Raw genomic sequence first — 60,948 nt, forward strand, 5'->3', positions numbered from 1 at the left:
TACTTCCCATGTAAGATCTGTGTCCTTAATGTTTTGTACTATGTGAATTAATGGTAAAACTAGTATTCAAACAATACTTTACACTTTGTGTATCTGTGCAGGTGCAATCTGTTGAAATCTTTCCTTAGTATATACTAAGCTGACCTTCTGTATATAAAGATAATTTAAAATGAATCTTAATGAAGAATGGGATGGGAGAAGGAGTAGGAGATGGGATGTTTTGCAGGTGGGAGGGTGATTTTGGGGAGAAAAACTGCTATAATCCAAAAGTTGTATTTTCAAAATTTGTATTTATTAAATAAAAGTTTTCTAAAAACAAAATAAAATTTTGTTGTTTAAAATTTGATCCATTTATCTGGTGCTTCTATTTTGTTGTTTCATTTTCCTTACTACACTTCTAGTACAATGTTGCAGAAATAGAATGGGAGGAGGTAGCTCTGTCAGGGTAAACTCCCAGGAAAAGAGCTTTCATTGTCTTATCTTAATGATACTGGTTGTTATAGGCTCCTCAGAGACAATTTTAATTATAATAAAAAATTCTGATATTTTACTTCTCTTCTAACAGTTTCTTTAAAGCTTAGATGCTGAATTTAATCAAATGCTTTCTAGCATTAAGCTTAAATATTCATGCATTTTATTCTTTTATTTTTAATGGTTTATTTGAAAGGCATACTGATAGAGAACTTTCATCCATTGGTTCACATCTCATTGGATGACAACAACCAAGCTGGACCTAGCTGAAGCCATCAGACAGGAATACTAACTGGATCTCACACATGAGTGTCAGGGACTCAAGTATTTGGGCCATTTTCTGCTGCTTTCCCGGGTGGAACAGCAGGGAACTGGGCAAAATGTCAATCATTCAGAATTTAATCTAGCACTCTGATATGGGACTCCAGCATCACAGCTGGTGGGTTAACCCACTGTGCCACAAGGGTAGCCATTGATTTTGAGTGTGTGTGTGTGTGTGTGTGTGTGTGTGTTTGTGGCAGTAGCTTGGTGTACTATATATATACATACATAAATACATATATATACTTGAAAGGCAGAGTTACAAACATACACACACACACACAAACACACACACACACACAGAGAATCTATCAGTGATGGCTAGGTCTGGGATAGATTGAAGCAGGAGGCTTGAACTCCATCTGGGTCTCCACAAGGGTGCAGAGGCCCAAAGCCTTGGGTCATCTTTCACTGCATTCTCAGGCCTATTAGCAGGGAACTAGATCAGAAGTGCAGAAGGGGCTGGCACTGTGGTGTAGCAGGTAAAGCCACCACCTACAGTGCCAGCATCCCATATGGATGCCAGTTTGAGTCCTGGCTGCTTCACTTCTGATCCTGCTCTCTGACTGGGAAAGCAGTAGAAGATGGCCCAAGTCATCAGGCAGCTACCCTTGAGTGGGAGATCCAGAGAGAGTTCCTAGCTCCTGGCTTCGGATCAGCTCAGCTCCATCCATTACAGCCATCTGGAGAGTGAATCAATGGATGGAAGACCTCTTTTTCTCTGTTTCTCCCTCTCTGTAGCTCTGCCTTTCGAATAAGTAAATAAATCTTTAAAAAAAAGAAAGAAGTGTAGCAGTTAGTACATGAAGCAGTGCCTATATAGGGTGTCATCATTGCAGACAGTGGACCCAAGATATATTTTTAATAACTGTAATGCTTGATATCTTGGGGATATTTGAATAGGTAAACCCACAGGTAAATGACATACATCCCAGGGTTCATCCTTACCTTTTGGGTAGAGCTAAACATCAATGGCTCCTCAGCACTCCAATTCAGAACCACTCTCAGAGGGCTTATACACTGCACTGATGAGTAAACTTGCTTTGAGTGTTCCACAAAGAGAAATTACTGAAATGTGTCAACTGGACTCTCTAGGGAGCAATAGTGACGTGCAGTAAAACTGCAAATCCAGTGAATTGTTGGCACCTGTCTGTTGGGTCTTGTGCCTACTCATGTGGTTTAAGGGAGCCACAGGAAGGCTGCAAAGACTGCAGCTGACAAACCTGTCATTTGGAGGTTCAGAAAAGGGAGCAGCAGCATCTTTCTGTAACTTGGGGTCCCAGCAGGGAAATCTTATGATGTTTCCTCCCAGTAGCACAGAGGCTGCTTCTCTCCTCTGGGATCAGGCCCCAGATTTCAGGTCTCTACAAAATTTAAATGTTCTTTCACACCCCCAGCCAGTGCTGAAGTGTTCTATGACCCCTTGCTAGCTGACAGCTGCTGTCATCTCAGCATCCCTTGTGACCTGGAGGATGGATGGCACTTGTGGCAGCAGTGTCCTGTTCAGAAACTCAGTCTCAGAGGAAACAGGTTTGGAGGAGTGGTGACTCGGTTTCTGAATATGAGGGACACTCATAACATGTTGAGGTACTGTAGAGTCTGACACATACAAACCCCTTGACAAATACTTGCCATCCCAGGAGCACTCTCAAAACATTGGGGGAGGGGGGCACTGTTGTGGCATAGTGGCTTAAGCCACTTCCAGTGATCCCATGTGGGTGCCAGTTTGAGACTTGGCTGCTCCATTTCTGATCCAGTTCAATACTAGTGTGCCTTGGAAAGCATCAGAAGATGGCCCAGGGGCCAGCACTGTGGCACAGCAGGTGAAGCCACAGCCTGCAGTGCTGGCATCCCATATAGGCACCATTTCAAGTCCTGGAAGCTCCACGTCTGATCCAGCTCTCTGCTATGGCCTGGAAAAGCAGTGGAAAATGACCCAAGTCGTTGGGCTCCTGCACCCACATGGGAAGACCTGCAGGAAGCTCCTGGCTCCTGGCTTCAGATGGGTGCACTCCAGCCAACTGGGGAGTGAACCAGTGGATGGAAGACCTTTCTCTCTCTCTCTCTGCCTCTCCTTTTCTCTCTGTGTAACCCTGACTTCCAAATAAGCAAAATAAATCTTAAAAAAAGAAGATGGCCCAAGGACTTGGGCCCCTGCCTGCCATGTGGGAGGTCTGGATGAAGCTCCTGGCTTCTGGCTTCAGCTCAGCCCATCTCTGGATATTGCAGGCATTTGTGGAGTGAACCTGTGGGAGGAAGGTCTCTCTCTCTCTCTCTGTGTGTCTCTTCTCTCTCTGTAGCTCTATTTCAAATAAATAGATTTTTAAAAAGACTTAGAAAACAACCTACCAAACATTCTACATGCTGGGCACAGGATCAGTTCCCAGTGTCTGGGTCCCCGTTCATTGTAGTGATGTTATCACACCATTGCATTCATTGGCTAGATGATTTCAGACACAACCAGGAAGATACTCAAAGATTTATTGTTTAAAATAGATTTATTTATTTATTTGAAAGGCAGAAGGGCTGGCTTTGAGGGGTATTGGGTAAAGTTAGCACCTGTGATGCTGGCATCTTATATGTTTATGTTCTGGCTGCTCCATTTCCAGTCCAGCTCCCTGCTAATGGCCTGGGAAAAGCAACAGAGGATGGCACAAGTGTTTGAGCTCCAGCCACTCGCCTGGAGACTGGAAGAATCTCCTGACTCATGGCTTTAGCCTGAACTGACACCAGCCATTGTAGCCATCTGGAGGGAGTGAACAAGCAGATGGAAGATTTCTCCCTCTGTCTCTGTCTCTTCCTCTCTCTGTACAACTCTGACTTTCAAAAGAGAAAAAAGAATCTTTAAAATATAGAAGTCTGAGTGACAGAGAAGGAGAAAGATAGATAGTTGAAAGAGAGAGAGAGAGATCTTCCATCTATTAGTCTACTCTCCAAATGGCCACAATAGCTGAGGCTGAACCAGAACAAATCCAGGAGCCTGGAACTCCATTCAGGTCTCCCATGTGGGTGTAGGGGTCCAGGTACTTGGGTGATGACTCCACTGCTTTCCAACATGTATTTATAGGGTGTTGGATTGGAAGAGGAGCAGTAAGGACTCAAAGAATGCTCATACAAGATGCTGGCATTGTAGGTTGAGGCCTAATATTTGCACCATAGTGCTGGCCCTGATTTTCTTTTTTTTTTTTAACTTTTATTTAATAAATATAAATTTCTAAAGTACAGCTTATGGATTACAATGGCTTCCACCCCATAACGTCCCTCCATCCCACAACCCTCCCCTTTCCCACTCCCTCTCCCCTTCCATTCACATCAAGATTCATTTTCGATTCTCTTTATATACAGAAGATCAGTTTAGCATACATTAAGTATAGATTTCAACAGTTTGCTCCCACACAGAAACATAAAGTGAAAAATACTGTTTGAGTACTAGTTATAGCATTAAATCTCAATGTACAGCACACTAAGGACAAAGATCCTACATGAGGAGTAAGTGCACAGTGACTTCTGTTGTTGACTTAACAAATTGACACTCTTGTCTATGGCCTCAGTAATCACCCTCGGCTCTTGTCATGAGTTGCCAAGGCTATGGAAGCCCCCTGAGTTCACTGACTCTGATCATATTTAGACAAGGCCATGGTCAAAGTGGAAGTTCTCTCCTCCCTTCAGAGAAAGGTACCTCCTTCTTTGATGACCCATTCTTTCCACTGGGATCTCACTCGAGCAGATCTTTCATTTAGGTTTTTTTTTCCCCCAGAGTGTCTTGGCTTTCCATGCCTGAAATACTCTCATGGGCTTTTCAGCCACATCCAAATGCCTTAAGGGCTGATTCTGAGGCCAGAGTGCTGTTTAGGACATCTGCCATTCTATGGGTCTGCTGTGTATCTCGCTTCCCATGTTGGATCATTCTCTCCCTTTTTGATTCTATCAGCTAGTATTTGCAGACACTATTCTTGTTTATGTGATCCCTTTGGCTCTTAGTCCTATCATTATGATCAATTGTGAACAGAAATTGATCACTGGGATTAGTGAGATGGCATTGGTACATGCCACCTTGATGGAATTGAATTGGAATCCCCTGGTATATTTCTAACTCTACCATTTGAGGTAAGTCAGCTTGAGCATGTCCCGAATTGCACATCTCTTCCCTCTCTTATTCCCACTCTTACATTTAACAGGGATCACTTTTCAGTTAAGTTTCAGCACTTAAGAAGAATTGTGTATTGATTACAGTATTCAACCAAAAGTATTAAGTAGAACAAACAAAAAAAAAACTAAGAGGCATAACATATTAAGCTGCTCATCAACGGTCAGGGTGAGGGCTGATCACGTCACCGTTTCTCATAGTGTTCATTTCACTTTAACAGGTTTCCTTTTTGGTGCTCAGTTAGTTGTCACCTATCAAGGAGAACAAGTGGTATTTGTCCCTTTGGGATTGGCTTATTTCACTCAGCATAATGTTTTCCAAATTCCTAACAGGGATCACTTTTCAGTTAAAATTTAAACACCTAAGAATGATTGTGTGTTAATTACAGAGTTCAACCAATGGTACTAGAACAAAAAAAAAATACTAAAATGGATAAAGTATTACATTGTACATCAGCCGTCAGGACAAGAGCTGATCAAGTCACTGTTTCTCATAGTGTCCATTTCACTTCAACAAGTTTCCCCTTTGGTGCTCAGTTAGTTGTTGCCAATCAGGGAGAACATATGATATTTGTCCCTTTGGGACTGGCTCAATTCATTCAGCATGATGTTTTCCAAATTCCTCCATCTTCTTGCAAATGACTGGGTTTCGTTGTTTTTGACTGCTGTATAGTATTCTATAGAGTACATGTCCCATAATTTCTTTATCCAGTCTACTGTTGATGGACATTTGGGTTGGTTCCAGGTCTTAGCTATTGTGAATTGAGCTGCAATAAACATTAATGTGCAGACAGCTTTTTTGTTTGCCAATTTCATTTCCTTTGGGTAAATTCCAAGGAGTGGGATGGCTGGGTTGAATGGTAGGGTTATCTTCAGGTTTCTGAGGAATCTCCAGACTGACTTCCATAGTGGCTTAACCAGTTTGCATTCCCACCAACAGTGGGTTAGTGTCCCTTTTTCCCCACATCCTCTCCAGCATCTGTTGTTGGTAGATTTCTGAATGTGAGCCATTCTAACCGGGGTGAGGTGGAACCTCATTGTGGTTTTGATTTGCATTACCCTGATTGCTAGTGATCTTGAACATTTTTTCATGTGTCTGTTGGCCATTTGGATTTCCTCTTTTGAAAAATGTCTATTGAGGTCCTTGGCCCATCTCCTAAGTGGGTTGTTTGTTTTGATCTTGTGGAGTTTCTTGATTTCTTTGTAGATTCTGGTTATTAACCCTTTATCTGTTGCATAGTTTGCAAATATTTTTTCCCATTCTGTTGGTTGTCTCTTCACTCTCCTGACTGTTTCTTTTGCAGTACAGAAACTTCTCAATTTGATGCAATCCCAAATGTTAATTTTGGCTTTGACTGCCTGTGCTTCTGGGGTGTTTTCCAAGAAGTCATTGCCGGTACCTATATCTTGCAGGGTTTTTCCAAGATGTTCTGTAAATCTGAGAGGGTTCATATGGCAGAAAACTGTAATAAATCAACTGTCACTTTTGGAAAAGTAACTCAAATAGAAAAAGCTGTCCATGAAAATTCTAGCCTCAATATGCATCAACAAACTCACACAACAAAGAAATTTTATAAGTACACTAGGTATGTTGAACCTGTCATTCACCAGTCACATCTTGCAATAAATCAGAGACTAAATACAAAGGAAAAACTTTACACATGTAAACCTTGTGGAAAATCACTCAGTTTTAATTCACCTCATGAATGTAGTGACTGTGGAAAAGTCTTTACACAAAAGTCATACCTCATAAACCATCAGCGAATTCACACAGAAGAGAAACTTTATAAATGCCTTCATTGTGGAAAAGGCTTTCGGTGGAAGTCAGTCCTCAGAGTACACCAGAGAATTCACACAGGGGAGAGACCCTATGAATGTAATGACTGTGGAAAAACCTTTAGACAAAAGTCAAACCTTGTAATACACCAGAGAATTCACACAATGGAGAAACCTCATAAATGTAATGACTGTGGAAAAGCCTTTGGACACAAGTCAGTCCTCAGAAAACATCAGCAAATTCACACAGGAGAGAAACCTCATAAATGTAATGACTGTGGAAAAGCCTTTGGACACAAGTCATACCTCATCATACACCAGCAAATTCACACAGGGGAGAAACCTCATAAATGTAATGACTGTGGAAAAGCCTTTGGACGAAAGTCATGCCTCATCGTACATCAGCGAATTCACAAAGGGGAGAAACCTCATGAATGTAATGACTGTGGAAAAGCCTTTGGACTAAAGGCATGCCTCATGGTACACCAGAGAATTCACACAGGGGAGAAACCTCATAAATGTAATGACTGTGGAAAAGCCTTTGGAAGAAAGTCATGCCTCATCATGCACCAGCGAATTCACACAGGAGAGAAACCTCATAAATGTATTGACTGTGGAAAAGCCTTTGGAAGAAAGTCAGATCTCATCATACACCAGCGAATTCACACAGGGCAGAAACCTCATGAATGTAATGACTGTGGAAAAGCCTTTACACAAAAGTCACACCTCATCGTGCACCAGAGACTTCACACAGGGGAGAAACCTCATAAATGTAATGACTGTGGAAAAGCCTTTGGAGAAAAGTCAGACCTGATGAAACAGCGAATTCACACAGGGGAGAAACCTCATAAATGTAATGACTGTGGAAAAGCCTTTGTATGAAAGTCACACCTCATATCACACTGGAGAATTCACACAGGGGAGAAACCCCATGAATGTAATGATTGAGGGAAAGCCTCTGGATAAAAGTCAATCCTTTGGAAACATCAGAATTGACACAGGGAAGAAATCTCATGAATGTAATGACTTTGTAAAAGCCTTTGGACAAAAGACAAACCTCATATCACAGCAGAGAATTCACACAGGGTAGAAAACTCATGATTGTAATAACTGTGGAAAGCATTTAGCCATAAGTCAACCTTCATCATGCATCAGAGAATTCACACAGGGCAGAAACCTTATGAATGTAATGACTGGAAAAGCCTTTGGACAAAAGTCAAACCTCATAATGCACCAGAGAATGCACAGTGTTGAAACTTCATGAGTGTAATGACTGTGGAAAAACTTGATTTTTAAGTTCCAACTCCAAATGCATCAGAGGATTCACACAGGGAAATAACCTTATAAATGTAATGACTGCAGAAAAGCCTTTTTCTATAAGTTATATCAAAACAGAATTCACACAGGGCAGAAACCTTATGAATCTAATGAGTGATGAAAAGCCTTTATAAATCATGTTATAAATCATAGCTCGTATCACACCAGAGAATTCACACTGGGGAGAAACTTCATGAATGCAATGACTGTAGAAAAGCCCTTGGCAATAAGTCACATCTCAGAATGCATCAGAAAATTCACATGAAGAGAAACCTTTTGGACATAATGACTTGGAAAGCTTTTTCCCATAATTCAGCCCTCCTGCACATCATCTAATTCATATGGGGGAAAACACTTTGGATATAATACATATGGAAAAGCCTTTATCCATAAGTAACACTTCATAAAACATCAGAATTCACATGGGGGAGAAACCGTATGAATGGAATGAGTGTTGGAAAACTATGTCAAAATCACACAATATAACATCAGAGAATTTATTACATGGTGGAAATCTAGTAATAAATGTGGGAAAGCCTTTTGTCCGAAGGAATACCTCATAACACATGTAGTTCAAACAAGGGAGCGAACTTAAGAATATAGTGAATGTGAAGGACTTTTTCCAAAAATCAACATAACCATGTGACAGAGCCTTTTGCTGGAAATTGCATCCCATACAATAGGCACTGCAATAAGGAAGAAAGGTTGGGACCAGAGCTGTGGCACAGTAGGTTAAATCCCTGGCCTGAAATGCTGGCATACCATTTGGGCACTGGTTCTAGTCCTGCTTGCTCCTCTTCTGATCCAGCTCTCTGCTATGGCCTGGGAAAGCAGTAGAAGATGGCCCCGCACCCACATGGGAGACCCAGAAGAAGCTCCTGACTCCTGGCTTTGGATTGCTGCAGCTCCAGCCATTACATCCATCTGGGGAGTGAACCAGTGGATGGAAGACCTCTTTCTGCTTCTCTGTCTCTCTGTAACTCTGTCTTTCAAATGAATAAAGTAAATTGTTAAAAACAAAAATAGGCTGGCACTGTGGCTCAATAGGCTAATCCTCCGCCTTGCGGCACTGGCACACCGGATTTTGTCCTGGTTGCCCCTCTTCCAGGCCAACTCTCTGCTATGCCCCAGGAGTGCAGAGGAGGATGGCCCAAGTGCTTGGGCCCTACACCCACATGGGAGACCAGGAGAAGCACCTGGCTTTGGATCAGCATGATGCGCCTGCCACAGTGGCCATTGGAGGGTGAACCAATGGCAAAGGAAGAGCTTTCTCTCTGTCTCTCTCTCTCACTGTCCGCTCTGCCTGTCAAAAGTAAAAAAAAAAAAAAAAAAAAAAAAAAGCAGAAGTTTAGAAATACTATTAGTGTGAAAAAATCCATTTGTCAGAAATTGATCATTATGCATCATAAAATTCACACAAGGGGTTTCTTAGGGGTGTAATGAATGTGGAAGTATATTTTCATGCAATTCAGGCTTGCATAAATATGCAAGTCAAAAAAGGTGATATCCTTCAAGTGCAATAGACCTCAAAAAATCATGGCCAGAAATTAAACATCAGGCCGGTGCCGTGGAGCAGTAGATTAATCCTCCACCTGCTATGCTGGCATCCCATATGGGTGCCAGTTCTAGTCCCAGCTGCCCCTCTTCAATCCAGCTCTACTGTGGCCTGGGAAAGCAGTAGAAGACAGCCCAAGTGCTTGGGCCTCTGCACCCACATGGAAGACCAGGAAGAAGCACCTGGCTCCTGGCTTCAGATTAGTGCAGCTTTGGCCATTGTGGCCATTTGAGGAGTGAACCAACGTAAGGAAGACCTTTATCTCCGTCTCTCTCACTGTCTGTAACTCTACCTGTGAAACAAATAAAAATCTTAAAGAACAAGAAATTAAACATCAACTAATACCAGAGAATTCATACAGTAAAATGGCAATTTAATGAATGTGAAAAATTCTTCTGCCATTAATCAATTCACATAAAGAGACTCAGAAATGAGAAAACATACATGCATAAAAAAGTCATGTACCATACGTCACCTCTCAATGGTTACCTGACAACTCACAGAAAGAAAAAATCCTGTGACTGTATTGTAATGTGAAATACCTTTATTATTAGGGAAACTTCCACAAAACATAGCAAGATTACAGAGAGAAGTCCCTGAAATATAATTTGTTTGGAAGAAGTCTTTGGTGGAATCACACCTTAGTGAGTATTGGGCAGTTTTCATGATGAATTGTGACAGAGAGTGGTTAACTGTTGTTCAGAAATTTTTCTCTTATACAACCTGAACTTTTGGTTTCTCATGATTGTGAGTGGGATCAAGTATATGAACTGAACTGTGCTCTCTTGTGTAAACTTTGTTAATAAATATTTAAAAGTTGAGTAACAGTTATTTCAACAGTTATTTGGAATACCATCTTCATCAATTACAAAGTTATTTGTTTTATAGCCGCTTTGTTGGCCACCCAGGATTCTTTCCCCACATTATTGTAGTGCAAACCAGTGATGTCACCATAGGCATATCAAGTGACACATGTTCCAGCCATAATAGTGTACCCCAGCCCTGCATAATAAGTGTTGTGTGCAACACAAGGGAATGAGTTTGTGGTGACCTATATACCCATTAGAAATTTCAACTTATCTGTGTGCACATCTGAATTAGACTACTCTACCCAAGGTCCATTTGAAGATGCAAGTAGATGTTGTCGCACACATTACCCTCATTCTTTAAAGGGACAACCTCAAACCCTATAAGTTGCAACACTCATCTGAATTTTCCTGTATTACTGAGTGCATAATGCCTTTTTCACTCACGATACCCCTTTTCCATTCTACTTCATTCAATTCCTAATTGCCTTGAAAAGAACATGGAATGAAGTCTATCCATGTGGTAGCCATTGCAACAGAGAAGCAGGAGCGTAAATGTAGTATACTTTAAAAAAAAAAGATTTATTTATTTGAAAGTCAGAGTTACACAGAAAAAGCAGAGGCAGAGCAAGAGAGTATCTTCCATCCAATGGTTCACTCCCCAATTGGCCACAATGGCCAGAACTGTGCTGATCCAAAGCCAGGAGCTTCCTCCAGATCTCCCATGTAGGTGCAGGGGCCCAAGCACTTGGGCCTTCTACTATTTCCCAGGCCATAGCAGAGAGCTAGATTGGAAGTGGAGCAGCCGGGTCTTGAACTGGCACCCATATGGGATGCCGGCACTTCAGGTCAGGGTATTAACCTATGACACAGTGCTGGCCCCTGTAGTACACTTTTATATTAATTTAACTTATAATTTTTATAACTTTTGTTGTATTTTCTGCTCCTGCAGGTGGCCCTCATTTTTATTGGAAATGTGTGTTTTTACTCCTTCTGATTTACAAAGTCCTTTCTCGATTTATATAAATCTGATTTACATTCAGTTAATTCCTCAGGATACCCTCAGGAGGAACACTTATCCTAGGTTGCATGGCTATCCCATGATAACAGGGCTACAAATGCTAGGGTGCATCTAGCTGCAATAGCTCTTTTATTTCCCATCTAGATAATAGCTGTGCAACTAATCCATTCCACCTCCATTACTACCCATGAGAAATAGCTCTTCATCCCTGTTTAAGTCCCCACAGCTTCTTACAAGTGTTCATCAAATTAAATCTTATTATAAACAGATTTAATAGAAAATGAATGATGCAGCTGCTGGTAGTTTCAGTGAGGTTGAATGATTTGCTGTACTGCTGTTTTGTCTGGGTTATCTTTCATATTACTTAGAACTATTTTTTCACAATATTGCTTCCCTGAGCACTTTTTCCTAGTCTCCCAGCTAAACAAAGAGACAGATTTTGTGTTATTTTAAAGTAATCTATTATGTTCTCTTAATGCCTCTTAAGTTCTAATTGTTTAAAACAACTGAGTTTTAAAGGAGTTATAAGTTGATCAAATCTGGTCTATACTTTGTCATGATGTTAAGGGATCTTATTTCAACTAGATATTTTAAGCTTTCTTGTCATCTTTTACAGGCATTCAAAAAAATCAAAGTTCCAAAGAATTTGGACTTTGATATCTCCAGCTGGGTTCCTGGAAATGTCAAAGGATATATGTCTCTCATCTTGGAGAGACACCAGCTAATCAATCAGGCTATTTGGGTTATATTACAGCTATTGTTAAAATGTGAAGTCATGCTAAATTTTAAGTTTCAATAATATAAAATGCCACTGATACAAATGTCTGAAAGTTAAAAAGTCGAATGATCTTGTGTTAGTAGACATGGTGGTTATCTTAATGAGAAAGGCTCAGAGGCCTAAAAGAATTAAATGTTTTGTAAAATCCTACAGTTGCTTTTGAAAATACTGTGTGAAGTAAGCAAATGCCTCTTGTTGGTTAATGAGTTTATCATTTTAAACATAGCTATTTAAAGTCTTTTCTCATCCACAGTTTTGTATATCAGATTTGCTGCTCTAAACTAAAACATTGTTGGTTATGTGTTTAGCTGACCTCCTATAGGTTCTGATGGACTTTTTCCAGCCACTTCTATTGAATTCGGTAGTTTTGAATTGTTCTGTAAACAGATGAAGTCCATAATGCACTACAGGTTCCAACTGGAAGAAAGTATGGTTAATGAAGTTTACCAAGAACAGAAAGTAATTTTAATTGGTTGGTAATAAAGAAAACAGCTGAGGCCAGTGCCATGGGTCAATAGGCTAATCCTCCATGTTGCAGTGCCCGCACACCGGGTTCTAGTCCCAGTTGGGGTGCCAGATTCTGTCCCAGTTGCCCCTCTTCCAGGCCAGCTCTCTGCTATGGCGCAGGAGTGCAGTGGAGGATGGCCCAAGTGCTTGGGCCCTGCACCCGCATGGAATACCAGGAAAAGCACCTGGCTCCTGGCTTCAGATCAGCACAATGCACTGGCTGCAGCGTGCCAGCCAACGCAGCCATTGGAGGGTGAACCAACAGCAAAAGGAAGACCTTTCTCTCTGTCTCTCTCTCTCTCACTGTCCACTCTGCCTGTCAAAAATAAAAAAAAAAAAAGAAAACAGCTAAATATTTTAGGAAACTATTACTAAAACTGCTTTATTGTTCTATCTTGTCTATTGTATTATGTGTGTCTTCATATTGTATGTCTACATGGGAAAATTTATTTTGAGCTCTGTCTTAATTGGTTTATCAAGGAAAGATTGCTCATAAATTTAATAGCTAAAATTAATTGAAGATACATTTGATTCATGTGACCTGAATCTCTTTGTCAGATGTTTTAAATTTGTTGATAGAAAGGAACTAAAAAATGTTTTTATGTTTCTGTTTTCTGTTTAAACAAGCCACATCATGTTAGATATTTAAGATATATTTAAATACATGTATTCTTGAAGTTTATAGAAGGCATTGGACCTACAGTAAATATTTTATAAGCTATTATTTAATGGTTAAAACCACTTGCTAAGATTCCATTTGACATTGTCAGTGGGCATTCTGGCAAGCCTGACTTGCTCCCACATTTCTCTATTCTCTTTAAGATGGGACACTGACTCTGTCCTGAGGGATTCCTCAAGATGTAGTTTGATTTTTAGATCTCATGAAAGGAGTGACATATTCTGTGTAACAGCATAGCCAAAATGAGAGCTTAAATCATAATTTTACAGCTGGACTTACTTCACCTTTGGATCCCAAATCCCCTTGGACTAGATGGTGAAAGTGACATCTTAAGTTTTAACATATATATATATATATATTATTAAGTTTAAAAGTGACTGTATTTGATTGCATTAAGTTTTAAATTGGTCATATAGGAGGCACTAATTGTTAAAGTGATCATATCAATAGAATTAATAGAATATAAGAGGAGTAAATGCTTCAACATGGGAAGCAGTCCATACTGCAGACTCATTGAATGGCAATTGCTCTAAGTAATGCTCAGTGACCTCAGAGTCATCCCTAAAGGCATTCTGGTCTGGCTAAAAAGCCCACAAGAGCATTTCAGGCATGGAAAGTCAGGACACTTGTGCAAAAAGGTGTGCCTACATGGAGAGTCTCCCTGGGTGAGACTCCTGTGGAAAGAAGTGGTCATCAAAGAAGGATGTACTCTATTCAAAGAGAGAACTTTCACTTTGCTTCCATCTTTCTCTAAATATTGACGGAGTTTGTGGAATAAGAAGGCTTCCATAGCCTAGACAGCTCATGTCAAGAGCCTTGGGTGACTACTGACATCACACAAAAGAGTGTGAATTGTTAAATTAACCATAGGAGTCACTGTGCACTAACTTCCCATGCAGGACCTTAAGTCTATGCTTAAAAAAACAGAGGGGAGAGTATGGTACCCCCACTATGGGTGTATTAACTTTGCTCCTTTCACCGTAAAGTTCTTAGAGGTCTCACTCCCTAGAGAGCCACCAGTAGTGAAACACTGGAGACATTTCACAGGTGCAACCCAGTTGCCTCTGGTTTGATGGAGGGACCCAACCACCCAACAATGGAAGGGGCCTGATCCTCTCATAATGATGGGCAAAGTTTTTGCTTGTATTTTCCAGAGATCACTCTGCAGCCTATGTGGATAGCAGCCTGAAATACCAAACCCTGGACCCAGTCCCTGAAAACTGACCTTCTACAAACCAACTTCAGCACCTTTCCCTGAACAAGCAATTCATAGAAAGATCCTCTTCAGATCAGCTACAGCTTACATGGAAGGGACCTTACCAGGTGCTACTGAACATGACTACCTCAGTAAAATTAGGATTAAACGTCTACCTCTCAAGTCCTCACAGGTGTACTCAAAAGACATGCCTGATTATTCCTGTAAGCCAGATATCTTAAGCAAAAAGAAAAGTAAAGCCTTTGCTTTCCTCACATCAACAGTGCTGCGCCTGAAGGCAGACATGGTGTACCTGCCTCTTTTGATTCTCTCTGTTGTTAATAACAAAACTCCTAATGTGTTCTTCTATTATAATTCTCTATACTCAAGCTAAATGGGTTTATAATTTATCACCACCCTGCACCCTCATGGGAGATCTGGAGGAAATGCTTGGCTCCTGGCTTTGGATAGGCACAGTTCTGGCCATTGCGGCCAACTGGGGAGTGAATTAGCAGTTGGAAGACCTATCTCTCTCTGCCTCTCCTTCTCACTCTGTGTAACTCTGACTTTCAAGTAAATAAATAAATCTTTTTTTAAAAAAAGAAAAAAAATACCTGATAAATTTTATAGTGCAATACATAAGATCCCAACAAAACAACAGTTAATTCTAAAATAGTAAGCATGTTAGAAATAGTTTACCACAGAAGACAGGATAGGGAGCTGTTGTTTAATAATGGGTTGAGCCACTCCCTACAATACTGGGGTTCTATATGAGTGGTGACTTGAATTCTGGCTGCTGTACTTCCAAACCAGTTATGTTAATGCTCCTGGGAAAGCAGCAGTGGATTCCACACATATTCTGACCCCTGGCACATATGTGGGAGACCGATATTCAGTGATCCTCACCAGGTAATCAGCGAGCCCTGAGTACATGCAACTTCCCACAGTGACTGCCCAAAGTCCCAGCCACACCCTGAGCCCTCCCATGCAGCATCAGTGTTCTCACAGTCCCAGCACACAAGCCTCCCACAGTCATGAGCACCCAGCCCCCCATCAGTTCTCCCCACCAAATTCAAGTTTCTCTGCTCTGCTGTTTGCTGTGTGTACAGACACTGGGGCATCTATTACATATGTCCAAAATGATGCCTGCTCTCTATCAGCTTGTTACAGAATGCCAGTTTCAGGGTGGTCAGGGAGAGAGAAACAAGGCAGGTACACTGTCCTACTTAGGGCTCCTAGCTGGATTCCCACCAGGATCTTTCTGCAACTTTATCACCAGTGGCTTGGGTTGCTCCAGTCTGGTCTCACCTCCTGAGCTGCTGCTGAGGTTCTTGGCTGCTGGGTTTCTGAGTTGTGCATGACCACACCCTGCACATGGTCCACAGTGTCCCTCTAATTTGTGTGGCATTTCCTCTGCCATTTTTTCCCTAACTCTTCCTTGAGACTGTACTCTCTCCACTTTTTTCATACTATCTTCTACAACAGTAAGCTCCCTGTATTGCTCCATCTTAATCCAATCCTGGATTTATTTTTTCTCAAGAAATTCATCAATAGGCTTTTACTCATCTGTTCATTTATTTATTATTGGGTTCAACAAATACTTATTGAACAACCAATGCATGTCCATAATAGTCACGGTGGAAAGAAACATGGCTTTTAAATTTTAAAATTTTATAATAAAAATGATAATCTGTGATAGATTGGCAATATTTTATTTTCTAAAGTACACATACCAAATCTTCTCATTTTCCCTAGAGTATAAACAACTATTATACAGCACCCTGAAAAATCATAGCCATTTATGATAACAGGGTCAATGACACTGTCATATATATAATGCTAAGGAATGGCTAAATTTCATTTTTCAAATTGCTTTTATTGGATGCATGTTTGTGAGAGCACTATTAGAAAGGCTTCAGCCTAAGCTCATTTTCCCAACCACACCTCCCTCCCTACAAACTGCCCTCTCTAACTTGGATTCTGTATCATCTTCACTCTCTGAAAAAGAATGCACCTGCCAACTAATGTGAAGAGCAAATCACTTCATCTCCTGTTTAGATGCTGCTTTTTTGGACACTTGTGTGCTTCTACCTCCAAAAACAGCCACTCTGTCATTCAACAGCCACTGTTACATCCTTCAACAAACAGGCACTAAAAAAAAAGACAAGAGCAACCCCACACTTCATGGGTTTTGTGTCTTCCCAGAGCCTGTAGATTAAAATTCTCATGGCTAAGGTCACCAAGGAGTTGGATCAAGACAGACAGAATAGAGTTCCCTATTAAAAAAGAAAAAGGTCAGGTCTTCCTCTAGCACATTTGTGTTAGCCAAATAAAATTTATTAGATTATTAGATCAGCTAATTACTACATTAAGACAAAGATAACATAACATCATAGAACGAATAAGAAAATGAACCTAGGGTGCTGCTATTTTTTCCTTTTTTCATGGAGGCAGCTGGCAGTTTGAGGAAGAAAAGAGTTTGGACAAGAGTGCATGCACTGAGCCAGCAAAAGGCAACCCTACCTGAAGAGTAATGGTTCACACCAAAAGTTCTTCCTTTCCAAAATTCAAAAACAAGAAACTGAGATGCCCCAGGAAGAAAAGACAGCTAAAGAATCCAGTTAGGCTGACTCCAATGAGACAAGAAGAGAAACACATTTTTCAGCATGATGCTTGAGGTATGTTCTCCATCTCATGAAGCATCTGTCCAGGGTCTGGTGCCTTATTGGTAATGTCAGCCATCAAACAGATGCCATACTTCCCCCCTAGCTGAACTGTAACCATCATCATTCATCAGCTGGCCTCTACCCTGTTCAGAAGCACTGAAGCCTATACCCTATCCCCAAGACCTACTTCAACATCCCCAGCTTCTGTAGCTGGATGGACCAGAGAGACTGGTAAGCCAAACTCGAGTGAAGGCAAGGCACAATAAAAAGAAATATGGAGAAGTATGTAATTCAGTTTTGAGTAGTAGAGACAACATGTACTTAACTCACCAGTCTTGGTTCCAATCCAGGTCCTGCAACATGTTAGTCTGTCACAAGACTTTGAGCCAATTATCTTGCTCCTCAGCATCTGTCTCCTCATCTGCAGGGATAAAACACCTAATTTGAGCACTACTATGAGATTTAAATACATATGAAGTTGGCCTTCAGAAAATAGTAATTAAAATTCTTATTTCTTTATTAAAAGACAATCCCAAATGCATGTGAGGCAAGAATTAGATTTTAAGGGCCGGCGCCGCGGCTCACTAGGCTAATCCTCCGCCTAGCGGCGCCGGCACACCGGGTTCTAGTCCCGGTCGGGGCGCCGGATTCTGTCTCGGTTGCCCCTCTTCCAGGCCAGCCCTCTGCTGTGGCCCGGGAGTGCAGTGGAGGATGGCCCAGGTGCTTGGGCCCTGCACCCCATGGGAGACCAGGAAAAGCACCTGGCTCCTGGCTCCTGCCATCGGATCAGCGCGGTGCGCCGGCCGCAGCGCGCCGGCCGCGGCGGCCATTGGAGGGTGAACCAACGGCAAAGGAAGACCTTTCTCTCTGTCTCTCTCTCTCACTGTCCACTCTGCCTGTCAAAAAAAAAAAAAAAAAAAAAAAAGAATTAGATTTTACTAGACACAAAGCCTACAGCATAACTCGGAGAATATAAAAAAATCAAATCTGAATAACATACAGCAGCTACTTTGATACAGCAAAATATACATGCACATGCAACAGTTGTACAAATTCCCAACTTAGGAAATCAGAATTATCTAAACAAAACAGATGTTAATAACCAAAATGCACGATGAGTTCTGCTCATTTCTTCACCACAAATAAAGACCTTCCACGATGAAATCAATGTCCTCATTTGCTTTCTCTAAGTTTGGTGGTGGTTAGGATCACTTCATTGGCCTTCTGGGGTTTCCAAGGCAACTGTTACAGTAATTCTCAAAAGGAAAAGAACACCAAGTCTGTGGCAACTATTCTAGAGACACTCATACGGTAATAGACATTATTACTAGAAATGCAGTGCTCTCAACAGCAGCTATCTCCTTTGGATAATTTACTGCATTCAAAGCTCTAAGTAAGTAAACTTACACTTCTGCATAAAAAGTAATGATTATTACTGCAAGAAACCATCAGAACTCTAAATGGAAAATAAAATTAATTTCATGAAAGTGAATTACAAAACCTAAAGCCCAAATTTGCAGCATAACCCAGTATTGTCTTTCCAATAAAAAATGTTAATTCTCAAGTGTCTACACCTAAGAGATTCCCACAACTGCCTCATGTCATCCTTTTCCAGGACTCCTAGGGAGGGAAAGGACTGGCTAAATTATATTCAGCAGGTCCTTAGTGTTTCTGTTTATTATCACATGTCAGAGTACCTGGGTTTCATTTCTGGCTCTAGAACCTGACTCAAGCTTCCTGATAATCCAGACCCTGGGAGACAGATAACTGCTCTTGCTACCCACCTAGGAGACCTTGACTGAGTGCCTTTTCTGCTGACCTAACTCCAAGTGTTTAGGCACTCATGGAGTGGACATGAAGAGTTTAGCTCTTTCATTAAATTCCTATCTCTTTGTCTCTATGCCTTCCAAATTTAAAAAATGAAAGTAATTCTATTTCTGAGCCATTTAATAAAGAATCACATCTAACCATGAACTATAAAGCAATTGAAGTTCTAAACAGAATTCTTTTTTAATTTTTTATTTACATAAGGGAACAAACCCCATGCATTTCATATGTACAGATTTAGGAGCATAGTAATACTTCCCACCAACTCTCTCTCACCCTTGCTCCCATCTTCCCTCTTCCTTCTCTTCTTAATTTTTCTTTTAAAATTTACAATGACATACTTTTAAAACTCCACTAAGTAAAGAATTCAATAGATATCAAGTAAGAAAACCACTGTTCTTCAAGAGTATAGACAAGGGCAGTAAACCATATTCACATTTTAAAGTCTCAATTTTGCTAACATACATATATTTTGTCACAGTAAATTTAAAAAATATTTTTCAAGATTTGTACTACCTACACATGCAAACAAAAGTATATAGAATAAACACAGCCTTCTATACCAGATCACGTAAAGCACTGTAAAAACATATTGTAATTGATTAATTTTTAAAAGAAGACTTCTTAGAATCCACATTCCTCAATTATCACCAACTTTTCTATTGCCTTTCTTAGTAAAAATGTTTTAAGTTCTCTGAACTTAACCATATCAGTCAAAATTCTATAGCAACCGTCTGTTGAAATGGTTCCTTAACAAATTCAATTATCAGCTACCTGTAAAACATTCAAGGTCATTGATATAGTGAAATATTTTTTGCTATGACCCAGGGAAGATACAATCCTGTTTTATTTCCAGAAAAGTTATCACTGCTAACATTTTTGCAAGAGAAAATGAAGGATTTAGTTTACCTTTTATTATCCTGATCACATACACAGTTTTCATCATTCACTTGTAGCAGACTCCTGCATTAAAATCAATTAATTGAGTATTTCATTTAAAAAAGAAAACAATTAGTCTACTAATATAGACTGCATCTGTTGGGGTGAACTAAAGGTAGATATTTCTAGCCTCTGGACACATTTTTGAGGTAAACTTGATAGGATTTGTTTACAGACAAGATAGGAATTGTGAAACAAAGATTAATCAAGAATTGCACTGTGGGCCAGTGCTGTGGCTCACTAGGCTAATCCTCCACCTGCAGCACTAGCAGCCCAGGTTCTGGTCTGGTTGGGGCACCAGATTCTGTCCCGGTTGCTCCTCTTCCAGTCCAGCTCTTCGCTGTGGCCCAGGAAGGCAGTGGGCCCTGCACCCCATGGGAGACCAGGAGGAAGCACCTGGCTCCTGGCTTCGGATCAGTGCAGCACGCCAGCTGTAGCGGCCATTTTGGGGGTAAACCAATGGAAGGAACACCTTTCTCTCTGTCTCTCTCTCACTGTCTCTCTCTCTCTCTCTCTCTCTCTCTCTGTCTCTCTCACTGTCTACTCTGCCTGGCAAATAAATAAATAAATAATTACACTGTGGATCTCAGCACAGCAACTGCAGAAGTTGCCATTAACTCACATAGGGAAGACTATCTAAGGGACAAGAATGAGAAAGAATAACATTAGTAATATTTTGGACCTCTTGGGATTTAAATACACAATAGATAATCAAAGAGAGGTCTCAAGTAGGCAGTGTGATATACCGATCTGAAATTAAGGAGGGGTTCCTGGGCTGGAGATACAAATTTGGAAACCATTAGTGCAAACAAGGATGTAAAAGTCATTAGAAAGAATATCAATGATTGAGCTCTACAGCACTTCTGTTTGAAAAGGAGGAGATGAGAAAAAATAAAAAGAAACAGGCTATTATGGATACAGTAGAAAAGCAATAGGAAAACTAGGTGAGTGATAGTTTTAATGCTTATTTCAGAATATTTATGAGTGATAATGACCAGCATTTTCCATTTTTGATTTTTGAATAACAGCCGTTCTAACTGGGGTGAGGTGACACCACATTGTAATTTGTATTTGCATTTCCCTGATGGCAGTGATCCTGGAGTTTTTTCATCTGTCTGTTGGCCTTTTTTTTTTTTTTAAAGATTTATTTATTTATTTCAAAGTCAGAGTTACACACAGAGAGAAAGAGAGAGTGGGGGGAGGCTTCCACCCACTGGTTCACTCCCCAAATGGCTGCAATGGTCAGAGCTGAACCAGTCTGGAGCCAGGAGCCAGGAGCTTTTTCTGGGTCTCCCATGTGGGTGCAGGGGCCCAAGGACTTGGGTCATAGCAGAGAGCCAGATCAGAAGTGGAGCAGCTGGGACTTGAACCAGCACCCATATGGAATACAGGTATTGCAGGTGGTGGCTTTACCTGCTATGCAACAGTGCTGGCCCCATGTTGGCCCTTTTTATTTCATCCTTTGAAAATGCTTGTCCTGCCCTTGGCACATTTTTAACTGGATTATTTTGTTGTTGCTGTTTCTGGAACTCCTTATATATTCTTGATATTAATCCTTTATTGGATGCATAGTTTTCAAATATTTTCTCTCATTGTTTTGATTACCTCTTCACTTTGTTAATTATTTTCTTTTTTGTGAAACAATTTCTTAGATTGATGTAATCACATTAGTCTATTGGTGTTTATTTTATTACTTGTGCTTCTGCTACCTTATTCAAAAATTCATTGCTTAGACCAATAGCCTTTCCCCTATGTTGTTCATGAGTAATGTGATGGTTTCAGGTATGAGGTTTAGATCCTTGATCCATTGTGAGTTGATTCTTGTATGGGGAGTATGATATAGGTTTGATTTTGAACTACAGCAGTGGAAATCCAACTTTCCAAGCATCATTTATAGAAGAGACTGAATTCATTTCTAAAATATTTATTTATTTATTTAAAAGACAGAGATACGGGGGGTGGGGAGAGGAAGAGAGACAGAGAAAGAGATTTTCAGCCTACTGTTCTCTTCCCAAATGGCTGCAATGGTCAGGGTTGGGCCAGGTAAAATCCAGAAGCACAGAGCCCCTTCTGGGTCTCTCAAATGGGTGCAGGGACCCAAGGTGCATTAGAACAAAGGTGGATTGGAAATGGAGCAGCTGAGGCTTGAATCAGCACCCATATGGGATGCAGAAACTGCAGGTGGAAGCTTGACATTCTATGCCCCAGAGCCAGCCCAGAAGCAGCTGAATTTTTTAAAATATATATTTATTTTATTTGAAAGGCAGAGAGTGAGAGAGAGATACGTTTTCCATCTGCTGGTTCACTCCCCAGATGGCCATAATGGCTGTGGCTAGGCCAGACTGAAGCCAGGAGCTTCTTCGGGGTCGCCCACGTGGGTGCAGGGGCCCAAGGACTTGGGCCATCTCCCATTGCTTTCCCAGGCCATAGCAGGGAGCTGCACTGGAAGTGGAGCAGCCAGGACTTGAACTGGTGTCTATATGGGATGCTGGCACTGCAGGCAGCGGCTCTACCCACTGTGTCACGGTGCAGGGCCCTCACTGTGGCTTTGATTTGTAGCTCCCTAAGGACTAATCCCCTTGAGCATCTTCCCATGTGCTTACTGGCCCTTTGGGTAGCTTCTTTGGAGAAATCTCTCCAAGTCTTCTGCCAGCGTTCCAATCATCTTGTGGCTGCATTGTCAGACTCCTTCCTCAGTTCTTTTATACTGAAAGGTCTTCAGAAAGTTCGTGGAAATGTGTTATGAAAAGCTGCATTAAAAATTGCACCAAGATGAACTTATTTGGAAGAGGCACAGTGAAAAAGATCTGGTTTGCTCCCCAAATGCCTGCAACAGCCAGGGCTGGCCCAGGCTGAGCCCAGGAGCCCAGGACTCCAACCAGGTCTCCCCCGTGGCTGGCAGGGGCCCAAGCACTTGGGACATCATCTGCTGCCTCACCGGTGCACTAGCAGGGAGCTGGATCCAGGCACTCGGATGTGGGCGTCCCAAGCAGAGGCTGCACAAGAACCACCCTCTGTATCCATTCTGTCATTCTCCACATCGCCCCTCCCCCGCAGGGCCCAGTGCTCCAGGATGGCTGGGAGACTTGTAGACCGGCCTTAACCCCGCAGCCCCAGGCAGCCGGGGCCCCGTGGCGCTGGTCTCTGAAGTCTTTCAGCAGCACCTCGCGGGACACATCTTGCAGGTGAGGCCCCTGCCTGCTGCTCGTTGCTGCCACCTTGTGGCCACGTTCGGAACAGTACTCTCTTCTCCCATCCATACCCTGGGGAGCATTGGGGTAGGGGACCCGACGCTAGGGCTCCCCCTCTGCCCCTGCTTCTGAGGGCCACTGGAACTGCCTCCCCTCTAGAACTGCCCTCTAGGACCATCAAACCCCGGTGGAGACCGAGATTTCCAAACCTCTCTGAGCACTGGGCCAATGGATACCTGGCCTCCACCCCACTCTCTCTCCCGGTCTCTAGTCCCTGGACGGCTTCGTGTTCGCCTTGAACCAGGATGGAAAATTCCTGTACATCTCAGAGACAGTCTCCATCTACCTGGGTCTCTCACAGTTAAGGGGCCCCCAGCGGGCTCAGGTGTACCCTTTCTCTCTCTCCTGACCTCACCGTCCCAGCATGAGAAATGGACCAGGCCAGCAGTCACCACCCTGGCCCCCAACAGGGCTCACCCTCCTTGGAGGTCTATTCGAAGATCAGATGGGCTTTTACCTTCCCACAAACCTTTTAGCAAGTGGGACATCCCGTGCCCGGGTAATTTGATAGGGAATTTGGGGGGGAGGGAGGCTTGAAGCTGGTGTGGGTGGAGTCAGTGATGGGGAGTGGCTTAGAGGGGTGCCCCGCCCCCAGCTTAGGGGCTCTGAAGCCAGAAGAGCAGCGAGGCTGCTGGGCAGGAGCTCAGTGGGGACAGGACGGGGGCTCGGGCTGGGGGAGCCGGGAAGATTTGGGAGATAGATGACTGCAAGGCTGACCTAGAGGTTCTAGTTAGGTGTAAGACCCCCCCTTGCATGTATCCTGAGCCCCGAGCCTGCTGGGACACAGGAAAAGGGGGCTCTGGCACGTCCGTCTCCTCCTCTCCTCCCCCCCCCCCCCCCCCCCGCCAGGGGCACTGGAGATGCAGCCTGCGGGAGCAGAGGGTGACAGTGCACGCCCCACACTCCCTGTAAGCCCCTCTGTCGCCAGCAGGTGGAGCTGACGGGCAGCAGTGTCTTCCACTACAACCACCCCGGCGACCACTCGGAGGTCCTGGAGCAGCTGGGGCTGGGCGCCCGGATCCCCGGGTCCCCCACTCCGCCCTCTGTCTCCTCTTCTTCCTCCTTGTCGTCCTCGTCTTCCTCCTCGCTTGCTGATACGCCCGACATCGGTAGTTCCAAGGTCCGCCAGAGAATGAGGCTGAGGGTGGGTGGGGCAGTCTCTGGTTCCTGCAGAAGCCACTGCGGGTAGGGTCACAGGGCTCCTCCTCTTTGCAAATGCGTCAGAGTCCGAAAGGAGCCGGTGAGATTTGGCGCCCCAAATTGGCTGAGCTGCCCAGGATTTGGGCTTGTCACTCCTCTGGCTGCTGAAGGCAGGTGGGGGTGACTGGGTGTGGTGCCAGCACGTGTGGAAATGCATTGGGGCGTACCCCCACACCCTGCAAAGCAGGAGCCCTTCTCACCCCCCACTCGAGGGGTGAGTCAGTGGCCCAAGGCCACACAGCTGCAGGCGACTGGCTTGGAATCAAGCCCACGATGGTTTGGCTGAAGAATCCGTTCTCCAAACCCTTCTCTCCAGTGGAAATTTCCACGCCAGTGTCGGGGCGGGAGGGTGTGGAGATGAGCTCTGAGATGCTGGGGGGCCCTGGGAGGCCACCTCCCCAGTAAACGGGGTTTCCCTGTATTGGGTTTGCTTAACAGCAAAACCTGATCCAAGACACCCTCCCCCCAGCGTGCTGGCAAAACAGGGGGAGATGCCGCAGCACCTGTCGCTGGGGGTGGTCCTCGGGGGGTGAGCATGCTGCTAAGGCTGCAGCCTGGGTGATTAGGGGAACCTGGACTTGTGAGTCTCAGTTGTTGCTCTTCCCCCAGCCCTTACTCAGCATGAGGCCTTGTCCTGGGGGCTCCAGCCCTGTCGTCCTGGGCTCACAGCCCAGTGGGGGAGACTGGGTGGCTGACCCAGCTGCAGGATCAGGGCGGCCTTCTTGGAGGAGGGGGTGTTTGGCAGAGAGCTGGAGGCTGTAGCTAGAGGGGTCGCTTTCGTTCAAGCCAGGGGACTATTCAGTGTGTCTGAGCCCCTGTGGGTATCCTGTGAGCCGGTGCCGCTGGCTCTGCAGGGCTGGGGGAACCCCTGACCCGTCCCTTCCCTGTCCGCCCAGAGGCCAGCCCCACGGAGGCGCCCCACTCCTTCCGGGCGCTGGAGCGTTCCTTCTTCGTCCGCATGAAGTCCACTCTCACCAAGAGAGGACTGCACGTCAAGGCCTCCGGGTATAAGGTGGGTGTGAGCGCCCAGCCCATGGGCGGGCTCCTGTGGGCTGCAGGTGGATCCCACCTCCACCAGCCCCGCCTCTGGCCACGCCCGCCACCCACTGGCCCAGCCTTTCCAACCACGCCCACCGCCAGCAGGTCATCCATTGGGCGCCTGCGGGCCCGCGCCCTGGGCCTCGTGGCCCTCAGCCACACGTTGCCCCCCGGCGCTGCTGCCCGAGCTCCCCCTGCACGGACACATGATCATCTTCCGCCTCAGCCTGGGCCTCACCATCCTTGCTTGTGAGAGCAGGTACCGGGGCCGGGGGCTGAGGCGGGCGGACGGGGCCCCACGGGAGGGCGGGAGAGCAGCGAGGGTGCTGGCCGGGGTGTCGGGACCGGGGGAGGCGGCACTGGTCCTGCAGGGCGCCCCCTCCCCAGCCCCTCTCTCTCGGGCCTCTCATCCATTTCTTGGGCAGCACCGCGGGGCGGGGTTAAATACTGGATTCCTCCCCTTGCTGCCCAGGGCCTGGGCCCTGCCACCCTCCAGGGAGCACCACCTTGTGGGGACGCTATGGTTATGTCCATTTTTGTGGGAGAAAAACAGGCCCGGAGCACTGCAGAGCAAGGCCTTAAACCCCAGGTGCTCTGCCCTGTTGTCCACTCCCAGAGGGGGAGGGGTCTCGGACTCCTCCCCTCTCTGTCACCCCCAGAGTCAGTGACCACATGGACCTCGGGCCCGCAGAGCTGGTGGGCCGCAGCTGCTATCAGTTCGTCCACGGCCAGGACGTGACCAGGATCCATCAGAGCCACCTGGACCGTGAGAGTCCTCCACCGCCCGCCCCTGCCCCTGCCCCCTAGCCGGGAAGTCCTCCTTCAGGGCTGACCAGGGTCCCTCCTGCTGCACCTGCGGCTCTGGGCGTTCAGCTCAGCACGGGACAGGGAGCCAGGAGACTGAGCCACAGCTCAGGGTGTGGTTGGGAGCGTGGGGTACTGTGGGGCCTCCGACCACCCCTAGAAGTCCAGGCAGCCTTGTGCCCGGTTGCCTCAGGGTCTCGGCCGCTAGCTCTCTCTGTGTCCCTCACCCCCGCCTCTGCCTTCTTCTCTCCTCCCCCACCGCCTTCTCTCTCTCTCTCTCTGTCCCTCCCCATCTCTCCCTGCCCCGGGCCGGGCCCAGTGCTGCACAAGGGCCAGGTGGTGACCGGTTACTACTGTTGGCTGCAGTGCGCTGGGGGCTTCGTGTAGCTGCAGTTGGTGGCCACGGTGGCCGGGAGCGGGAAGAGCCCCGGGGAGCACCACGTGCTGTGGGTCAGCCACGTGCTCAGGTGGGGGCTGAGCGCCGCCTCCCGCAGGGGCTCAGCACAGCCACTTGGGAGCCCCCCCCCTGCAGAGCCCGCCCCCACCCCAAGGAAGAGATGGCAGACCCTAGGGGGCTTGTAGAATGGGCCAAGCCAAGGGGGCTCTGTAAGGTGTGAGGGAAGGGGAGAGGGGGCGACGGTCCCACAGGCAGGGAGGCGGGGGTTGGCTCACCACCACTGGGGAGCCAGAGCAGGCTTGAGAGCCGGCGGCCACAGTCAAATCTTGGCAGACAGACCCCCAGCGTGGAGAGGGAGGGAGGGACATCTGCTGCCCCTGGCCCTGGGCTCCTGGGGGGAAGGTGCTAAGGTCGGATGAGCATGAGGTCTCTTGGGGACACCCAGCTGGCCTCGAGAGAGGGGGCGGGCGTGGGGTGTGGACATGAGCCCTGTATGTCCCCGAGGGCGGGGGCCGCCTTCCCTGCTGGAGGTGGTGGCAGGAGCACCCGCACAGAGCAGAGGCTGGGGGGACCGGGACCCCTGGCTCCCAACCCTGATCTTGTCCACAGCCTAGCCGAGGATGACCAAACACCTCTGGACGCCTTCCAGCTTCCGGCCACCCACAAGGGCGCGCCCAGCCCGGAGCCAGAGCCCACAGGTGAGCCCCAGGGGCGTGCGGAGGGGTCTGGGGGAGCCGTACTGTCAGCGACAGAAGCCCCTGGCGTGGGAGGGCGCATTCCCTTAGCAAGCTACGCCCTCAGTCCTACTGGCTCGGTAGCCACGTGGCCAGTGGCTGCCTTGTGGGATGCATGCTGATCTAGAACATTCCCGTTAGCATGGAATGCTCTGTTCTGGAAAGTTCTATGGGACAACACCGTTCTGGGCAGAGGCTTCTCAGCCCCTGCTGTAGTATCTAAGGGCTGCCCAGGGCCTCTGCCTGTTCCACGCCTGTAGAACCCCTGCCCTTCGTCGTGACCAAGAAGGCGTCTCCAGACTGTGGCCAGCGCCAGCTGAGGCACAGGCCTGCTCCTAGCCGAGAACCCCGGGTCCCGTCGGCTGCGCGCGGCGCGTTCCACAGCCGGGAAGACTGGCGGTGTCCGTGCAATGCTCTTCCAAACCCTTCTCTTCCAGGGCCGGAGCCGCCAGGGGAAGAGAAGCAGCCTGCGCCCCAAGCCAAGAACGAGGACCCCCAGCCCCAGGAAGACGGCCAGCTAGGAGGACAGTGGGGAGGAGGAGCCGTGGGGCAGCCCCGCCCCGCTGCGACTGAGTTCACCTCAGTCATCCGCGCGGGGCCCTGGGGCCTGGCGTCCCCCGAGGACCCCCCACCTTCGCTCCTGCACGCCGGCTTCCTGCCCCCGCCCGTGATGCGGGGCCTGTGCGCGCCTGGCACCATCCGTTACAGCCCCGCGGAGCTGGGCCTGGTGTACCCGCACCTGCAGAGGCTGGGCCCGGGCGCCCCCCTCCCCGAGGCCATCTACCCAACCCTGGGCCTGCCCTACCCCGGGCCCGCCGGCACCAGGGCACAGCGGAAGGGGGACTGAAGACTGGGAGAGCCACGCGTAGAGCCGGCCCTGGGCCCCTGGCACGGGCGGGGCCTCCTTGGGAATTAAAGGCCGCCAGCGCGCGGCTCCGTCTCCACGGCGGCCTCCTCTCTCTCTGCACGGCGCTCGCCCCGGTGTCTCCGCCGCTGCAGCCCCGCGGACCCGGCCTTCCCCGGGTAACACGAACCACCACCAGGAGCCTGGCGCGCAGGAAGGGTCAGGTTTTAATGTCCCAGTCCTCGGAGCCCGCGGCCTGGGAGCTACTCTGGCGGCGGCCGTCCTGCCTCGTCCGGGCCCTCTGCGGCGGCCGTCCCGTCGTTCTCCGGCACCAGCTCCACGTCCAGCTCCAGCTGACCCATGTAGAGGCCGACAGCGCAGGCCCACAGCAGGCTGGCGGCCAGCACGGCGCCCATGCCCGCAGCCGCGCCGCCTAGCGACAGCTGCATGGGGCCTCGCAGCAAGGCCAGGCCCACGGCGTAGGAGGCGCCGCCCCACACCACGCACAGGCCGCCCAGCAGGAAGAAGCCATAGGCGGCTTCCCGGCCCATGTAGTTCTGCACGAAGGAGATGACCCCGAAGCCCGATGCCAGGAGGCCATTGAGGAACCAGGAAAGGAAGGCTGTCTCACGCGCCTTTCGGAGGAGCCAGGCGTCCGCGCGGTCCAGCTCAGACACTGGAGGCGGCGAAGCCCCGGCGCGGGGGCCGTGGCCAGGGGCGAAGGACCCCCGGGCAACCCCGCTCCAGGGCCGCTGAGGCAGCAACCTAAATTTAATCAAACTTTGAAGGAAGAACTGATCCCCATCCTTAAATTATTCAAAACAATTGAAAGGGATAAAATCAATCCAAATCTATTCTTTGAGACAAGAATTAGCTCAATTGCAAAAGCACAGAGATGCAATAAATAAGAACTACATACCAATATCCATAATAGACATAGATTCAAAATCCTCAACAAAATGGTATGAAATACATCAATAAATCCATCAATAATACATCAATAAGACCCCAAGTAGAATTTATTCAAGGGATTCAGGGGTAGTTCAACATATGCAAATAAATAAATATGTAATTTAAAATCAATAAAATGAAAGATAAAGTCATTTGATTTTCTCGATAGATGCAGAGAACCGTTTATAAAATGACATCCTTTCATGATAAAAACCCTTAAAATTCGGGATAGAAGAAGCATACCTTGACACAATCAAAGCAATATATGACTAAACCACAGGCAGCATCATATTGGATGAGGAAAAGCTGTAAGGAATTTCACTAAGTCTGGAACCAAAGATGATCATTTTCATTATTATTTTTTCAGTAGACTTCTGAAAGTTTTAGTCAGGCATTAGGCAAAAAAAAAAAAAAAAAAAAATCAAAGTGATACAAATTGGAAAGGAGGAATTCCAATTATCCCTGTTTGCAGATAATATAATCCTTTATATACAGGAACCAAAAGACTCCACTAAGAGACTATTAGAACTCATAATAGAATTAAGAAAATTTTCAGGATGTAAGATCAACACACAAAAAAACAGTGTCATTCTTATACATGAACTATTCTGTGCCTGAGAAAGAACTGTAAGATTAGGCCCATTGACAGTAGCAAAAAAAAAAAAAAAAAAAAAAGCCCTTGGGATAAATTTAATCAAGAATGTGAAAGATCTCTACAATGAAAATTGCAAAAACCTTAGTTAAAGAAACAAAAGACATAAAAATGGGGAAAATCTCTCATGTTCATAGAACGGAAAAATGAATATCATTAAAATGTCCATACTACCCCAAGTAATTGATAGAGTCAAAGCAATCCTAATCAAAATACCAAGGACATTCTTCACAATTATAGAAAAAACTGATTTTAAAGTTCATATGGAAAAAAAGAAGACCCCAATTACTCAATTTTAAGCGGAAACGAAGCTGGAGGCATCAGAATACCAGATTCCAAGACATAATCGAGGTCTGCTGTAATCAAAACAGCCTAGTACTGGAACAAAAATATACATGTAAACAAATGGGACAGAATAGAAACCCCAGAAATGAACACACACATTGACAACCAACTAACATTTGACAAATGAGCTAAAATAACTCCCTAGATACAAATATTTTGGAAGACAAATGAGGAAGCTATTTTGGAGAAGAGTTTTCTGTTGAGAACAATACTACTGACAGGTTATATTAAATGACATTGAAGAAATGACTTCCAATTTTATAAAAATAACTGTCAACCTGGAGAGAACAAATTTTGAATGGTCAGGGGAGTGGAAATTACTGGAATGAGTTAAGGAGTAAAGGAAAAGGATATTTGAGACAATGCGTAAAGACAGTCCTTTCACAGTCATCATTGCTGAGTGACATAATCATACGCAATCTAATTTTACTATATCTGTGTTTTCTAATCCTTCAATAATGGTTACAAATTATATTGGCAATACTTCAAAGCTTTTAAACTATGAAATGAATATATAGCAGTAACAGGCAGATCAAGGTACTAAATGATACACATCTAAAGCTAAAGAATAAAATGACTTCTTCAAAATTCCCAAATATGAATTAGGTATACTATTTATCATCTTGCTTAGATTTGTAGATACCATAAAATGTTTGAAAATCTTAAAGACTTGGTAATTCTACCCTAGTCAAGAATAAAATTTCTTAATCATATTTAAATTTTGAATTACTTAAAAAATAAAAGAAAAAAAGCAGAAAGAAACCTTATTTTGTAATTAAACATTTGAAAGTTTTATTTGAAGTTCCACTTGAAAAATGTGGTGTGGCACACATTGGTATCCGTAAAATGGGTAATAACATGCATGCAAGATATTCTGATAAAAAAGATTCACCTCTTTTTGTAAATAAAGATTCATTGGAAATCAACCACATCTATTTACTTAAATCCCTTTAACTCAGGAACCTCATAGTACAAATTTTCTCAGATGTTGTCACAGGCTTGTTCTGGCTTTACTTGCAGCTGTGTATAGAGAATTATAATTCTTTCTTTTTTAAAGATTTTATTTATTTGAGAGTTAGAGTTACAGACAGTGAGAAGGAGAAACAGAGAGAAAGGTCTTCCATCCATTGGTTCACTCCCTAGATGGCCACTGCAGCTGGAGCTGTGCCGATCTGAAGCCAGGAGCCAGGAGCTTCCTCTGGTCTGCCAATGGGTGCAGGGGCCATCGTCTACTGCTTTCCCAGGCCACAGCAGAGAGCTGGATTAGAAATGGAGCAGCCGAGACCTGAATCGGCACCCATATGGGATGCTGGCGCTTCAGGCCAGGGCATTAACCCACTGCGCCACAGCACTGGCCCCAAGAATTATAACTCTTAAAAAACATAGAGCTGCTGAAAACCCAATGAGAGCATTTCAGGCATGGAAAGCAAAGACACTGTGGCAAAAAAATGATCTACATGAAGAATCTCTGTGAGTGAGATCCCAGTAGAAAGAAGGGGCCATCAAAGAAGGATGTACTTTTCTCTTAAGGGAGGAGAGAACTTCCACTTTGCTTATGACCTTGTCTAAATACTGACGGAGTTTGTGGACTCAAAATGCTTCCATAGCCTTGGCAGCTCATGACAAGAGCCTCAGGTGATCACTGACATCATAAATAAGAGTGTCAATTGTTCAATCAACAACAGGAGTCACTGTGCATTTGCTCCACATGTAGAACCTCTGTCCTTAATGAATTGTACTATGAGAATTAATAGTAAAACTCGTCTTCAAACATTACTTTGTACTTCGTGTGTCTATGTGGGTGCAAACTGTTAAAATCTTTACTTAGTATGGAGTTGATCTTCTGTATATAAAGATAATTAAAAATTAATCTTAATGATGAATGGAATGGGAGAGGCAGTAGGAGGTGGGATGACCTGGGGTTGGGAGGGTGGGTATGGGGGGAAGAATTGCTATATTCCAAAAGTTGTACCTATGAAATTTATATTTATTAAATAAAAGCTTTCTTAAAAAATAAAGATATTCCCTAAGAAGCTAAAAGGGCCTGATATCATTCAGACTAACCTTAGCATTTAAAGCTCTGACTTTGTTTGAAATTGAATGATGACTACATGTGCTTGAAGTCCCTCCCTCTTAGTTCCTTTTCAGTACATGTGGCTCAGGTAATCCTTGAATGGGAAAAAAGAATTCTAAATTCTAACTTTCACAAGTTGGATTGTGGAAATGAGGGTTGCCACTGATCTGAAAATAACTGCAGTGCAGCTGTCATCCTACCACGGATTGTTCTGTATCAGTCAAATCCTGCACTTGGAGAGTGCATGTATCCGACATTTTCCCTTTGTGTATCTATTCCTTTGGGTATGTGCAGCCATATCTGTCCATCTTTTTTAAAGACTGGTTTACTTACTTAATTGAAAGGCAGAGTTACAAAGAGGGAGGGGAAAGAAAAAGAGACAGAGATCTTAAATTAAAAAAACAAATACAGCCCCAATGAAATAGATCCACTATGCCCTTTTTTATGAAATGCCTTTCTCATTCTCATAAACTCCATATTTTTCAAGATTTTTACAACTGTTAACCTGTTTATATTTTCATAGTATGAAAATCATTGGTGTTCATTATTTTCTTTGCTTGAGTTCAGATCCAAATACTTGAAGAAAGAAACTATTATGGCAAATTAGGTACAGTTTTTATGCTTGAGAGATTTCAGTATATTGTGTATATTCAAACTGCTACAGCTTCATGCCTCCTGCTTCTGAATCAGTGTATGGTGAGCGCTTGAGAGAGACTGTTATGCATTTGCATGTGTATTTTTAATATAAATATGTAACTTCCTTTACACTCTATGTTGCTAAATCATAATTCACATGTGTTGTTATCTTAATAATGGGCCTTGTAATCTTTGAATCATTTGCAAATAATAAATATGTACTGCTGCATATTAGTAATATTTACTTTTCTTTTTTTTTTTTAACAGTCATCAACAAAGGCACTTTACTGGACATAAGCATTCTTTTGACTTATTGTCTATATATTTCAGCTTTAGATATTCAAACTAAAACATTTAATATAATTTTTTTTTATTTTTTTAACTTTTATTTAATGAATATAAATTTCCAAAGTACGATTTATGGATTACAATGGCTTCCCCCCCATACCGTCCCTCCCACCCACAGCCCTCCCCTTTCCCACTCCCTCTCCCCTTCCATTCACATCAAGATTCATTTTCGATTATCTTAATATACAGAAGATCAGCTTACTATACATTAAGTAAGGATTTCAACAGTTTGCTCCCATACAGAAACATAAAGTGAGGAATAATAGATGATTTTTTTTAAATGATGATGAAATCAGATCAGACCTATTGTCATGTTTAATCCCAGTGAGAGTCAAGTTGGGAGTTGATAATTTTTTTTTTTTTACAGAGGATCAGTTTAGTATGCATTAAGTAAAGATTTCAACAGTTTGCACACCCATAGAAACACAAAGTGAAATATATTGTTTGAGTACTCGTTATAGCATTAAATCTCAATGCACAGCACATTAAGGACAGAGATCCTACATGAGGAGTAAGTGCACAGTGACTCTTGCTGTTGACTTTACCAATTGACACTCCTGTCTATGGCATCAGTAATCTCCCTATGCACCAGTCATGAGTTCCCAAGGCTATGGAAGCCCTCTGAGTTCTCCGATTCTTATCTTGTTTAGACAAGCTCATAGTCAAAGTGGAGGTTCTCTCCTCCCTTCAGAGAAAGGTACCTCCTCCTTTGAAGACCTGTTCTTTCCACTGAGATCTCACTCACAGAGATCTTTTGCCAGAGTGTCTTGGCTTTCCATGCCTAAAATACTCTCATGGGCTTTTCAGCCAGATCCGAATGCCTTTAGGGCTGATTCTGAGGCCAGAGTGCTATTTAGGACATCTGCCATTCTATGAGTCTGCTGAGTAACTCACTTCCCATGTTGGATCACTCTCCCCTTTATTTATTCTATCGGTTAGTGTTAGCAGGTACTAGACTTGTTTATGTGCTCCCTTTGACTCTTAGTCCTTTCATTATGATCAATTGTGAACTGAAATTGATCACTTGGAATAGTGAGATGGCATTGGTACATGCCACCTTGATGGGATTAAATTGGAGTCCCCTGGTATGTTTCTAACTCTACCATTTGGGGCAAGTCAGCTTGAGCATGTCCCAAGTTATATATCTCTTCCCTCTCTTATTCCTACTCTTATGTTTAACAGGGATCACATTTCAGTTAAATTTCAACACTTAAGAATAACTGTGTATTAATTACAGAATTAGACCAGTCATATTAAGTAGAACATACAAAAAAACTACTAAGAGGGATAATGTATTAAGTTGTTCATTAACAGTCAGGGCTATGCTGATCAAGTCACCATTTCCCATAGTGTCCATTCCCCTTCAACAGGTTTCCTTTTTGGTGTTCAGTCAGTTGTCACCGATCAGGGAGAACATATGGTATTTGTCCCTTTGGGACTGGCTTATTTCACTCAGCATGATGTGTTCCAGATTCCTCCATTTTGTTGCAAATGACTGGGTTTCATTTTTTCTTACTGCGGTATAGTATTCTAAAGAGTACATATCCCATAATTTCTTTATCCAGTCTACCGTTGATGGGCATTTAGGTTGGTTCCATGTCTTAGCTATTGTGAATTGAGCTGCAATAAACATTAGGGTGCAGACCGCTTTTTTGTTTGCCAATTTAAATTCCTTTGGGTAAATTCCAAGGAGTGGGATGGCTGGGTCGAACGGTAGGGTTATCTTCAGGTTTCTTAGGGATCTCCAGACTGACTTCCATAGTGGCTTGACCAGTTTCCATTCCCACCAACAGTGGGTTAGTGTCCCTTTTTCCCCACATCCTCGCCAGCATCTATTGTTGGTAGATTTCTGTATGTGAGCCATTCTAACCGGGGTGAGGTGGAACCTCATTGTGGTTTTGATTTGCATTTCCCTGATTGCTAATGACCTTGAACATTTTTTCATGTGCCTGTTGGCCATTTGGATTTCCTCTTTTGAAAAATGTCTATTGAGGTCCTTGGCCCATCTCTTAAGTGGGTTGTTGGTTTTGTTTTTGTGGAGTTTCTTGATCTCTTTGTAGATTCTGGTTATTAACCCTTTATCTGTTGCATAGTTTGCAAATATTTTTTCCCATTCTGTCGGTTGTCTCTTCACTCTCCTGACTGTTTCTTTTGCAGTACAGAAACTTCTCAATTTGATGCAATCCCAAATGTTAATTTTGGCTTTGACTGCCTGTGCCTCCCGGGTCTTTTCCAGAAACTCTTTGCCTGTGCCAATATCTTGAAGGGTTTCTCCAATGTTCTCTAGTAACTTGATGGTGTCAGGTCGTAGATTTAGGTCTTTAATCCATGTTGAGTGGATTTTTGTGTAAGGTGTAAGGTAGGGGTCTTGCTTCATGCTTCTGCACGTGGAAATCCAATTTTCCCAGCACCATTTATTGAATAGACTGTCCTTGCTCCAGGAATTAGTTTTAGATCCTTGATCAAATATAAGTTGGCTGTAGATGTTTGGGTTGATTTCTGGTGTTTCAATTCTGTTCCATTGGTCTATCCATCTGTTTCTGTACCAGTACCATGCTGTTTTGATTACAACTGCCCTGTAGTATGTCCTGAAATCTGGTATTGTGATGCCTCCAGCTTTGTTTTTGTTGTACAAGATTGCTTTAGCTATTCGAGGCCTCTTGTGCCTCCATATAAATTTCAGCACCAATTTTTCCAGATCTGAGAAGAAGGTCTTCGGTATCTTGATTGGTATTGCATTGAATTTATAAATTGCTTTTGGGAGAATGGACATTTTGATGCTATTGATTCTTCCAATCCATGAGCATGGAAGATTTTTCCATTTCTTGGTATCCTCTTCTATTTCTTTCTTTAAGGTTTTGTAATTTTCATCGTAGAGATCTTTAACGTCCTTGGTTAAGTTTATTCCAAGGTATTTGATTGTTTTTGTAGCTATTGTGAATGGGATTGATCTTAGCAGTTCTTCCTCAGCCATGGCATTGTCTGTGTATACAAAGGCTGTTGATTTTTGTGCATTGATTTTATACCCTGCTACTTTGCCAAAATCTTCTATGAGTTCCAATAGTCTCTTAGTAGAGTTCTTTGGGTCCCCTAAATAAAGAATCATGTCATCTGCAAAGAGGGATAGTTTGAGTTCTTCCTTCCCAATTTGTATCCCTTTAATTTCTTTTTCTTGCCTAATAGCTCTGGCTAGGACCTCCAGAACTATATTGAATAGCAGTGGTGAGAGTGGGCATCCCTGTCTGGGACCAGATCTCAGTGGAAATGCTTCCAACTTTTCCCCATTCAATAGGATGTTGGCTGTGGGTTTTTCATAGATTGCTTTGATTGTATTGAGGAATGTTCCTTCCATACCCAGTTTGCTTAGAGTTTTCATCATGAACGGGTGTTGTATTTTATCAAATGCTTTCTCGGCATCTATTGAGATAATCATATGGTTTTTCTTCTGCAGTCTGTTAATGTGGTGTATCACATTGATTGATTTGCGAATGTTGAACCATCCCTGCATACCAGGGATAAATCCCACTTGGTCTGGGTGGATGATCTTTCTGATGTGTTGTTGCATTCTATTGGCCAGAATTTTATTGAGGATTTTTGCATCTATGTTCATCAGGGATATTGGTCTGTAATTCTCTTTCAATGCTGCATCTCTTTCCGGCTTAGGAATTAAGGTGATTCTGGCTTCATAGAAAGAATTTGGGAGGATTCCCTCTTCTTCAATTGTTCTGAATAGTTTGAGAAGAATTGGAGTCAGTTCTTCTTTAAATGTCTGGTAGAATTCAGCAGTGAATCCATCTGGTCCTGGGCTTTTCTTTGTTGGGAGGGCTTTTATTACTGTTTCAATTTCTGTCTCAGTTATGGGTCTGTTTAGGTTTTCGATGTCTTCCTGGTTCAATTTAGGTAGGTTGCATGTGTCCAGGAATCTATCCATTTCTGATAGGTTTCCCTGTTTGCTGGCATACAAGTCCTTGTAGTAATTTCTGATGATTCTTTTTATTTCTGTGGTGTCTGTTGTTACGTTTCCTTTTTCATCTCTGATTTTATTGATTTGGGTCTTTTCTCTTCTTTTTTTAGTTAGTTGGGCCAATGGGGTGTCAATTTTGTTTATTTTTTCAAAAAACCAGCTCCTCGTTTGGCTGATTTTTTGGAATGTTTTTCTTGATTCAATCCTGTTGATTTCTTCTCTGATTTTAATTATTTCTTTTCTCCTACTAGATTTGGGTCTGGTTTGCTGTAGGTTTTCTAGATCCTTGAGGTGATTTGAAAGCTCATCTATTTGGTGCCTTTCCAATTTCTTGATGTAGGCACCTATTGATATAAACTTCCCTCTTAACACTGCTTTTGCTGCATCCCATAAGTTTTGGTATGTTGTGCTGTTATCCTCATTTACTGCCAGAAAGTTTTTGATTTCTCTTTTGATTTCTTCTATGACCCATTGTTCATTCAGGAGCATGTTGTTCAATCTCCATGTGTTTGCATATGCTCTAGGGATTCCTGAGTTGCTAATTTCCAACTTCATTCCTTTATGGTCTGAGAAGCTGCATGGTATGATTCTAATTCTTTTGAATTTGCTGAGACTTGCTTTATGGCCTAGTATGTGGTCAATCCTAGAGAAGGTTCCATGTACTGCTGAGAAGAATGTAAAATCTTTAGCTGTAGGATTGAAAGTTCTGTATATATCTGTTAGATCCATTTGGGCTATAGTGTCGTTTAAATCTACTGTATCCTTGTTGATCTTCTGTCCTATTGATCTGTCTATTTCTGAGAGTGGAGTATTGAAGTCCCCCAGTACTACTGTATTGGGGTGTAAGTCTCCCTTTAAGTCCCTTAACAAATCTTTTAGATAAACCGGTGCCCTGTAGTTAGGTGCATATACATTGATAATTGTTATATCTTCCTGTTGAATTGATCCCTTAATCATTATGTAGTGTCCCTCTTTGTCTCTCTTAACGGTTTTTGTGGTAAAGTTTATGGTGTCTGATATTAAGATGGCTACGCCCGCTCTTTTTTCATTTCTGTTGGCATGGTATATCTTTTTCCAGCCTTTCACTTTCAGTCTGTATGCATCTTTGTTGGAAAGATGTGTTTCTTGTAAGCAGCAAATAGATGGGTTTTGTTCCTTAACCCAATCAGCCAATCGGTGTCTTTTAACTGGACAGTTCAGGCCATTCACGTTCAATGTGACTAATGATAAGTGGTAACTTTGCCCTGCCATTTGCCAAAGATAAGTTCTAATATATGCTTTGAATTCCCTGTGATCTTTTGCTGTGAGCTTTCCTTCCTTGGTTTCCTTCCTTTACCTTCTTTCGTACTGATGACCATGTTTCTTTGTTTCTGTGTGTAACACATCTTTAAGCATCTTTTCCAGGGCTGGACGAGTGGCAACAAATTCTTTCAATTTCTGTTTGTTATGAAAAGTCTTTATTTCACCTTCATTCACAAACGATAGCTTTGCAGGATATAATATTCTGGGCTGGCAGTTGTTCTCTCTTAGTACCTGGGCTATATCTCGCCATTCCTTCCTAGCTTGTAGAGTTTCTGATGAGAAGTCAGCTGTGAGTCTGATTGGAGATCCTCTGAGAGTAATCTGACGTTTCTCTCTTGTACATTTTAGGATCTTTTCTTTATGTTTCACTGTGGAGAGTTTAATTACAACGTGTCGTGGTGAGGATCTCTTTTGGTCGTGTTTATTAGGGGTTCTGTGAGCTTCCTGTACTAGGATTTCTCTGTCCTTCTCCAAACCTGGGAAAATTTCTGCTAATATCTCACTAAAAAGGCCTTCTAATCCTTTCTCCCTCTCCATGCCTTCAGGAACTCCTAGAACCCGAATGTTGGGTTTTTTAATAATATCCTGAAGATTCCCGACAATATGTTTTAGATTTCCAATTTCCTCGTCTTTTCTTTGGTCTGACTGTATCCTTTCCTGTTCTCTGTCTTCTAAGTCCGATATTCTCTCTTCTGCTTCTCCCATTCTGTTTGTAAGGCTCTCTATTGTGTTTTTCATTTGATCTATTGAATTCTTCACTTCAGTCACTATCCCAGTTTCCTGTTGTACTAGTTGTTTCATTTCATTTTGATTCCTCCTTAATATTTCATTTTCACGAGAGAGATTTTCTATCTTGTCCATTAAGGATTTCTGTAGTTCAAGAATTTGTTTTTGAGAACTTCTTAATGTTCTTATCATTTTTTTGAGATCTTCTTCTTGCATTTCTTCTATGTCATCATCCTCATAATCTTGAATTGGGGTGTCTTTTTCATTTGAGGGCTTCATGGTGACTTCCTTGTTTTTATTACCTTGGTTTTTGCGTTTGTTATTTGGCATATTGGAGATATTTGGTTTCTTCACTGTGGTGCTTTTTCTTGTTATACTATGACTCTAGATTAAGTGGACTATCTGTTTTTGATGGAGCCTTAGGGCTTGAGATGGGTGTGGCCTGAGAACCCTGTTTGGTGTGCCAAAGGTGACACTTCCAGGTTAGGCGTGGTAAACCTCTCTCTCTCTCTCTCTCTTTTTTGATTCAAAAGGGAAGTTATTCTGCACAGCTGAACGAAGTTGGAGGTAGTTAGCAGGCAAATGATATACCCGCAGGAGCCAGAGATCGGAAGCTCTTTCCCAAGGACCACACAGGGAATCTGTTCGGCCCTCAGAGTGGGCTCAAATTCTCCTTCAGTCTCCCACTGGGTTGCCAAAGTTATGGAATTGTAGCGTCTCTGGAGAGTGCTCACATGAATTCCGTGAGTTCTCTCCCACACCGTCTCTTTTTTCACAGTCTCAGTTCAGTAGCACCACAAATTTACTAGGTCCTAATCTCCTGTTAATTCACCCCACCCAGAGTCAGGTTTTTCTGCTAGGCTCAGGGCTGGTGCAGACCTGAGGTTGCTCTGCTTATGACGTATGTCCAAGATGGCGCCTGCTCTTTGTCTTGCTCGCCCTTGAGAGGTGAGCGGGGAGAGAGAAACCCGTGTCCATACCAGTCACCTTCTTTTTTTCCTCTCTCTCTCTTCCAGTTAGCTTGGTGAAGCCCCCCCCCGGGGGTCGTTCGCTCTAGTCTCCTCTCTCCGCTTGCCTGCTGGTGTCTCGGGTTATTGAGGTTCGGCTCACCTTTTGTTCCAGCACTGGTGTGTTGAGTCTGCCGCTGGTGTCCCGAACTGTGGGCTCCCACGCTCTCCACGCAGGTCCGCTCCCCTTCCAGCGCCGATGTGTGGACTCGGAGCCCTGGACATCCCAAGTCTCCCCGCTGTTGTCTGTGTGGCACGCACTCCCCTTCAAGCACTTGCGCGCAGACCCTGCAGCTTGCGCAGCTCGGTCCCGTGGCTCAGCTTTCGCGTGGTGGGTGACCTTGTTCTCCCAGTAGGTCCTCTGATTCACAACCACTGGATCCAGAAGAGTTTCCTCTGCAATATTTTCCTGGTTCTTTTTTCTGAGGCTACCGTAACTCCCCTTTTATTAAACTAAATTTTCCCTTACTATCGGTGTGCGCCCTCACTATTCCGCCATCTTGGCTCCACCCCTATTTACTTTTCTTATATTTACTTCTCTTTTGTAAAGACTATTTTACATTCTTATGTAACATTTGATGCATGCAAAAGAATGTAATTGATATGCTGAGATATAAAACACAATAAACTAGCACTCCAAATCACTTAAGATGGCACTGTATTTGTTTTTGGCAAGTGCTTGTTCTTTTATTATATATATAATAAATATTATATAATATAATAATATAATGAATAACTATAATATATAATTATATAAATATAATAAAATATATTATATATATAAAACCTTGTACATTTGGGAAAAACATTCCTTAAATGACATCTGATTTCCTGTTTATTCTACTTTACTGAGCTGGCATTGAAAGGGATCTCAGCATTTCTTCAATCCTGCCATTACTGGTACTTGTGAAGAGCATTGTGATTATAAAATGAAAGCAGCATTCCCAATTCCCACCTGAAAACATAAAATATAGCAAAAAAGGAATCTTCTCTGTAATGGAAACAAGTCTGGGAGACATCTGCTGGGAAGGAATGAAAAGCACAAGTGAGCTCCACCTCTTACTGAACTGGGCAGGTTTTGCTATTTAGTTCCCCAGTTTTCATGAACTTACAGTGTCAGCAGCAAATGATAACATCAGTCACAACACACATTTTTTATTATATGAATTCATGGTTGAAAGAACTCTCTACAAATATTTTGTCAAAATATTGTGGTTGCTACCAAAATTAAGCATCTAAAAATGAAACCATCTAAACCTTGAATTATGTATTTAAAATACTCAGGTGAATTTACAAACAGCATTTCAGTTACTCTGGATCAATAGAATAAATCCGTATAATTCCATAGCATCTGGTTTCAGAGTCAACACAAAGTAGAAAATTAAACTGCCATGTACACAATAGTGAATCCACTAAAGAAACCAGCACTGCTTGCTATGAGGCAAGTGGTAGGAGAAGGCCAGGAGTGGGGGCAGAGAAGCATCAGCACCCTGTCCTGCAGCACAGACTTTGGCACCTGGGGAAATTTGGCAGAGCCTGGCAATATGAGGCACCCCCAGCCTCCAGGACCTGCTTGGAAGCTGGGATACCTCAGCCAGCCCCAGAGTTCTCGGGTCTAATCTCAGAGCTGGACCCCATTGCTGATCTTGATGCCTTCAGTTCCAGCATCTAAGGCAGCCCACAAGGTGGCCAATGGTCCAGGTGACTTCCTGTGTCCCCATGCCAACCCACTTGCCAAAGCCAATGCACCACAAGAAGATAAAAAGATAAAGTTATTTTAAAATGGGCAGTTTTGAGAACAGGTGCAAAGTCACAGCACCATTAAATCACAAACAGATTTAGGTTTGTCGCTCCCTTGCCCGCAAAGGAACGACACTGTTCGCAGCTCATCGGTCTTCAGCAGACTTTTAATGGGAAAATAACAGGGACAGTGAAAGAATGAAAGGAGGAGAGTGGACAGGAAAGCCCCCTCCTTCCTCAGCACACAGCTTATATACAAAATCTGGCCAACTGCAAGCGGGCTCAAGTCCATGCACGGAACACTCCAATCCGCTGTCTGTTCACGCAGTGTGCACGCGTTCTTGGGCCAATCAGATGAGGTGTCACGCAGCAGGCAGGCTCACCGCACGGTCCTCGGCGCCATCTTGTTGTTTACAACATTCTCAACTCCTCTGGAAAGTCCCGACTGTGGGAAAGCATTGCCCTAACCGAAACTAGCAACATCTGCCTTGTGATAAAGACACAGCAACAGCTATCAGACCGGCCTTGACACGGGGGCTCCATGGCTGCGCATCCCATGGAACCCCACATCTCCCCCTTCTTTATTATTTAAATGGCATGGAAACGTGCCTGTCTTAGGTACCCAATGGCGTGCTACCTGCTTACCCATCATGGAGGTAATAGGAAGCCTGTCCTACCCTCTGTCTTAGGTTGCTAGGAGCACCCATCAGTGTTTACCCGTCTTTGACTACCGCTCCATCATGCTAAGCCATACTTTTTTATTGGGGTGAGATCGCAAGGTGGCCAGCATAGTCTGTTGGATTATCAAGTCGGTATTCTGCTGATGGAGTGCTAAGGCTCTGATCCATCTGGCGATGAGGGTAAGGCCCAGTAGTACCTGACAAACAAGCAATCGATAGCGACCCATTCTTTAACTTGAGCCCTGTCTTAGGTAGGTACAGGATGTGGAGTGTCTTACCCGTTCTTGAGTACCATTTTAGCCCAACATTAGGTGAGAGATGAAACATACAGCCAAATATTAATTATTTTTGATTACAAAGGAGGTTTGGTACAAAGTTTTAAGTGATGAATGTCAGTCCATACAGACTGTAGTGAAGATAGCACAAATTGTAGAACACATGAAAAACATCCCAAAGTATGAAAATCAGTAACAATCTAGCCCACATTAATAACCAATGAATCCATTGAAACCCTTCAAATGTTAGTGGGTTAGTAATAAACATATGTTGCATTTTACTCTTAAGTTTATCCATAACAGACTCTATATATGGCATTGTTAGTAATGTTAAAACAACATTCCCCTGGAACAGATTTACAGCTTACATGATCTTTTAACAGCAAATAATCGATAGCTGCTCACTTTAAGAGTACTCCTGAACAAACTTGATCCAATTTTTTAGCTATATTGGATAGCGCAGTAGCAGTACAATTGATTGTTTTGGTCACCAAACATGTAAGCCTTCATAGTCCACGATTATTTCCATAAGCCAATCCAGGAACTCCCACTAGCTGTATAGCCATGGTGAAAGCAGGTCTCCAATTAAGATGACATCATCATCACAGTTCTCAGGTAATGAGTGTCGCTGTCGTGCCTTTGGAAATACAGATGTTAGCATTGGGGCCACACGGCCCAATGAGCAATTGTGAAAATCATCAGAGGTTAACAATGTAAAAGCAAATTGGTTGCATAAAAATACCCATCCCTTAAGAGCCCATGTCCCATACCAGTACTGGATCAGGTCCATTCCATTGATTGGTGATAGGATCCTTTCATTTTACCATTGTTCTTACCCCAGCTGTTTGTGGATGCCACTGTTGAATAGCTGCAAGACGACCATCTTTATCCAATGTGAAAAATTTAAAATGAATAAAGCACCTGAGAGCCATTTGTTAGGAGAATGGGCAAGAACCCTAAACTCCCCCTTTTGTTTATATCATTAAAATATTGTTTTAAAGTGTTATGTGTATGTAGAATATTGTCTTGACCCTGAGGATTATAAGGAATGTCAGTAACATGAGATAGAAAGTTACACAAAAATTTCTAAAAGAGGCAGAAATATAAGCAGGTCCATTATCCGTTTTAATCTGCTTTGGAGTTCCTAGGGAAGCAAAAGCTTGTAAGCAACGGGCAATAACATGTCTTGTAGTTTTACCTGTATGTAAGGAAGCAAAAATAAATTTAAAACAAGCATCAATAGACACATGTATATATGTTTGTTTACCAAATTCCATGAAGTGGGTGATATCCATTTGCCATAGTTGATTGGGGGAATAAATCACGAGGAATAATGTGAAAGTGAGGTACTGGTAACTGGATGGAGCAAGTAGAACAGAATTTTACAATTTGTCGAGCTTGTTCTTGAGTAATATTATGTTTTAAGCGTAACATATGAGCATTTAAATGATGTAAAACGTGATCTTTTGTTGCTGTATCAATAGAATATATGCATAGAGTAGAATCTGCCAAATGATTACCCTCTACCAATGGTCCAGGAAGATTGGAATGTGCTCGAATATGACCTATAAAGGAAGGACAGGTATGCTGTCGAATGACAGTGCAAATGCGAGAAAACAGAGGAGAAGCAGCTGAGGATCCAGGAAGGAATGAACAAGTGTCCAATTGAGGCACTGATAGGAACACATATTTGCTATTGGTGTATATGTTAACCGCTACATCCAAAGTAGACCGCAATGCAAGTGCAACAGCAACTAATTCAAATAGATGTAGAGATGAAAAAGAGGTGTTAATAACTGTATGGTGACCATCACAAATTACAGAAGCTTGACCTCCTTTTAGGATATTGAATAAAGGTTTAAAGTTTCCTGTTGTGAGGTGGAGATGTGCAGAAAGCAAATTAATATTCCCTAGAAGTTTTTGAAACTTATTTAAAGTCTGTAAAGAATCCAATTGTAAGGTGACTTTTTGTGGAAGTATTTTTCATGGGTACAATTGGAAGCCTAGATATTGATAAAGATATTGAAGTTGTATTTTTTTAGGGGCTATGATAAGACCAAAAGCAGATTTGCTCTCTTATTACTGTATCACCAAAAATTCCTCGGGTCCAGCTATCAAAATATCATTCATATAGTGTATAATACATAAATTGTTATACTTTTTGTAAATATTTTGAAGAGCAGCATCAATGAATTGTTGGCACAAAGTAGGGCTATTAGCCATTTTTTGAGGTAAGATCCTCCATTGGCATCTTTGCATAGGTTTTTGAAAATTTATTGATGGAACACTGAAAGCAAATCGGGGACAATCTTCTGGATGTAAAGGTATAGTATAAAAATAATTTTTAAATCTATTATTGCAATATAAGAGTCCTTTGGAATTGCAGTAGGCAATGGTAAACCCCATAATTTCCACAGTAGCATTAACAGGCCTAAGGCCTTGAAGCAATTGCTATCTCCCAGACTTCTGTCTGATAACAAAAATAGGACTCTTCCAAGGAGAATTAGAAGGAACTATATGTCCTGTTGTTAATTGTTTTTCGACCAATATCTGTGCAGCATTTATCTTTTCCTGTAGTAAAGGACACTGATCCACCCACACGGGATTATCTGATTTTTATTTTATTTTATTTTTTGCATGGGGCACAGGCTGACCAGAAGTCATCAAGGGAAACCAAAGTCTCTCTGATCATGATTGACAGTTAAAGGAACTGGAGATGTGATGCTTTGTTGTTGTTTGTCTAAACCCTTACCTGGCAAATGACCTTGTTGAAGTATGTTAATGGTAACAATCTTATTTGGACTACGCATTAAAGCCCCCATTTGAGTTAGAATATCACGTCTCCATAGATTAACAAGTAATGCAGCCAAAATATAGGAGCGACAGGCTCCAGCATTACCTGTTTTATCCTCCCATTGTAGCAATTTGGAACTTTATGTTAATCTTTGACTCCAACCAATACCTTGCAATTGAGTTATGGTAATTTTCTTTTTCCAATTTGTGGGCCAGCTTGCTGCTGAAATAACAGAGACATCAGCTCCAGTATCTAAAAGACCACTGAATAACTTTTTATGTAATTTTAAGAAAAATTTGGGTCGGTCCTTAGTTATGGGTTATATTCAATAAGCATTAGAAGATCCAAAACCGTTATTTTCTCTTTTATTTAAAAAAGACTTACCAATTGAAGAGAAGGGGAACAGAATCAAGTGAGCAATGCATTGTCCTGGAGGTAAAGTTACATTATTGGCTTGAGTTATAATTTTTATCTTACCAGTAAAGTCAGTGTTTATAACTCCAGGAAAAACCTGTAACCCTTTCATAGTTATACTACTTCTGCCCAGTAGGAGACCAAAAAACCCAGTTGGCAAAGGACCAAAAATCCCAGTAGGGAGGCCTTGTGGGCCCATCTCAGGGGTTAATATTGTATAGGAGGTGGCACTGAGGTCCAGTCCTGCACTACCCTCTGTGGCTCCATGGAGGAAATTGACGGATTTAGGGTGTTCTGTTGAGGAATAAATGTCATGGCCCCCAAAATTTGTTGGGATGGGGCCTGGGGCCAGCCCCACTTTTAGTTTTCTGAACTTTATTTATTTAAGGAATTATCTTTTTTATCAGTTTTGGAGTGACATTTATTGGTCCAATGCCTTTCCCTTTAGCACCAGGGGCAAATCCCAGGAGGAGGGGCTTTTTTGATGTTTGACTTTTGGACAATATTTGTACATGTCCCTGCTGCCCACATTGATAGCACCCTCATTTATCAGGTATAGCCCTCCTTGTTGATTTTTGTAGTGACATACCAAGCAGAGTGGCAGGTCCTGAATGTTCTCTTTTTTAAAGTAATTTATTTTGTTAATTTTTTATTAAAGGGACTGTTACAGAACACCTCAGCCACAATAGCCAATCAATTTATATTTGCATTGTACTTATGTTTTGTAGAATTTACAGTACTATGGGCATTGCTAGGCAATTTTCACACAGCACCAGAAAAGGATCCATACTGAGAATGAAACATTATTAGTAATCATCACGGGCACGTTTAACGTTCAGCTTGACTGCGTGTTCCCCCGGGATGAAACAGCAGCAGCAGAGGCTTGCTCCGGCTCCTCCTTAAAGCCCCCAAGGACAAGGGTGGCTCATTGCCAAGCTTTTAGGCAAGCAGTGCGTCCCATCCCGGATCTTGGCCAGAGAGCCGAGACATGAAGCATGCCCACCTGTTTATCAGAAAACATTCCTTTATCCCCCTCCCCGGGAGCTGGCCAGGCTCCCAAGGAGCAGGAGAAGGTCATCCGGCAGACAAGTTACTTATTTATCAGAGCCAAACAAAGACACAAGCCTCTCCATCCCAAAAATCTGTCCTTACATTTGGCCCTAGAGTTGCACCAAGGTGTAGGCATAATTAATACATCATACGAATATAATACAAATTTTCTATACAAATATACATCCAGCAATCAAACACAATAATATTCAATATGTTTTAAGGATAAATTGAAACATATCTGAGGGAACTAGCCTCTTATTATCTGTAATTATTACATTTCTGCAGGTGTGTGGAATCTTAACTACTTGCGGCATATCTTGATTTATATATATATATATTTTTTTTTTTTTTTGTAAAGCAAACCAAGCATAATCTGTCCAAGCATTCCTATCAATAATAGGGGTAGAGTTAGCACATAAAACAAAAACAAAATGGGTAGTCCGGACACTTTGTCACCACAATTTCTCATTGCACATAGTAATATTAACTTTATAATAGAGAACATTTACTTTAAATGAAATATTTAAATGCAAGGTGAGGGCTGTCCAGTGTACACTGATCTATATTTTTTACTCCCAGTGTTTCTTATCCACAACACCCTCTTCAGCAAACCAAGGACTAATTGTTTCAACAGCACTGATAAACTGCTCTACAGTTTGCTTCTTTAACCCTATTCTCTATATCTGCAACAAAGTTCTCACAGCCTTTGTCACGGCTTGCTTTGTTTCTTTAAATGCACATTTAAGTTTTTTCTGAGGAAATCCCAATGTTGCTTATTCACGACTCCTTTTGCGAACCAAGGACTGACTATTTTTATAGCATTAATGAACTGTTCTATGGCTCGCCTTGTTTAACCCTATTCCCTGTATCTGTAATGGAGTCTTTATAGCTTTTTTTTTTTTTTCTTATTTCTAGGGGCCGATTTAGGGAGAGTCAATGGACGATACCATGGTGGCAGTTCGTCCTCTAAGGACAAATTCGCTAGCCTAGTCAAATTGAGATATAAATGAGATGGCCCCCTCGAGTGCAGGGGCGCACTCGATGGGGGATGGTCCTTCACTGAATTTTCCTCTGTCTCATCCGGTGGCTGGTCCCTACAGGGACCTTTGTCCATCTGTTTCCTGTCCCACTGACTACCACAGTCACTAGACTGACTATCATGCCGAGACTCCTCCTGAACCTTCTCTAGGAGCTCGCATGCTTCATCAAGTAAAAGCCGTATGCTCTCAGTGGGGTTCTGAAGTGTCTGTTCAATGAGTTGCCATAATCTAAGTATTTCTGCCAGCTCTCCGGCTGCTCTCAACTGTCTCCCTACTCTCCGCCACTGTTGCTCATCTAATTGGCCACCTTCCACAAACCGTGGTGACGTCTTGGCAACGGCCCTAGTGAATGCGCATACTGTAGCTGCCTTAACGGGCGTCCCCGCAGCTTTTAACAAGCAGCTCAACAGCATGCGCAACCTAGTGGTGGACGGAGAATAGTCCATTTGGAGGTAAAAAGGAAGTTTCTGAGTATTGTCCATTTCGAGGTAAAAAGGAAGTTTCCGCCTATTTCCTGGCGTTTCTTAACACTTTGTACTCCCGCCTTTTAAGGGATTCCTTTACCCTTTTTTCTGGCGCTTAATTTCCCCGTCTTTCCTCGACGGAACCGCGGTTTCTATTCTTTCCCCAGCTGGATTTCCGTGCACTCGCACGCTTACCTTTTGTTCCTTACCTATTCTTGCGTGGAGAAAGTGGTCCAGATCCGAGTCACGGCACCACTTGCCGCTCCCTTGCCCGCAAAGGAACGACACTGTTCGCAGCTCATCGGTCTTCAGCAGACTTTTAATGGGAAAATAACAGGGACAGTGAAAGAATGAAAGGAGGAGAGTGGACAGGAAAGCCCCCTCCTTCCTCAGCACACAGCTTATATACAAAATCTGGCCAACTGCAAGCGGGCTCAAGTCCATGCACGGAACACTCCAATCCGCTGTCTGTTCACGCAGTGTGCACGCGTTCTTGGGCCAATCAGATGAGGTGTCACGCAGCAGGCAGGCTCACCGCACGGTCCTCGGCGCCATCTTGTTGTTTACAACATTCTCAATTCCTCTGGAAAGTCCCGACCGTGGGAAAGCATTGCCCTAACCGAAACTAGCAACATCTGCCTTGTGATAAAGACACAGCAACAGCTATCAGACCGGCCTTGACACGGGGGCTCCATGGCTGCGCATCCCATGGAACCCCACAGGTTTGCTCAACTGTTTCTCAGTCCTCCCCTTCCTCTCTGCTCCCATGACTGCATATTTTGCTGCTACTCTGATGGGGAAATTGCAAAATGCCTGTTTTCTCTTTTGTGGTTTGAAGAGTTGTCTAGAGCTGGACTTGGGATCAAATCCAAGGTTTTCTTTTTCTGTAGAGTGTTTTAGCCATTATATCTACATGCTTGACTGTGAGCATCACTTTTCCAGGCCTTCCTGAGAGGGTGCAGTTTATTTTCACAAGTACTACTCAGATATTATCTTTCATCATAGAGCACAGCCACTGTTGGCATTCAACTCATTTTTTTTCTGTAGACAATAAAATTCATTTGATCTGCCTTTTATATTTGATTTTTCCACTTAATATGTTTCAAATGATACATTTTCAGCATTTTGTTTGCTTTCCTCCTGTTACAAATTTTACACTAGGACTGGAGGACCAATCCGTGGCAGTTACTCATAAAGCCTCTATTAGACTTCAATAACTGACTAATGTTTTCTGAATTTTTTTTTTGCCAAGTTGCAGTTTTTTCTCATCCTAAGCCATAAGCCTTCCCATAGGTATCACCACAGTGACACCTAGAAGTTTAACAACAATTTGCTTGAAAATGGGGTGTTTTCAGAATTGGTGACTAATGATGGCACCATTCAAACACAAAAGTGCTTGGGCTCTGTTTCTGTTTCTCTGAACATTTCAGTTACTCCAGTGTATATAAACCCTGACAGCTCATGTGAATGTAAATTCTGCCATTTAGGGTTAGAAGTAAGTGTATGGCTAGATATAGGATGAGTGTTAGGGTTATTATTAGGACTAGGATTGGTGTTAAGGTTTAGAATGATTGCTATTATTAAGGCTATTGTTAGGGTTGGGCTTAGGGTAAGATTTAGAGCTAGGTTTATGTTTAGTGTCGGTGTTAGTATTAGGCTTATGGCAAGAGTCGGGGCTAGTTTTAGGATTAGGGTTCTGTTAAGTTTAGGCTTAGGTCTAGGTTAGATTAAAAGCCATGGTTAGGGTTATGGTTAGGGCTAGGCTTAGGGTTAGGGCTACACATAGAGTTATGTTTAGCTTTAGGGTTAGAATAAGGATTAGGTCAAGGACTAGTGTTATATTTAGGATTAGATTTGTGATTAGTTATAGATAGGGTTAAGACTATTGTTAGGCCTAGGGATAGAGCTAGGATTAGGGATAAGTTTAGGTGTAGGGCTAGGGATAGAGTTAGAACTGTGGTTTTATATACATTTTATATATATATATAATATATATATTATATATGGTTATAAATATATGTGGTTATATATAATATACAGTTATAGTTGATCATCATCACTAGGATGAAGCTTAGTCTTTGGTTAGCATGATGGTTAGTTTAAGGCTAGTGTTAGATATAGCATTAAAATTAGCTTCAGGACTATGTTCAGATTCACACTGAATGCTAGTTTGTTTTAGGGTTAGGCCTAAGCAGAAAGATAGGATTAGTGTTGGGGTGAGATTTAAAATTAGTGTAAGATTAGGGTTAGATTTAGTTCTATGGTAAATTTTAGAGTTAGAGCCAGAGTTAGGACTATGGTTAGAGCTAGTGTGATAGCTAAAGTTAGGACTATGGATAGGTTTTAGGCCAGGGTTAGGGTTAGGGTTAAGGCAGGGTTAGGTTTAAGTTTTGGTATTATTGTTAGGGTTAGAGTTGGGGCTCATATTAGGATTAAGGTTAATGCTTGAGTTATTAAGGCTAAAGTTAGGGATAGGATTAGAGTTTAGATTGGGTTAAAGCACCATGTTGGGATACAAATAGGATTTTGGCTAAGTATAGAGTTAAGGTAAGGTTATGGTTAAGATGAGGGCCAAATTTAGGGTTAATGCTTTGTCTAGGGATAGACCTAGTATTAGGCTTCAGAATTGGTTTAGATCTAGGATTAGGTTTAGGGTTAGGGCTAGGACTAAGGCTAGGGCTAGGGCCAGGGTAAGGATTAGGGCTTGGACTAATGTTATAATTTTTTTTATAAAATGAAAAGCAATAAAGACATAGTAATATGAATAGCAATCATATTTTTAAAAATTCCTCCTAATAAATCTCGTGTTGATTCTAAAACTGAGGTGAAAGACTGGAATTTAGGTGGATCTACAGAACATGGACACAGAAACAGACCATATCATCCCAAACTGGATACTGCCTAAAAATAGGTGTTCAATTCCAAGTTTTAAAGGACATTTTAAAACTAGCAAATGGCAGAGACATCTAGGTTAACATATCCCAACTATAATTAAACTAAGGAGAGAATTACTTGGCTACTTCCCAAGAATCTTTAGTAAACTGATTTTAGTTGATCTTTCTTAATATTTGCTCCTCATTATGGTAGTTCAGTTATTTCCTTATGAACTATAAAACATTTGTTGAACCAGATAAACTAGAAAAGATAAGGGCAGTTCAAAAGGTTTGCAGAAAATGGAGTTAAAAGTTGTTTATTTTGTGAATTTTTTAATCTATGCAGTTTTCTTAAAATAAACATTTCCATGATCTTTTTGAAGCATCCTCATACATCTCTTTTTTTTTTTTTTTTGACAGGCAGAGTGGACAGTGACAGAGAGACAGAGAGAAAGGTCTTCCTTTTTGCCATTGGTTCACCCTCCAATGGCCGCTGAGGCCAGTGTGCTGTGGCCAGTGCACCGTGCTGATCTGATGGCAGGAGCCAGGTGCTTATCCTGGTCTCCCATGGGGTGCAGGGCCCAAGTACTTGAGCCATCCTCCACTGCACTCCCAGGCCACAGCAGAGAGCTGGCCTGGAAGAGGGGCAACCGGGACAGAATCTGGTGCCCCAACTGGGACTAGAACCTGGTGTGCCAGCTCTGCAAGGTGGAGGATTAGCCTAGTGAGCCATGGCGCCGGCCATCCTCATCCATCTTAAGATACTCTTCCAGAATGATATATGACTCCACTGACTCATGTTACACATCCACATGAGTGGAGATGCAATCTGTAGGTTGTATCATCTTGATGTTTCTGTATGCCTTATACCACACAAAGAAGATCCCTGTACATCTCTGACAGGATAATATTAATCTAATTCTCCAAGTGGGCACCCAGAATATCACAAAGGTCAGAAGGAAAGCCTCATTCTGTGTTACTGTGTTCACAGAGGATGGCATTTACCCCTTGGGAAGTAGCATCCAGGCCATCATGATGGGACATTCCACCTGTGAGGTACAGGTCTGCTTCCACACCCTGCAGGATGCTGCTCCCAGAACCAGTACACAGGGCCACAGCTTTGACTCATGATGCTAAGGTCCTTCCTACCCCAAGAGCTAAGTAAATATGAGTTAGTTTGAGGTGTCTTTTGATTCGCTCAATCATGGTTGCCAGGGCAACAGAATCATCCAGGGTGCATGATCGACCCATTCCAGTATGTAGAGCAAAGGCTTCTGCAGTGACAGAATTTCAGTTCTCTGGTAAAGTTATCTGTTTTGAGAGAGCTGAGCCACCACCTGCATCAAAGTCTTCTCAGTACAATTCAGGCTGATCCTTATTTTTCTCTTCATCAATCCTAGCAGAAAAAGAAGTGACAGGAACACCTTCAACTTCTCTCACTACAGACACAGCTTTGTCCATATCTTGGGTATGCTCAATGTTGAATTGTACTCAGTGGTTCCCTCAAAAGATAGCCATGAGTTTTGGAATGATATATATGCCTGGATGTGCAGGCTCCAAGCCCTTTGGAAAACCAGTTTTTCAATCCCTGGGCTGCAGCATCATAGGCTGTGTGAAGAGAGTAGATGCCAACTCTGTTATCCAAAGCCCAGAACACCAGGCACCCCTTTCAGGACATCCAGGTAATACATTTTATGTGTAGGAAGATAGGTGGAAGGTAGGAAAAGATGAGATCTGCCTTCTTATGCAGAGCCTCCTCCATCACCTGCTCAGTCAAGTCATTGGTCAGGAAGAGTGTAATTATAGTTTGTGGTGGGCTTGGTTCCACCAGCAATCCAACATTGTCCCAACTCTCAGCAGAAGACAGGGATGCAAAGTCATTCAAGGAGGAAATGAGAGTCTTCAGACCCATGAAGGAACAGGAAGAATTGCAGTTCAGAGATTACATAAACCAGACTGTCATGGGGACCAGGTGTAAGCAACATGACAACATACAGCCATTGGGCAAAACTCAATTTGAGTCCAGGTACATCTCCATAGCCTTTAATCTGTCTTTTTACATTGGATTTTGTTTTCTAAACATAATTTTTAAAGTTGTTGTATATTTGGATTGCAGAACAGTTTGTAAGATGAATTTTTTAACGTGCATTGCTAAAAATGTTCTGAGTGAAGCTAATTATCAACTTTATTAAGGAGGATTGCTTTCTGTCCACCTAGTGTAAAAATAAAATCAAGTAATAAAAAAATGAGTTTACAAATTTAAAGGCAAAGAAACAGAAAGATCTGAAATTAGACCTGATAGAAAATGAGGAGTCCAACAAAAACCCCATTATGTTGATTTAAGACATGGCTGGCTTGTACTAATACCATATACAAATAAAAAAGAACGAATGCTGCAGGTTTCATTTGAGATTCATCAAATATGAGGTATTATTTGAACAGCTACAAAGAAGCATTCAAGATGAAGAAGGAACTATAGTCTAAAGGTCATGGAAGACGTTCATACTGGAATGAGAAGTGTCTGATTACAGATGGCAAAATCAGTCAGGCAGAATCAGAGATTGGGATCAATGGGAGATTAGAGGGAATACCTAGATGGGTAATGTTAAGGAGAATGCAGATGGTTTCAGGGGAAAATCATATGTAGTACTTTCAAATATGCCAAAGAAAAACATTTAAATGGGCATTATGCATTTAGTGTAGTGGTTATGATACCTATTTCTTTTTTTGACAGGCAGAGTTAAACAGTGAGAGAGAGAGACAGAGAGAAAGTTCTTCCTCCCATTGATTCACCCCCAAATGGCCACTACGGCTGTCACGCTGTGCCAATCTGAAGCCAGGAGCTAGGTGCTTCCTCCTGGTCTCCCATGTGGGTACAGGGGCCCAAGCACTTGAGCCATCAACCACTGCCTTCCCGGGCCACAGCAGAGAGCTGGACTGGAAGAGGAGCAACCGGGACAGAGCCGGCACACCAACAAGGACTAGAACCCGCAGTAGTGGTGCCACGAGTGAGCCACAGCACCGGCCTATGATGACTATTAAGATACCCTGGTTCTACTTTAGAGTGCCTGGAAGTGACTTCCAGAATCAATTAATTAGGCTTCTATCACACCTCTGAGAGACTGGGACTACATTTCTGGCTCTTGTATTCAGTCTTGGCCCAGGTCTGGCTGCTGTGGGTGTTGAGGAATGAATTAATGCAAAAAAGTGTTCTCTCGACCTATATGTCTCATTCTATCTAGCTTCCTTTCTCTTGAAGATAAAAATATTTTTTAGACATGACAAAAGATTCAATTAATGCAATGATTAGAGAATAGCCTTTGGCTCTGACTATAATTTATGTTACTGGTAAGTGTTTCAGGGCTTCAATTAAGACTAATTTGAGTAGGTTAAAATTCAAATGTATAATAGAATGATTTGATTGAAAATATAACATTAAAAAGTGTCTGCACAACCTACATGAATAGACTGAGAGAAGTGCATGGAGAAATATTTAAGGCCACACAATATATTCTGTCCTCCACACACTCCTGGTCTTATCTATACATAAGTACAGGCTCCAAAAAGCTCTCAAAGATCATACTGTTTTAGCAATTCCAAAATAACATAAATAACCTGTTTATGTTTTTTTTTTAATTTGACAGGTAGAGTTAGACAGTGAGAGAGAAGTCTTCCTTCTGTTTGTTGGTTCAGCCCCCACATGGCAGCTATGGATGGCACTGTGCTGATCTGAAGCCAGGAGCCAGCTGATTCCTCCTGGTCTCCCATGCAGGTGCAGGGGCCCAAGTACTTGGGCCGTCCTCCACTGCCTTCCTGGGCCACAGCAGAAAGCTGGACTGGAAGAGGAGAAACCATATGAGTTCTAGTGCCCATATGAGATACTGGCAACACAGGCGGAGGATTAACCAACTAAGCCATGGCACTGACCCCTGTTTATGTTTTAACACTAGATAATTCTTGGCTCTGCAGCATATTGAGTGTTTATTCCAGTCTTGAACTAAAACACTATGCACAACATCATCTTTATGACTCATAAAGGTTGTTTCAGGATACATCTCATAGGTATTTAGCAAATTACCTCTTAATTTTTAATTTGAAATGTAACAAATATGTCTTTTTGCTGTAGCGTCAGAAAGACAAGAGACTGTCTAAAGCCATACCACCCTGAACCTTCCATCCCCAATCTCATCTGATCTTGGAAACAAAGATGGGTCAGGCATGGTTAGTACATGGATGGGAGAAAGACAAGATACTAATTTGCTCTCAGCTTACATGGCTCTATTGTCTTATAACCATGCCAACTTTATCTTGTTCATGTGCATTCTCTAATGATAAATGCTGTGTTTGCCTTTCCACTTTAATTAACAAATTTTCATAAAAGTCCTAAAGCACAATGTAAAATGAACTGAGGAATGATGAAGTAAGCAAGTTTCTCTGGTCTTAGAAACATGTAGTCATGTAGAAGTCAATAGAACTATACCTGGAAGAGAAAATGAAAGAAGGTGGTAGTGAGAGAACTGGTCAGGATTGTACCTATATTCTACTGTGCAAAACAAGATTATGATAGAAATGTATACAGAATAACAGATATATAAGCTGGAAGAACAAAAACAATAAACCTCCCTCTGCAAGAATAGTGTTTTATCCATGATTACAGGCTGGAAAGACATTCTTGAAAGGGCACTCACAATTTATTAATTGGTAAAGATTAAAAACAACTTAGTTTCATGAAGACATTGATTTGCTACTGATTTTGTAAAAAAAAATAAAGTTAGTAAAGGCAACATAATTTTAAGAATTATTATCCAAATAAATTACAGAATTCCAAAGAAAGATCACGTGTCACTAACAACTGAACAATGGAAAAATAATTCAATGATATTAACTATGTTCCTCTTAATACAGGGATACCCTTGGGATGCCATGTTAGCATGTTTCAATAGAATATCTCCAGATTTTATATACCTAAAATTCCATAAAAAGCATACATGTTGGAGGATTCCAAGATGGTGGAATAGGGAAGCACATATACTAGTGGTAACTAGTTTCAAAAAATGTTGGAAGTACATTATTGCGGAAGGGTTAGAGAAAACTGTGGTGGAAATTCTACAGGAGAGAAACACCATGGATCTGTGTGGAAGATGCAGACATGCAGCATGAACACAGGCACAACATGATGCCAGCAGCCAAGAGGAGGAGAAAGCACCAGCTTTGGAGAGTGAGGTGAGATCAGACTGCAGCAACCCATACCACTGGTGATATAGACAGAGGGAGACTTTGACGTGAGCCTGGCCTGGAACTCTGAGAGGAAAGTGTACCCACTGACCCAGTAAAAAACAAGGGGGGCATGTTTCTCTCACTCCATTCACTAAGCAATGGTGCCCAATATCAGTTGAGAGAAGGTGGGCACCATTTTGGACATAAACAGAAGATGCAGAAGCTCTTGTGCACGTGCTCAGCACCTGGCTGAGACAAGATGCCATCTACTACCAGTACCAGTGGCAGCAGCTTGAATGCATGCAACTTGCTACTGATGGGGAGAAGGAAGCATTTGGTTGGTGGCTATTGTGCATGTGTGAGATCCAGAGATTCTAACAGAAGGAAAACTCCATGTTTCCCACTGACTTTGAGTCTGGCTGTGCAAATTGACTAGAGTCTGTGCACCCACATATTACTGAGGTCCCCCCAATCTGTCAACATGTCACAGGCTCCAATGCTCAAACTGTCAAGGCTCTTGGAATGTCTCTGCCTCTCTGTGAATGAGACAGTCTAGCAAGGTGGATCAAATCCTCTGCACCCATTGACAGTGGGAGCCCTGTGTGCTGAGACTGTGGAAACTCTGTGACTGCATAAGAAGGCATAGGATATAGCTGGTTCTCTGGGCAACCAATGTGAGCTGCTCTACAGGCACTTATCAAAAGAGAGAATTTTAAAAACCACAGGCAAGTGAAAAATGCTCAATATCACTAGTCACCAGAGAAATGCAAATCACACTCACAATGAGGTTTGACCTCACCCCTGTCAGAGTGGCTCTCATACAGAAATCAACAATCAACACATGCTGGCCAGGATGTGGGGAAAAGGCATCTTAATCCATTATTGGTAGGAAAATAAACTAGCACAGCTATTGTGGAAGACGTATGGAGACACCTCAGAAATTTGAACGTAGATATACCATATGACTCAGCAATCTTAATCCTGGGAATTAATCTACGTGAAATGAAATAGGCATATGAGGGGCCAGCACCATGGTGCAGTAGGTTATTGCCCTGGCCTGAAGTGCTGGCATCCCATATGGGTACCAGTTCTGGTCTTGCCTGCTCTTCTTCTAATCCAGCTCTCTGCTATGGCCTGGGATAGCAGTGGAAGATGGCCCAAGTCCTTGGGCCCCTGCACCACATGGGAGACCTGGCAGAAGCTCCTGGCTCCTGGCTTCAGATCAGTGCAGCTCTGGCCATTGCGGTCATCTGAAGAGTGAACCAGCAGGTAGAAGACCTCTCTCTGTCTCTACCTCTCTCTGTAACTCTGTATTTCAAATAAATTAAATCTTAAAAAAAGAAATAGGCATATGAAAGAGCTATCTGTATTCTCATGTTCATTGCAGCTCAATTAACAATAGCTAAGATATGGATTCAACCTAGATGTCCATCAACTGATGACTGGATAAAAAAAAATGTGAGATATATATATATGTACATACATATATATGTATATATAATAAACAACTACTCAGCTATAAAATATAATGAAATCCTTGGTTTGGAACACAATGAATACAATTGAAAACCATTAAATTTAGTGAAATAAGCCAATCCCAAAAAGACAAATACCTTATGTTCTCCTTGATCTGTGGTAACTAATAGAGCAGCAAAAAATGGAATGTATAGGAGTGAAATTGACATTTTGAGAGTTTATGATTGTTTACAGCCCTTGTCTCTACTGCTGAACAACAGTGCTGTACTCTTTACTTAGTATAGGGTGAATCTTAAGAATAAAAAGTCCACTGAAAGTAGATCAGTGTAGAAAGTAAGAGAAATAGGGCTGACACTGTGGTAGAGTGGGGAGAACTGTGCCCAGTTTCAGTCCCAGAGGCTCCACTTCCAATCCAGCTCCCTGCTAATGTGTCTGGAAAAGACCAGATCACTCAGGGGCATGGGCCCCTGCAACCATGTGGGAAACTTGGAAGAAGCTCCTGGCTCCTGGCTTTGGACCAGCCCATCTCCAGCCATCACAGTCATGTGAGAAGTAAACCAGTGGATGGAAAATCTCTCTCTGTCTCTTCCTTCCTTTGTCTTTGTAACTTTGCCTTTCAAATAAAAAATGAATAGATCTTTAAGGAAAAATAAGACAGGGAATTAGAGAGAAAGGATGAGAGAGGATGTGTGGGTGGGAGAGAGGATAAAGTGGGAAGTATCACTATGTTCCTAAATCTGTATGTATGAAATACGTGAAATCTGTTTACCTTAAATTAAAAAGGTTAAAAACTGACATTTAATTTCAACAGCTGTGAAATAGAATAACTACAATAAAAAATTCTACTTGTAGGCCAAATGAATTGGAATAGTAATAAAAATGCAATATAATTTTTAAAATGGTCTGACTTTAACATGTATCATCCCAAATGATGTATTGAAAACCTAATACCTGGGACTGGTGCTATGGCACTGTGGGCTGAGCCTCTGCCTGTGGTGCCAGTGTCCCATATGTTACCAGTTCATGTCCTGGCTGATCCTCTTCCAATCTAGCTCTCTGCCACCTGAGAAAGCAGTGGAGAATGACCCAAGTGCTTTGACCCCTACATTGATGTAAGAGACCTGGAGGAAGCTCCTAGCCCTAGGTTCAGACTGGACAAGTTCCAGCCATTGTTGCCATTTGAGGAGTGAACCATCAGATGGAAGACCCTTCTCTCTGTCTCTCCTTCTGTCTGTAGCTCTACCTCTCAAATAAACAAAATCTTTAAAAAAAATCCCCAAGACAATAGTTTCAACCCTCAGGAATAGATTGACATCAACTTTGAAAGGACCTTGAGGTGCTAAGTTTCATCTCTTACACTCTCTCTCACCATGTAATGACTTCTGCCAAGTTAAGTTACAGGGATATGGCCCTCTCCTGATGGGGCCTCTTGATCATTGACTTCTCATATGACTGTGAGATACACTTTTTCTTTATAAATTACACATTGTACACTGGTTCTATAACAACACAAAATAGACTAAGACTGAAAATAGATCAATACATATTTTCTCATCTTTAGGAAAGAGAGAAGGAAAATGGAGAGCCAGTGTGTGGCTTAGCAGGTTAAACTGCTGCCTGGAGTGCTGGCATCCTATTTGGGCACTGATTCTAGTCCTGGCTTGCTTTACTTCTGATAACTCCTTATTAATATGCCTGGAAAAGCAACAAAAGATGCCCTAAGTACTTGAGAGTGTGCACTCATGTGGGAGAATTGCATGAAGATCCTGACTCCTGGCTTCAGCTTGACCCAGCCCTGGACATAGCAGCCATTGGTGAGTGAACCAATGGATGGAATTTTCTCATTCTCTCTCTTTCTCTCTCTCTCTCTCTCTCTCTCTCTCTCTCTCTCCTTGTCTCCTCCCCTCTCTCTGTAATACTGCCTATTAAATAAATAAATCTTTAAACCAAAACAGAACACTAGCTTCTGGAGGATATCATGTTAATTTAAAAAAAGAAGGAAAATGCACAGAACTTTAGAAAGCCATGAGACTATTAAGTTTTTTATTTTTAAAATTTTTAAAGATTTATTTATTTATTTGAAAGTCAGAGTTACACAGAGAAAGAAGGAGTGGCAGGGGGGTCTTCTATCCACTGGTTTAATCCCCATCTGGCTGCAACAGCTGGAGCTACACTGATTTGAAGCCAGGAGCCAGGAGCTTCTTCCAGGTTTCCCAAGAAGGTGCAGGAGCCCAAGGACTTGGGCCATCTTCTATTGCTTTCCTAGGCCATAGAGAGAGCTGAATTGGAAGTGGAGCAGTTGGGACTTGAACTGGTGCCCATATGGATGCCAGCACTGCCAGCAACAGGCTTACTGGTTATGCCACAGCACGGGCCACATTTTTTTTTAATTTAGTTCATGTCTGTTTTCTAATGAGAATAGGGAAGGATTTTTTTTAATATTTATTTATTTGAAAGGCAGATTTACAGAGAGGCAGAAGGAGAGAAAGAGAGAGAGAGAGAGAGAGAGGTCTTCCATCCACTTGTTCACTGCCCAAATGGCTACGAACAGCCAGAGCTGAGACAATCTGAAGCCAGGATCCAGAGCTTCTCCTTAGCCTCCCTTGTGATTGTAGCATCTCAAGGACTAGGGTCATCTTCCACCG

The 60,948-nt window shown here is 42.9% G+C and overlaps 2 protein-coding genes, 1 long non-coding RNA gene and 2 pseudogenes across 3 annotated transcripts; 2 read left to right on the top strand and 3 right to left on the bottom strand.

Moving 5' to 3' along the window:
• Positions 1 to 6,363: 6,363 nt before the first annotated feature.
• LOC138845512 (zinc finger protein 665-like) lies at positions 6,364 to 10,413 on the top strand. Its single transcript, XM_070058389.1, has one exon. The coding sequence runs from the start codon at positions 6,364 to 6,366 to the stop codon at positions 7,594 to 7,596; it is 1,233 nt and encodes a 410-aa protein (XP_069914490.1). The 3' UTR covers positions 7,597 to 10,413.
• Positions 10,414 to 25,481: 15,068 nt separating this feature from the next.
• On the top strand, positions 25,482 to 28,532 carry LOC138845513 (neuronal PAS domain-containing protein 1-like). Its single transcript, XM_070058391.1, has 3 exons — positions 25,482 to 25,752; positions 27,304 to 27,392; positions 27,866 to 28,532. Exons 1-3 carry the CDS (start codon positions 25,700 to 25,702, stop codon positions 28,273 to 28,275), a joined length of 552 nt encoding a protein of 183 aa, XP_069914492.1. The 5' UTR covers positions 25,482 to 25,699; the 3' UTR covers positions 28,276 to 28,532.
• Positions 28,533 to 28,535: 3 nt separating this feature from the next.
• Positions 28,536 to 32,551, bottom strand: LOC138845294 (transmembrane protein 160 pseudogene; annotated as a pseudogene).
• Positions 32,552 to 42,166: 9,615 nt separating this feature from the next.
• On the bottom strand, positions 42,167 to 49,441 carry LOC138845508 (uncharacterized). The gene is made up of 2 exons (XR_011382796.1): positions 48,947 to 49,441; positions 42,167 to 46,195 (listed from the first exon to the last, which is right to left on the bottom strand). It is a non-coding gene; the product is annotated as an uncharacterized lncRNA (long non-coding RNA).
• Positions 49,442 to 52,474: 3,033 nt separating this feature from the next.
• On the bottom strand, positions 52,475 to 53,566 carry LOC138845457 (NIF3-like protein 1 pseudogene; annotated as a pseudogene).
• Positions 53,567 to 60,948: the final 7,382 nt, after the last annotated feature.

Source organism: Oryctolagus cuniculus, chromosome 15, assembly GCF_964237555.1.
Source record: "Oryctolagus cuniculus chromosome 15, mOryCun1.1, whole genome shotgun sequence".
Classification (NCBI taxonomy): Eukaryota; Metazoa; Chordata; class Mammalia; order Lagomorpha; family Leporidae; genus Oryctolagus; species Oryctolagus cuniculus.

Excerpts from the sequence above, each read along its gene's own strand:
- LOC138845512 (XM_070058389.1), top strand. The coding sequence starts at position 6,364 with ATGTTCTGTAAATCTGAGAGGGTTCATATGGCAGAAAACTGTAATAAA.
- LOC138845513 (XM_070058391.1), top strand. The coding sequence starts at position 25,700 with ATGATCATCTTCCGCCTCAGCCTGGGCCTCACCATCCTTGCTTGTGAG. Across the intron at positions 25,753-27,303 it reads ATCCTTGCTTGTGAGAGCAG|CCTAGCCGAGGATGACCAAA; the intron begins GTACCGGGGCCG and ends TCTTGTCCACAG. Across the intron at positions 27,393-27,865 it reads CCCGGAGCCAGAGCCCACAG|GGCCGGAGCCGCCAGGGGAA; the intron begins GTGAGCCCCAGG and ends CTTCTCTTCCAG.